The sequence below is a fragment of the Pongo abelii genome, chromosome 9, assembly GCF_028885655.2.
Source record: "Pongo abelii isolate AG06213 chromosome 9, NHGRI_mPonAbe1-v2.0_pri, whole genome shotgun sequence".
NCBI lineage: Eukaryota > Metazoa > Chordata > Mammalia > Primates > Hominidae > Pongo > Pongo abelii.
The window spans coordinates 127553987-127626075 of record NC_071994.2 but is presented as its reverse complement, the minus strand read 5'-3'; the positions used below and the strand labels follow the sequence as shown (position 1 = coordinate 127626075).

General features: G+C 37.2%; 4 protein-coding genes across 4 annotated transcripts; all 4 read left to right on the top strand.

The window, feature by feature from the left end:
- The first annotated feature begins 13288 nt into the window (after positions 1-13288).
- Positions 13289-26336, top strand: LOC100447616 (olfactory receptor 8B2). The gene is made up of 3 exons (XM_002822629.5): positions 13289-13340; positions 23055-23182; positions 24512-26336. The coding sequence occupies exon 3, from the start codon at positions 24529-24531 to the stop codon at positions 25468-25470; it is 942 nt and encodes a 313-aa protein (XP_002822675.1). The 5' UTR covers positions 13289-13340; positions 23055-23182; positions 24512-24528; the 3' UTR covers positions 25471-26336.
- A 3724-nt stretch (positions 26337-30060) lies between these two features.
- On the top strand, positions 30061-30963 carry LOC100452756 (olfactory receptor 143-like). Its single transcript, XM_024255786.1, has one exon. It carries the CDS (start codon positions 30061-30063, stop codon positions 30961-30963), a length of 903 nt encoding a protein of 300 aa, XP_024111554.1.
- A 13811-nt stretch (positions 30964-44774) lies between these two features.
- On the top strand, positions 44775-56297 carry LOC100447242 (olfactory receptor 8B3-like). The gene is made up of 4 exons (XM_009247197.3): positions 44775-44838; positions 46643-46742; positions 47401-47517; positions 55349-56297. Exon 4 carries the CDS (start codon positions 55365-55367, stop codon positions 56295-56297), a length of 933 nt encoding a protein of 310 aa, XP_009245472.1. The 5' UTR covers positions 44775-44838; positions 46643-46742; positions 47401-47517; positions 55349-55364.
- Positions 47419-48358, top strand: LOC100452378 (olfactory receptor 8B3-like). Its single transcript, XM_009247198.3, is given in 2 exon segments — positions 47419-47736; positions 47738-48358. Coding segments are annotated over 2 exon segments (939 nt in total).
- Positions 56298-72089: the final 15792 nt, after the last annotated feature.

The window sequence follows — 72089 nt, the reverse complement described above, 5'->3', positions numbered from 1 at the left end:
TGTGTCTGTATGTGTATTACAGTTAATCAATACAGAATCGGAAAGAAAGAGGAGTCATATTATACGTCCCACTCTCAGGGAGTCTGGAAGGGATCTGGATTTTGAGTGCCAAAGACCACTCTGTATTATTCTGCTAAAGATTCTGCTGTTCTACATTGAAGAGCTCAGTGCTCCAGCTTGTGACCAGGAGACATTCTGAGGGAGAGCTGAGAGCAGGGCAGAGAAACAACCGCAGCACAGGGCTGACCAACAGGAGATGTGAGACAAACTCTATCTTCTCCAAATCTGCTAGAGGAAGAAGATCTTTGGAGGAGAAAAATTCTGATACTTGGATTATGCTTTGTTAATGATAATAATGACACTTAACAGTTACTGAGCTTGCACTATGTGTTCGTGCACTGTTTGAGGTACCTTAAATATATTAATTCATTTATTGGAATTGATGTAATACCTTACTCAACCACTGCTGGTCAGTCCTCTGGGCTTTGCTGAATCCCACCCTCCAGTGGACTGTCTGTGTCTAGGTCCATGGGTGTCTTGGGATATTAGAAAAGAACCAAGAATAAGGAAGGACAAAAGTAAATCTACTTTTATATAGATAAAGAAAAAAAAAACAATTACCATTGGTATAAATGAGTGGGAACAAGAACTAAGTCAGGGCATAGGATATGAATGGAAAGGAACAATTATGTAATCAATGCATTAAAGTCCAAGAATAACTTTCCCTGTATTCACTCCATATTGGCACTGGGGTGAGTAGCCGTGAAAGTATATTTGACTTAATGAAGACACTGGCTTGGATCTTTTGGAAAGAAGTTCCTTTGTGACTGAGGATCTGACAAGACAAAAACTCAGAGAGACTTTTCTTGGCTCTTGTAACAGCCAAATAACAGCATCTATTGCTTCCACAGAAAATACAACATTAAATAAATTCAGAAGGCCTGCACTTCTGTCTCCAACCAAGGATGGGTCATCTTGCATATTGTTTTGGGCTGATGTTAAGGAATTGTTTGTTCTCACAGTGTTAAACAAATAGAAGGAGGGTTGAGGGCTGTTGCATTACAGTAACAGAGAAGTAATTTGAAACTGAGTGTCAGATCTGTCCTAAAATGAGTCCTTCTGTCACAAGACCACAACTCCGTCATCTCCTCACATCATGACATTTTAATTTCTAGCAAGGCTACTTTTTTCTCTTTAGGAAGCATCTTTAAGGTTGAGATTCCTCTAGGTTCAGTTCTTGGTCTCCTTCTCTTCTGGGCTCTTCCTGAGGCATTTCTCTGACTCGGGTGACTTCAACAACCATGCATTTCATGGTGACTTTTAAATCTATAACTCTGACGCTGAGCTACAATCAGAATCTGTAATCAGTTGTAAACTGGAAACATGCAAGTATTATTAACATTGATGTCCAAATAGAATTATTAAACAATTAAGTGATGACATAGTTTTGGAGTATCAGGAGGAGTAAACTGTTGTCTCTCACATTTCTAACCAGGTGGGAGAAGAGAGGTAAGTGACCCTCCAAGTAGGAAGAGCGAGAGTACAAGGAGAACTTCCAGTGGATCTTTGGAAGGAAAAGGAGGTGGTTTCCCTGTGCTCATGAGGCAGATGAGAGGATGTCCGTGGCAGACTCAGCATTAACTCTTAGCTTAGATGCGTAGCACCCTTTCTTCCCTCAAACTTCCATAGCAGAAATGTATCATTTACAAACCACTTCAGCTGCTGGTAACAAAAGTCTGACTGCAGTGGCTGAAGCATATAAGTGTTTATTGTCCTCCAACATAAACGGCATCCAGAGGTGGGCAGTCTAGGACAGATTTGACAGTGCTGAGTCATCAAGCACTCAGTGTCTCTCTCCATCTTTTTTCTCTTCTGTCTAGCTAGAGATTTCATTCTCAATAATGCATCATGATTTCCAGATGGCCATTAGACCTCTTAAGATTTTGTCCATATTTCAAGCAGCAGGAAGACACAGGAGTGAGCATAAGCAAATGGGTACTTTACCTATTTAACATATGACTGTTACTGACAAGTTATTCGCCATCCCTACCTGCAAAGGAGGCTGAGAAACAGCATTTCACTTGATAACATTATCATCCTTAAAAAGTAGAATTTTGTTGCTAAGGAAGAAGGTGCTAACATGGCTATTGTGTAGACAACTAGCAGTATCCACCAAAGGACAGAATACCACTTGCCAGGAGGGAACAATTCAGAAGTGAATACACTCTATCCATATTTTTGCTTTCTTACTTGGTCCACTCTATGAGAGAAGGTTAGATTAATTGGACAGGTAAGATTGAAAGAGACTGACAAGTTGGTCATTGATGGAAATGTGCCCAGTGTCTTCATCACCAAACTATTGGTACTAATGTAAGGCAAGCTCATGGTGAGGACAAGCCAGAATCTGTGCTATTTCAATCCTAACCTCTACTCTTGCCTCCCACTGGGTTAAGTTAGAGTCCGGGTTCTGAGAGGGAGGTGCGAGTCCTGACATCTTTGCCTCTTCAGCATGGCTATGAATAAAGATGCAATGGTATTTTCATCCTCTTTTGGCTCCAGTCATTCTCACTAATTAGACCCACAGGAAAGGGGGAGTGAGTGATTAATATTGCCAAATCTCCCACAGTAGAGCTGTCTCTGCACTTTTAGCACAAGGACTTCTGGTAATTGAAGCTCTCATTTTCTTATGATTTGAAATGACCCCTCTTGCTCTGGTAGTGGGTTATTGGAAACCATATGAAGAATAAAGTGTCTGAGAGGACACAAAGTGCAACTCAAATAGGGCTCTACTCGTTAATTTTAGGTGTCAACTTGACTGAATTAAGGAACACCTAAGGAACTGCTGGGTGTGTGAGTGTGAGGATGTTTCCAGAGGAGGTTGACATGTGAGTTAGTGGACTGAGGGGGGAAAACCTGCCCTCAATTTGAGTGGGCATCATCCAATCGGCTGGGGGCCAAGATAGAACAGAAAATGCAGAAAAAAGGATTTCCTCTGTCTCTTGGAGGTGGGAAACTGTTCTCCAGTCCTTGGATATTCAGAACTCCAGGCTCTTTGGCTCTGGGACTCCAGAACAAACTCCAGTGGTCCCTGGATTCTCAGGTCTTTGGGCTTGGACTGAGAGTTATCCCATTGGCTTTCCTGGTTCTGAGGTTTTCACACTTGGACTGATCCACACTGCTGGCATCTCAGAATCTCCAGCTTGCAGACAGCTTGTCATAGAAATTCTCCGCCTCCATAATCATTTGAGCCATTTTCCCTAATAAATCCCCTCTCATCTATCTATCTATCTATCTGTCTATCTATCTATACCTAATCTGTATTTGTATCTCTGAGCTACCTAATCCAGTTGATTCTTTCTCTCTGGAGAACCGTGACTAAAATACAAGGGCCATGGAAGGAGGGTTCATTGTGAGCTAATAGGGAAATTTGACAGGAAAATTTAGGCTAGGGGACTCACAATTTCACAGAATAGCATGTGGAAGACATGAACAGAAAATGGTGTTCCAGTTGATGGCAAATAGGGTTTGGTACTATCTGTGATTTCAGGTATCTATTGGAGACTTAGAATATATCCCCTAAGAATAAGGGGGTACTGTGTATTAAAAGACACCTATGTGAGGCAATGTATTTGTTAACTAGCTAGATTTAGCCATTCTACATTGTAAATGTACTTCAAAACATCATGCTGTACATGATAAATACACACAATTTTATCTGTCAAATTAAAAAAGGTAAATGTTCTAACTTCTTCGTTAAAATAACACGAGTCAGACTGGATCAAAGAGCAGAATACAACTCTATGCGGCATACAAGAAACCCATCTATAACCAGGTGATTCAGAAAGATTGAAAATAAAATGGTGACTAAAGATATAACAGGTAAGTATAAACAAACAAGCAAACAAACAGGCTGACTTTCAGTCAGAATGGAAATTCAATAAAAAAATGTTAAATGCAAAAGCATTATAATGGTATACGATACAATTTACAATAAATATGTAATGGTTATGACTCTCTATGCATCACATAGTAGAACATCAGGAGTTATAAGAGAAATTAACATTATTGGAAGGGAACTTTAAATTACAGCTTTTAGTCTCTGATAAAGCAGGTTTATAGAAAAAGATAAAAGATGTAGAAAATGTCAAGAAGATAATAGAGAGATAAATCTAATTACTTACATAAACTAGTTTTTTCTATATAAACATCCAATTTTTTATGTGTATGTGTGTGTGTGTATGTGTAGTTCTGTGTCCTAGATATTAAAAACATACCTTTTAATCAAAGGGTCAAAAAACAGTCACATGAAGAGTGAATATTAGGTCACAAAAGCAAACTTCAATAAATTTGATATATTAAAAATAGTCCCATCAATGTTCTTTGATCATCATGCAATAAAACTAAAGCATAATTATATAATTAGAAAGCAAAAATACTTTATTACTTTGATATTTAACATTTTCTTTTAAGCTACTTGTAGGTCAAAGAAAAAATATAAAATTGCAGAATGCCTAGAAAAAAGCTATGAAAATGTAACCTTTTATAACTTATGAGATAGTATACAGCTAAAACAGAAAAATAATTTTAAATATTATATTAAACAAGCAATAAAGATAAATAAACAATTAACTTATGGGTCAGAAAAAGACATAGTAAAATTAAAAGAAAACAGAGTAGGAATTAATAAAGTTAAAATCAGAAAATATTGAATTAGAAAAAAAGTAGAGACAATAAATACATTCAAGAGCTTGTTCTTTCAACATTAGTAATATATATCAGCTGCTGTCTATCCTAATTCAGAGAAAAAGAAGAACAAATAAGAAATTACAAAGAGAGAAAACCATAGAAATAGAGGACATTAAAATAATGACATTTTGAGCATTAGTCAAGTAAAATAAAAGGCCTGAATGAAATGGACTGTTTTCTAGAAAAATATAATTAAAGAAAATGAATTCTCGATCAGGTAGAAAATCCAAAGAGTCAGTTCCACAGAAGCAATGGAAAAAGTTGTCAGAGTTACATCACAAAAATTACTTTCCCAGATGGTTTCACAGGAGAAGTCTACCACAGAAGAGATAATTCCAATAGTATTTAAACTGGTTCAGAGCTTAAAACAGAAGAAAAACTCCCTCCAAAGTCATTTTTACAAAGTGAGCACAACATTGATGCAAAATTTGAAAAGATTGCATACACAAAAAGAAAACCACAGACAAATATTACTTTGGAATATCAACACAAAATACTGAATAAAATATTAGCAAACATTTAGCAGCAGAAAAAAGAGTAATCATATCCAAGTGGGATTTATTCCATAGATGCATGGACGCTTCAACATTAGGAAATCTACTAATATAACATATTTTAAAATACAGCTGAGGATAAAAATCAAGTGATCATTTCCATACATGCTAAAAAGATATCTATTCAAATTTATCACCCATTATTGATTAAATTTGCTTTATAAAATAGGACTTGGCCTGGAGCGGTGGCTCACGCCTGTAATCCCAGCACTTTGGGAGGCCGAGGCGGGCGGATCACGAGGTAAGGAGATCGAGACCATCCTGGCTAACACGGTGAAACCCCCGTCTCTACTAAAAATACAAAAAAAATTAGCCGGGAGTGGTGGCGGGCGCCTGTATTCCCAGATGGGGAGGCTGAGGCAGGAGAATGGCGTGAACTCGGGAGGTGGAGCTTGCAGTGAGCGGAGATCGCGCCACGGCACTCCAGCCTGGGTGACAGAGCCAGACTCCATCTAAAAAAAAACAAAAAAACAAAACAAACAAACAAACAAAAGGACTTGATAGAACTAATTTGAAGTTTGTACATCTTTTTTTTTTCTTTTCTAACCTAGAGCTAAAAACGTTGTTGGCTTTTTTTCCTTTTATTTCTAAGGATCTATGACATTCATCAAAGTACTCTTCGTCTTTAAGAAAAATTCACAGAATTTTATTTTTTATATTATATTACTAATATAAAAAATATGCTGTACTAGGTGTAGCATAACATTGTTACTGCCTTATTCATGTGTATTTATAGCTTCTTTTATCTTCTAGCTATTTCCAAATTTTGGATAAATATTCTGGGCTCCATAATTGATAGAGTGAAAAACACAGCATACTATCTTTAGCTAAGGACCAAAGGGCTATCTACAGAATGAAGTTTCTTTGTTTTCTTAACTGCAAACACAGTTTCCTAGCACAAACGGTCTTTTAATCCTGAAACTGTGTGGAGTGGATTGAATACCTTTCCATGTAGCTCCCACTTGTCATGCTTCTTAAAAGGCAGAAATAACATGCATTCTGCTGGCTGTCATCTTTTACAGAGGAGTAAATTGATATTCAGAATTAAGGAATCAGCTGAAGGTCCCCAGAAGGTGGCAGATTCCATTTTTAAATCCTTCTTTATCTGGCTCCAACTGCTGTGCTTTTTTTTTTTTTTTTTTTTTTTTTTTTGCACCAAGACACATTGCATTCCAGAAAGGAGTGGTAAGAAATAGTATGAAACAGAGAAATAGAGAAGTAGAGAATGGCAATCTGGAGAAATGACTGGCAATCAACATGAAAGAAAGAGTGATCACAGAAATGGTGTTCCAAATCCCTATATGTGAGAAATAATCTGTGTCGATTTAGACGCCAAAGTCGACACAGGCAGGTATCCTTAAAGAGTTTGTCCCCAGGGCTGGATGAATAAGGTTTGCTCCAAAGAAACATTTAAGCATGGTTTGTTTTCAACAATAGTTCTCACAATGAAGCCAACCTCATTCTGGGAAGGTGTCACTCTTTAGAAACATTATGTAAAATAAAAGAGGTTACCATGTTACTGTATATATTGAAATAAGTGCAAACAATTTTGTAATACAACTTAGTAATACAAATTGTTCTGGTGAAAACACAAAAGATAGATGCTATCTTCTTAACATCATTTATTCCAATGAGTTGAGAGTAAGGCTATTATTTCTTTGGGATATACAGTCTTCGAGATTTGTAAAGTTTATATTTTTATCAAATGATTTTAAGATGATTATAAACACTGTTTTATAGGAATACATTTAGACCACAGACTACACAGCTATTGTATAATCAAGAATTCACCTAACAGTTCACTCATTCAGCAAACATTTATTGCGCTCCTAATATGTTCTACGTCTTGGAATAGAGCAGTAAGCAAAACAACAACAGAAATACTTAGAGCTAGCATTATAGTAATCTATTATATTGGAATTACTTGCTTATATTTGTGTATATGATTTATACTGTAATTGTCATATCTTAGCCATTCTTCTCCTTTGTACAATATAGAAAGTGCTTAACAAGTTTTGCAAATTAAATATATTCAACCTGTTTAAATTTTGCTCTAATGGACAGCTTTTTTAAAAAGTTTATGTTTTAACAAGGAGTTTAAATTTTCATGTAAGGAGTTATGTAAAATCCATGGCTATACATGTTAGGGGCCCGAGAAATCTCAAAAATTTTTTTTTTTTTTTTTTTTTTTTGGTTTAAGCAATGTTACTGAATCACCAGCACAACCTAGTGGCTACTTCAGTGAATTGCCTGGTTCGGTGTCAATTTTTTTTCCTCTGGTTGTGTTTTCTTTCTTGTACTGGACAGGCATTTAAAAAAAGTATATTTTAAAAAGCACATTACAATTTTATAAGCATTATAAAACACATAACTTTTTGTAAGACAAGTATAGGTGTTTTCAACATACTGTATGCACTGCTCTTCTAATAACAATGTGATTAGAAAACTTGTCTCTCCATAATAATTAATTTCTTGGTGGCAAGAAGACTGTCATGCACTTTTAAATTATGATCCTTATCTCCCACAGGAATATAAGGATTTTGTGAATTAAAAGCAATTGCTGTTTTACTGATTTTCAACATTTTGAAGGGTTTAGTGGGTTTTATAAGTCATTGATGAGTTGATAGAGTCTAGGAAAGGTATCTTTGTCCGATCTATGATATTTATAATCTAAGGATTGGCAATGACACTTCCTTCGAGTTATCATGACTAGAAATATCCAGGCAAAAGCTAAATGATCATCTGACAGAGATGTTTTAAGATATATTTCACCAGGCACAGGAGTGTTTGCACTAGTGTTTGCAGGAGTGTTTAACCTCTAATCCCAAGATATTAAAACCACAGACGATTCATTAAAATAGATAATTTTCATCTACCTGTGCTCCCACTAAGTAATGCAGGAATCCAACTCCTCTGGCGTCCCTTTAAGAATTTCCGAGTCTCCAAAAACATCTGATTGTGCTCAGGAACCAGTTGCCTCACCGGCAGTGCCCTAGTCTTCCAGGCATCCACTGACTTTTCTCCTGCAGCCTCCTCCTTCCCCCAGTCAGAGGATGTAGACTGCTCTGAAGGGGGAGAGGGGAGAAAGGGGCTCAATGCTCATTCCCTGGTGTTTCTGACAGCTCAGCCTGCTGCCCTCTCTCTCCTGGGCTCAAGAACAGTACATGGGAATACGGACACATTCCCCAAAGCTCTGTTACCAGCTCCTGACACAGAATTCCACCTTTTTGGCCCCTCATTTCCCACTTCCCATGCTAATCTGCCGCTTCTTGGATGGTGAGCGATTTTATTCCTTTTCTTTCTTTTCATTTATCTGTGTAAAAAAACATTGCTGAAGTGAGCACCAACAATGTACTAGGCCCTGCATTTGGCACTGGGGATATCGCATTGAACAGTGCGGCCATCTTCCCAGTTCTCACAGAGCATCCAAGTTTATTCTGACAAGTAACAGAAAGCAACTCTAGGAGTTGACAGAAAGAATATTGGGGATGCAAAGTAATTTGGAGTGGGTTGTAAAACCATACTTGCAGAATTGTAAGAAACAAGACAACCCAAGAGGCCAAGACCAGGACATATTTCAGCAAGAACAGTCTGGCCAAAATGCCACACCCCTGCTCCATACAGCTCACACTATCTCTGGATCCTGCTGAAGCCATGCAAATGGTTCCCAATGGTTCCATTTGTTTGCATCATTGTAGATTAATTTCTCAGGTGGGAGCATGCATCTAGATACTGCTGACCTAGGTCAAGGTGCCTGTTTTCTGGCTGCCAGGTGGTATGGGGAGGGACTTTCTCTCCTACATGGTTTCTGCAGTGGGAAGATGGGCATTGAGTCCCTCCAACATGACACTGAATGGAGGATTTCACCCAAAAGACACAAGCTCATACAGTTGACTGACATTTTTAACTCTGGTTATAACTTATGGCTTATTTACATAATATCAACTATAACATTTGGAGGTGTTGTTCTTGCTGTCTTTCATTGCATGTGATTAAATCATATCAAGGATTCAGGTCATTTCTCCCTAACTGATATTTCATTTGTTTTCATATTTCTAGGTGCTTTTTATTTCTGGTGGAAGCACTGAGTATTGGTTGGAACTGAATACTAAGCTGTCTGGCAAAGTAGAAATCTAATCTCCAGAGGCTCAGCTCCAGCATCATAAAGAAAAGTATATTCCCAGAGTCAAACCATAAAGGAAAAGAAAAAGAATAGGCGTATGGATTTGGACAGAGAGGAAACCGTATACATATGCCTAATGATTTATATATTGGTTTACTTATTACATTAAAAAATAATAACAAAGGACTGAGATTAACCTACTTATTGATCAAAGAGGGACAGATCAAATAGATTTGCAGATATCTGTACAAAAACTGCTATCTAGGTGTATAAAAAATGAAGACTACCTTTATGTATGAAATAATCTCCAAAAGGTATTGTTAAGTAGAAAAATCTCTCTTACACCACTGTTCCAGTCTAGCCTGATTGGTCCATATGATGACTGCACAGATATCTGGGACTCCTCTTTACTACTCTTCTGAATCTACTCTTCCTGGGTCCTAAGTCTTACTCATTCTTCAGTTGTTTCTCAAGAAGTGATAGATAGGAAATAAAAAGCAAGTTGAAAAACAGTGCATACAGTATACTACTATTTGTGTAAAATTTGTGGGATAATGCATGTGAATTTCATTATGCAGTTATGCACTGCATAATGATGTTTTGGTTGATGACAGATTGCACATATGATGGTAGTCCCATAAGATTATAATGGAGCTGAAAAACTCCTATCCCATAGCAATGTCATAGTCATCAAAAGGTAAAGACAGCACAATGCATTACCCACATATTTGTAGTGATCCTGGTGTAAACAAACCTACTGTGCTGCCAGTCATATCAAAGGATAGCACATATTATTATGTACAGTACATAATACTTACTAATGAATGACTGTTACTGGTTTATGTATTAAGCTTACTATACTCTTTTATCATTATTTTGGAGTGTACTTTTTCTACTTATTAAAAAATAATTAACTGCAAAACAACCTTGGGCAGGTTCTTCAGGAGGGATTCCAAAAGAGGGCATTGTTACCATAGGAGATGACAGCTCCATATGTTATTGTCCCTGAAAACCATTCAATGAAACAAGATGTGGAGGTGGAGAACAGTGATATTGATGATCCTGACCCTGTGTAAGCCTAGGTTAACATGTGCATTTGTGTCTTAGTTTCTAACAAAAGCATTTATAAAGTAAAAATGTTACAGTAACCTAAAGTTAATTTATTATTGAAGAAAGAAAAATATTTTAAGATAAATTTAGTGTAGCCTAAGTGTGAAGTGTTTATAAAGTCTACAGTAGTGTACAGTAATGTACTAGACCTCCACGTTCACCCGCCACTCACTCACTGACTCACCCAGAGCAACTTCCAGTCCCACAAGCTCCATTCATGGTGAGTACCCTATACAAGTGTACCATTTTAAATCTTTTACACCATATTTTTACTGTACATTTTCTATGATTGGATACGTTTAGATACAGCAATACTTACCATTGTGTTACAATTGCCTACAGTACAAAGTACAGTCACATGCTGTAGGAGTTTATAGCCTAGGAGTAAGAGGCTGTACCATGTAGCCTAGGTGTGTGGAAGGCTGTATTATTTAGGTTTGTGTAAATTCACTCTGTGATGTTTGCATAACCACAAAATCACCTAACAACACATTTCTCAGAACGCAGTCCTAGTCTCTAAGCAACATAGGACTGTATATGAATAAAATATCACTGATAGCATTGATAGTAACTGGTAGCACTGGTTGCCTCCAGGGAGGACAACTAGATGGCTGAGAGACAGGCGTATAAAGGAGACTTTCCTCTGCATATCCTTTTTGAATCTTTTGAATTTTGAACCATATCGTTGCATTATGGACTTAAATCATTTAAAAAAACCCCGCAATACTAAGAAGCTGTATTTTCCTTATAGAATATGATATTAATTCCAAATATATATATATGGAGCTAAATTTAGGCAGAGGTGGTGGTGGTGATAAGAGAATGTGGTAAAAGAAAGCTCTCCAGGGGAAACAGCATCCAAGGAAGAAACAGCAGTGAAAAGCCTAAGACAGAAAAGAGAACATGTGGCATCCTAAACAGTGCTTTCCTCAAGAAAAATATCTACTGATATGAGAACATGTTCATGATAGCAAGAGATTTAAAAAACCAGAGTAAAAAATTTCCTCTGGTTCAAAGAATCAGCAGGAAAGGTTTTGAGATGTGTGAATAATGTAGAATCATAGACAACACCAAAAATTACTATGTGGGAACTACAGGTGCTGAAGACTTTCAGCTGATGAGATGTGGAGGATATTGAAAAGGATCAGGGCATAAGAAATGAAACTAATGAAATGAAGCTAGGGGCAAGAATTCAATCTTATTTATCATTTTCTATGGTCCTATTAAAAACAGATCTTGGCTTTGTTTTTTTTTCTGGTCTTGATCACCCTATCACTAAATATATGCAGTTGCTTCTTGATTTTTCAGTGTTAGGCCTAAATAAAAAGTCAACTGGCTTTCAGTTTAGGATATCAGAATTAACTTCATTTTTTACCTCCCGTCAACACAAATGTACTTTCTATTCTCTTTATCTTCCCAGTACAGTTTATTTTTTGTAGTTGGATTCATATTCAGTATTTACATAAGAATGTAAATACTTTGCTTATATAAGTACTGTAATGTGCTATGATCATTTTTCTTTCACTACCTTTGTTCTTTCTAGAATAAATAATGGTTTTGGTTTTTCATTCAATTTTCCATGTACTTATAATAAATTCATCTTAATACTCTCCCTCTGTTGTTTAAATCATCTTTCCATACTTACAAAACTTGGTGTTCGAAAGCAAATATACACAACTTAAATATAATAAAAGTTTCCATGTTACTCATATAAGTTTAAAATAAGTTTTCCTAAATGGAGGGCAGCTCCATAAAGTAATAAACTTAGACCCAAGACCCTTTTCTCATGTTGCTATGTCATCTCTAACACATGCTCTTCTCCATCAGTGTGGCCAAAGAGGGAGCATCATGAGAGATGATGGAAGTGAAGTTTTTGTGGGTTTGGAACTGACACACTTAACTTTTGCTTATCCTCCATGGCTAGAACTCAGTTACGGCTGTGCTTAAACAAAAGGGACTCTGCAAAAAGTATTCCAGTTTTATGATCAGGAAGAAGATAAAATGAGTTTGTGGGACATCTAGCCTGTCCATACTTTGTATGTCTTGACCACACCTGGCATGTCGGAAAGTGTCTTTATTTTATACTCATATTTCAATGATACAGTAACATTCAGTATGTGAACTGCCAATTATTTCCCTCAGTTTTAGTATAGTACTTCTCCACACTCAAGTGCCTTCTATTCTAGAGATGTTTCATTTTTCATCTCTACAGAATAAACCTCCAGTCTTCTGCTGGGGTGTAGGAGGATCACTCTTCTGGATGCACCAAGTAGAAGAGAGAATCTGGGGATCTGCCTACTTCTGTAACAGACTTTCAAGCCGCCCTCCTGTTTTTATGCTCACCATCACCCCTACTTTCAGAGGTGAGCTGTGCCACCACATTACTGAGCATGTGAGACGTGCTATGGCGTAATCTGGATATTTGCTTCCACTACGGAGCTCTGAATTCAGCTTTCTGGGGACCACTGAGTCAGTTACTGATTATCACTGTGCCTTCCAGCTTTCTGATTTTTTTTTCCTGCTGTCTTTCAACTGTGTTCTTGTCCCAGTGAGTTAATGAAACATGCTTATTCTTCTGCCTTTTAATGCCTTCATTAACATTTTAGTGGGCTTTCAGAAAGTAGCAGTGGTTAAAATGGATGAGTTCAACTGTATTTCTCTAACCCAAAGTCCTCTGGCTAAGTTTCTAAGGTGATGTCTGTGAGCACACAAAGCCTGCACAATTCTGTCTATTGGCAAAAACACTCCTCTCCTGAGCTGATATACCTTTGCTTAGATAAAGGATCCTTGAGATCTAAACTCCACAAGTAAGTTATCTGATTATTTTGGAACTTTTACTTATTCATTTCATCAAATAAACATCTGTAGAGGATTTAAGTATCAAGATTCTCTGAACACAAAAAGAGATAAGATACAGATCTGCCCTTTGGTCTAATTGAAGAATCAACAGAAGAAACTGAGAATTGCACAACTAATGGGTAACTGGTGTTAACAATGCTAAGCTCTTTTATTAACTTACCTTTTAAAATCTCTACACAAGTATCTCTGTTTTACACAGGAATAAACCAAGGCTTAGTTTAAATGCTTTTGCCCAAGTCACAAAAACTAATGGCAGAGCTAGGATTCAAACACAGATCTTCCTTAATGTAAAATTTATTTCTGTAACAGAAATTTTTATGCTATACATAAAAATGGAAGTAAGCGCTGCCACAGAAATTTGTACAAGGTACAATAGTGCAATATATTAAGAGCCTTTTCATTCTAAGTGATTGCTTTTCAGTAATTACTTTCGGTAATTCAGATTTAACAAACCTGAGCCAAACCAGTTTAAACAAAAAAGTTCATTTAATGGGAAAGTCCAAGTAATGCAGGGCAGGCGAGCCCCCACATTGGGGCTTAACCTGGGAGAATTCTTGGCTTCGCTCAGAAAAGAATTCCAAGATGAGCCAGTGGTAATAGACAGCAGCTTCTATTGAAGTGGCAATGTATGGCAGCAGCAGAGGTACTGCTCCTCTCAGAGGCAGTGTGCACTGTGCAGCAGCTCAGAGGTTGTTCTGCAGTCCTATTTATACCTACTTTTAATTGCATGCAAATTAAGACACAAGTTATTCAGAAATTTCTAGAAAAGGGGTGGTGACATTGAGTGTTGCCATGGTAATGGTAAATTTTCATGACACTGGTGGACATGTCTTATGGGGAGGTGCCTTCGGTGCCTCTTTCCTGCTTCAGCCAGTCTTCAATCTCTATGAAGGGCAGCTCCCTAAAATAGTAGGTGGAGTCGAGTCCTGCCTCCTAGGGACACATTTTGCTTCAGAGTTGCCTGGATCCAAGGGGTCACAGGGATTGTGCCTCATTTTCAATTTTTCTGATGTGCTTGGTTCTATGTGGCTTTTTCTGAGACAGATTTCTCCACCTATAGACAATAAGACCCCATTGTGCTCCTTATGAACATGTGTCTCCACCTTTATTACTCTCAGCCATGGGAAGAGCCACTTACAAGAAAACTTTCAGAAAAATAGGACAGCAGAGAATGTTCTCAATTTAGCAAAAGCAACTTATTAAAAAACTACATCTTACATCATAGTTAATGGTTGAAGACTAAGTACTTTCCCCAAAAGACTGGAAACAAACTAAGATTATTCTCTCTCCTCTATGTTTGGTGAAGAGCCTAGCTTGTTGAAGTATGACAGAAAAATGAAATAAAATGCCGACGTATTGAAAAGGAAGAAGACAAATAAGCACTGTTCACCAAAAATAATTGCTTATGTAGAAAATTCTTTTAAAAATTACAGAACAAAAATACTAGAGCTAAAAAACGAATCTAGGTCTCAAGATACAAGGTCATTAAACATAAATCAATTGTGTTTCTATGTAATAGCCACAAAAATTTGGAAAGTTACATTAATGCATCATTTATAATAGCACCCCAAACTAACTTAGGAATAAATTTAATGAAAGACGTGCAAATGTCTAAATTGAAAACTTTAAAACCTTGCTCTGAGAAAGAAAAAATAATATAAATAAATGCAAGATACATGATATTCATGGAATGGAAGATACAATGTTATTAACATGTCCATTTATTAGATCTATAGATTTAATGCAATTCCAGTACACATATTGTATCAATATGTTCAAAATTCTCAGAAAAATTAAGTTTTAAACTGGAAGTTTAAATTAAGTTTTAAACTGGAAGTTTAAATTAAGTTTTAAACTGGAAGTTTAAATTAAGTTTTAAACTGGAAGTTTAAATTAAGTTTTAAACTGGAAGTTTAAATTAAGTTTTAAACTGGAAGTTTAAATTAAGTTTTAAACTGGAAGTTTAAATTAAGTTTTAAACTGGAAGTTTAAATTAACTTTTAAACTGGAAGTTTAAATTAACTTTTAAACTGGAAGTTTAAATTAACTTTTAAACTGGAAGTTAAACCCTACCACTGCCAATCAAAGAAGAAGGCAAAAAAAGAGGCAATTTCAGACAGGCAATTTCTATAAAATTTGTATTCCATGTACATTTTCTCTGGAAATTAATAGAAAAATTTTCAATCAAAATGAGGAAGAAAACTATTACAGTTGAGAGGAATGTAAGGAGAATTGAAAATTAAATGTAATGGGGTAACCTGGATGACCTGGCACAGAAAAATGACATTAGGTGAACACTGAGGCTATATAAATACAGACTTTAGTTAATGATAATGTAACAACACTGGTTTATTAATTGTAACAAGTGTACCATACTAAGGTAAGATTTAATATTAGGGGACCTGAGAGTGGGGTATATGAGAATTCTCTGTACTACGTTCTCAATTTTTCTATAAATCTAAAACTATTCTAAAAAATGAAGTTCACTTTAAAAATGGAGAGAGAAATGAAGAAACAGGAAAACATAGAATCTAGAAAACAGGTTACCTAACACAGGTATGAGGTGAAGAGAATTCCCAGAAAGATGGCGACAAGAGATCTCAAAATGTTAGATTTTCAACAAAGCTAGAGGACATCCCATTAACGTTGTAGTAGATCACAAGTTTCTTAGGATGACATTTTTGAGAAGATGAAATTTTTGAAATACCCGCTAACATCATATGGCTACAACTGTATATGGTGAGAAAAGATATATACAAATGGAGTAGAAGTCATGAGGATAATTCAAGGAAATCATAGACTATCAAAGCAAATGAGAGCCCCCAAAAACAGTTGCTTCATGGAAAATGAAAAAGGAATAAAATAAAAATGATTCTGGTATCTGATCTATTATCTGTAAATAGTGTTTAAAATTGTGTTAATAATGCAACTACTGAATATTTATCTAACCAAATTTATAATTATAAGCCATATTGCAAGGATAAGATTGTGTGTGTGTGTGGTGAGAAGGAGGTTACAGAGAACAAATTATTTTATTCCATAAGAACCCACATTAGAAAATCAAGTGTAATCCAATCAGGAGGTGAAGAGAGACTTATGAAAGCAATGTATCAGAGAGGAAAGACCAGAGCAAAATTTCAAAGAAATAGCTTCTCTGGGACATGGAGACTGGATGAAAAAGATGAGTGAGGAGCAGATGCTTAAATTTAGTAACCTGGGTGGTCATGAAAATAATTTAGACAATAATGAACAGAGAAGGAGTGGTTCTGGAAATCATAAGAAAATGCTGACTGTAGTTTGGGACACTTTGAACTTGGGGAACATAAATACACATAAAATGAAAGTGTTCAGGGAGCAGGCAGGGAAAAGGTTCACGTTTTATATATATAGGTGAATATGAATGAGGAGAAGGAGAACAAACACTTACCAGACTCTTTCCATATTCCAGGCAGTGTTCTAATACTTTCCATGTACTAAATCATTTAACCCCCACGGCAATCAATTACTATTCTCATTTTACAGAGAAGGAAACAAGGGTCAAAGAAGTTACATAACATCTAAAAATCTCACAGTTAGGAAGTGCAGAAATAGTCTAGATTTAAATTGAGGCAGTCTGACTTAGCTACAAAGTAGCTACAAATACTTAGCTACTTTGCTACAAATACCTTTATAGAGGAGAAATCCACAATCACATATGGTGTCAAAGCTATAATCTACGATTTTACTAACACAATCCAAAGGTATGTAGGAAAGTAGAAATGGCAAGTGACTGTATCCCTGGACTTTCCTTTCGTAGCACTGTGCATAGACTCCAGGGGAAAATGAAGGAAGTGACAAAGGGAGCATTCACTCTTCTGCATTGGAGATTGGATTTCCTGACATGAAATTATAAACTAAGTAAGAACGCTGAGTACGGAAGGATCCAAGGGTAGGTCTGTGACACAGAATGTGCACACAGGCTCAGTAATATAAACCTTTAAGAGGCTCATCCAACTTTAGAGGAAATTGCAATGGAAAGAATCATTCTCTGGGCTTTGAATCACTTTCTCCAGAGCTGTAGGGCATGAAACAAATTTCCATTCAAGCCAGTTAGGCTTCAAAAGTTGTTTTACTGCTTGCTTGTGAAGACGGCCTTCTGGGCAAGTTTTCAAATAGAAGTCATGGAAAATTCTCCAAAGAACTCTTATAGCTTGTCAGAGACTGAAGACTGTGCTGATGGCTCTTGCCTGCTGCATCATCAGATTTGCCCCCTTCAAGACAATGGGAAAGGAGGGCCCTCGAGGTCGAGCATTGGTAGGGTCTCTAGGAAAAACAACGACGAATGTCTAAATCATCTTTGTCTTGCCGATTTCCTTCCAAACCCATAAATCAAAGATTCTGGGGGAATACTCTGGAGACAGCCCTGGTTGGAGGGAGGAAGTGCTGAAACTGCAGAAGGTCTACATGCAGTTTTCTCTGGTTAGAGACCTACAAAAACTGACTTGGGGGAGGGACAGAAGAGGGAAGGACAATCTGGAATTTCAGGCCTTGGGAACCTCCTTAGGGAGTTTTCCTCCTTGGATGCCTTGCTGTATGTCTTTAGACAACCCTGAGCTGACAAACCAGCAGATCCAGCTCTCCCTCTAGGGACAAAGAGGGAGGATCTGTCATTAATGTTACTGTCTGCCCCTGTTCTTGTAGATCATACCATGAAATGAATGGCAGTGGAAAATAATTCTTCAGTGACTGAGTTTATCTTTGTGAGATTAACAAACTCCAGCTGCCCCAGTGTGTTATTCTTAATGTGGCCCCTGTAGGGAGAATTTGAACATAATTTTATGTCCCTAAATTCTCACCTTCATACCCCCACACACTTTTTCTTCTTCACTCTATCCTTCATTGATGTCTGCTATTCATTTGTCTGTACCACAAAAATTCCAATGGGCTTTATCTCAGAGAGGAACATCATCTCCTTTGTGGGATGGCCAACTCAGCTACATTTCTTTTGCATCTTTTTCAAAGAACCTAAAAGTGGGGTCATTGTGGGAATAATGTTCTCAGCCAAGATGCTTGTAGCCGAGAGATAATGGACTAGTCGTTGATGTGAAACTAGAAAAATGCACATGGCCTTAGAAAGGTCTGATTTTAGAATGGGATAAACAGGATCTGCTACAAAGAAACATTTAATCATATTCTTGTATTACAGTGATTATTTCCAGAGATAGTGAGGCTGTGGAGATTTGGGACAAGGCTCCTTAGTGAAGCAAGACACAATCTCTAGAATTGCACGTGTACTTTAAAAAGTCTGTTACATACTATGTTTTTATATTTGGAAACAGAAAAAAATAAGAGTTATTTATAACACAAATAATAGAAAATGGATCTTTACAAAATCTTCATGTTTTGTGGGTTACTCACAAGAAAAATTTTCTCTGTCCATTTGTACTTCTCAAATGGTTCAAGGAAAAATGCTCCTTAAAGGATATATCTGATTCTGGAGAATGAGCTTACCTATGTGTGCAATTTTTATCTTTGTCAGAAGATACTATTACCTTTTGAAAAAGTTGAAAACACTGCTTTGTAAGAACAGCTATAGAACACATTTATACCAGTTAAGATCTTTACTTACATCTGACTAAAAAAATTGCTATAAGAATGAAGCGTCATTTATATACATTTATTAGGTAAATTTACCTTATTGTAATGGATTTGTTTAAAACTCTTACTCTACCATGCAGAAATCTGAAGGCCTCATGTCTGCCTCTATCATTTTCTCTCCTACATCCATTAAGATGCCTGATTAAATAGCTTAAAATGGTTTGATCTAAGTTTTGCTCAAGAGCACATCTTTAAAAAACTTCACATTTTACGAAAGACAAAACAAAGATGTGCAGCATCCATGACTACATCCTTGGTACTTAACAAAAGTAAAATATGAGTCGCAGGTTTGGCATGCACCTTGCAGTCTGAATATGATATCCGCGTCACCAGCACCCCCTGGAGGATAAGTCAGCAAAATGCCTGGCTCTGCTGTCAATCAACAGACTTATTTTACAGGTCCACTCTTTTCTTTTCATCATCCTGGCAAAAAATTTCAATTTTTAAAATTAAAGTTATAATTTACATAAAACTGAATTGATTAAACATTCAAATGTAGGTTTAAAAAAGTAATATAATTCGAGATTTGAAGAACTATTTCAGAATATGAAGCATTTTTAAAACCAACTTCTGGATATTTGGAAGTATTGTATCTGCAAATTGGTGACTTTCTTGAAGATATGGGTACTGTCGTACATCTTTGTTATCCTTCTTTTGTACCGGCTGTATAAATACAATTTTAATTGGAAGAAAGTTTTATTCATGTAGAAGCCCTATAAGAATATATGTGAAAGGCACAGAGGCTACAGAACCTAAAAAGATGCTCTCAGGAGGGCAAGGGTGGAGAGTATCTGATGGTATGCTTTGCCTAGCTGCAAGAACAGTTGGCCACGTCAGGTACTCACTGTTCTATTTCACAGCCTGACCAAAGAGGCACTTCACCACCTGGACACCAGCTACAGCTGTCACATGGAGAGAAGGACAGAGACCATTGTGGATAAGAGGCCTATGGAGCTGCTGGTGAAGCTTATGTTTCGGGTGCCCAAGAAGCACAGTGCTCAGCCTTAGGTGCTGCCTTCTGTGGTGGTGGGAGACCAGGCCAGAAATCCTATAGCCACTGCTCCAGGCAGAAGCCCTAGATCAGGTACTTCGTCCAAGTATCCCAGATCAGATACTTCCCTCCATATATTCTCTTACAGCAGCTGATGGAGCCTTTTGGTGGCATCTAAGCTGGTTGCAATGTGGTTACTCTAACAATGCATACACTTTCTGCAAATTAGAGCTTCTTTGTTATTTTGTAATATTTGAAATAAAAAAGTGAAATTGATTCCAAACTGATTCAACATTAAATATGCCAATGAAAGGAAAAAAACTCTTATATTTTTAAAATCTGATTTCAATAGCAAAGTTTTAAATGGTGGTACAAATTATTGAAAACTCTTACCACTTTTCATATATAATTTCTCATTGATGATGATTGCTGTGTTTTGATTGTTTGTCCCCTCCCAAATGCATCTTGAAATTTAATTGCCATTGTAGCAGTATTAAGCGATGAGACCTGTAAGAGGCGATTAGGCCATGAGGATTCTCCCCTCATGAATTAATGCCTTTATAGCAAGAGTAGGTTCCCTACAAAAGGATGAGTTCAGCTCCAGTCTTTCTCTCTCTCTCTCTGTCTCTTTGCATTTCCCCTATGTGATAACACAGCAAGAAGGCTCTTGCAAGATGCCGACACCTCAGTCTTGGATTTCCCAACCTCCAGAATCCTTGGCCAAGAAAATTCTATATAAATTACCCAGTCTTACCTAGTCTTAGGTATTCTCTTATAGCAGGTCAATGTGAACTAAAACAGTGACTATAAAAGAAATTAGAGATACACTCATTAAAAATTCTGGAAAAAGCATTGCAAATAGCTATTTCTAGCACAAAGCCTGATGTAAAGAATTTATGTTCCAAAAGAAAGTACAAATTTTCATTAATAACTATGAATATATATATTTTCGGAATATTATCTTATAAAATTATAGAAATTTTAAAATTACGCTGGGTGTGATGGCTCACACCTGTAATCCCAGCATTTTGGGAGGCCAAGGTGGGAGGATTGTTTGAGCCCAGGAGTTCGAGACCAGCCTGTAAAACAGTGAGACCCTGTCTCTACAAAAATAAAAAAAGATTAGTTGGGTGTGGTAGCAGGCGCCTGTACTCTCAGCTACTCAGGAGGCTGAGGTGAGAGGATTGCTCGAGTCCAGGAGGCCAAGCCTTCTGTGAGCCAATATCGTGCCACTGTACTCCAGCCAGGGTGACAGAGTGAGATCTGGTCTCAAATATTTTTAAATCAATAAGTATAATAAAAAGAAAAAGAACAAAATGGTTGTTACCAGAGACTGGGGGTGAGGGGAATGAGATGTTGGCCAAAGGGTGCAAAGTTTTAGTTAGAAAGGAGGTATATGTTTTTGGAATCTATTGCACTGACTGGAGAGTATAGTTAATAATAATGCAATATATATTTCAAAATTGCTAAGGGAGTAGATTTTAAGTGTTTGCACTACAGAAAATCAGTATGTGAGTTGATTTAATTGATTTACAATTAAATTAGGTATGTTAATGATCTTAATTTAATAATTTCATGATGTATACATTTATCAAAACACCACACTGTATCCCATAAATACATACAATAATTACCAATAAAAAATAAAAAAATAAAAATTTATACATCTCTTTTAAGATGGATATTTTTGGCTGGGTATGCTGGCTCACTCCTGTAGCCCCACCACTTTCAGAGGCCAAGGCAGGTGGATTACTTGATCCCAGGAGTTCAAGACCAGCCTAGGCAATATGATGAAATCCTGTCTCTATAAAAAATACAAAAATTATCCAATGGTGGTGGCACGTGCCTGTAGTCCCAGCTACTTGGGAGGCTGAGGTGGGAAGATCTATTGAACCTGGGAGGTTGAGGCTGCAGTAAGCTGTGATTGCAGCAAAGTAGGACACAGTCTCAAAAAAAAAAAAGAGAGAATTCTGTATCCTGACTTAGGTGGTGGTTACATAAATATGTACATGGGATAGAATTGCATAGATTTACACACACATACATACGAGCATGTTAAACTACTGAATAAGGTCTGTAGTTTCATTAACATTATTGAACCTATGTCAATTTCCTGGTTTTGCTATTGTCCTATAGTCGTGGAAGATGTCACTATGTGAGGAAACTGGGTGAAGAGTTCAAGGGAACCTGTGTATGACTTTTGCCACTTCTTGTGATTCTAGTAATTTTAAAATAAAAAGGTAAAAAAATAGATGCCTTCTCACAAGCACAAATTCCTACCTACAGGGAAATTCTTAAAGTCACACTGTCTTGAAATGAGGGCCCATGAATAGTGATTTTTCTTATGGATTTGATTTTAACCTGAAAGGCAAAGACATGTTGAGTTAGAGCAACCCAAGGTAAATACATTTTTATGAAATAAAGGATAATTCTATGTTACACAAAATTTTTATTAAAAAATCTGAAATCAATTAAAAGTATCCTTTTTCTTTATGCCTATGAAGTATGCAAAAGTAAAAATGGATTATTTAAAAGATTATTTAAAAGGACTCACAATATTAAAAATGAGCATAACAATAAACTTCACTAAATTATACTTACATTCCTGTTAAAGCTAATATACTACCTAGGATTATAATTAGCAAAAATTCTGACAATCATTACATTTACATCTTTATACATGAGACCAGAGGCTCTTTCTCCTATGCCCTGTGGATTGTATAATCCCTGATGAGAAGTTTATATCTACTACAACAAATTAGCCTGTAAACACAGGCATACAATTTCTTCCCTGCAGAGTTTGTCATGGTAGGGGAGGTCCTGAGAGAGACTTACTGCGGGATATGTAACCAGGTCCAAAAGAATTATAAGCCTTGAGCAAATGCCATGTGCTCTATGACATGGTAGCTCTGATTTGAAGTGCGGTTTTCCAACAAACACTCTTGGCAAATTTATAAATAATAGTTTGATCTACACCACAAAATGATTCCCAGAACATTGAGAGTCTGAGATCTATGCTCAATGCTTTTGCCAGTCAAGGGAGAAGAAGATTCTTTGACTACATCTGATCAACATAGATACCTTCACAGCCATTTCTTCCTCCAGGGCAGTGGAGGTGAAACACATCAATGGTCAGCACTGAGTTCTCTGAGTGGAAGGAAGGTGAGTTAATCAAGTTTCTATTTCTCTCTCCTGGATGTTGTTGAAAAATGGGGAAAAGTATTCTATTCAATAGCAAGAAACTTAGTGGTATGGAGCTCTGACTCTCGGGCTTGCATTTTTCTCACAATGTTCTCTCTGTTGGCTTCATTCTCAGCCTGGTATCAAGATAGCAATAGCAGTTCCAAGTGACACATCCAGAACAGAGGAATGCCAGGAAAGGAGATCTGTCTCTTTATTAAAAATATATTGACATGTGCTATACATATAGAAGAGTTTAAGGGTCACAAAAATACCAGTTTGGTAAAATTTTACAAACTTAACAACTAATATAAATGTACCCAAATTAATTATGTTTCTCTCATGCGCTCTTACAAAGACCTGTGAAAGCACATTCAGCTTCCTTTCTTCATCCTCTGTCCAGCTAGGATGGAATAGAGGAGAATGTGTAGAAACACTTATGTAATTTGTATGTGGTGAATCATAAGGCTTTGACTACTAACGTCTTCTGTTATCACCTGGTGACTTCATGGATCCTTATAGTAAGGTATCTAGAAACCCTATAGGAGACCCCTGTCTAGGAAACAGAATATCAGTATGGTCTCTGCCCTGAAGGAATCCTCCCTTACCTGGTGGTCATCACAAGGAAACTGAAGTGTCTAGTAGAATAATGGAAACAAGTAGAAACTAGGAAGTGGCCAGGCTCGGTGGCTCACGCCTGTAATCCCAGCACTTTGGGAGGCTGAGGCAGGTGGATCATCTGAGGTCAGGAGTTCGAGACCAGCCTGACCAATATGATGAAACCCTGTCTCTACTAAAAATACAAAAATTAGCTGGGGTGGTGGCATGCGCCTGTAATCCTAGCTACTTGGGAGGCTGGACAGGAGAATCTCTTGAACCCAGGAGGCAGAGATTGCAGTGAGCCGAGATCCCACCATTGCACTTCAGCCAAGGCAACAAGAGTGAAACTCCGTCTTAAAAAAAAAAAAAAAAAGGAAACTAGGAAGTGAAGGGCCAGATGGAAGCAAGGGAGATGAGACACATCCACATAACCCAAGCTCAACAGCAGGTAGGCCTGTGCCTCAGCTACTCCACCTCTCTGTCTTCTAGTAAGAAAAGGAGCAATTGTTTGTCACATTCAGTCTGTGCAGACAAAAGACAGTGACTGAAATGTTGAGGAGTGGATGTGACAGTACATTCAGTACAGTCAGACCCCATGAAACAAAGAGGAACTCACCCAAATTCCTACAGCCTGAGTTGCCTCCTCGTGAATGAGAGTTTGTAAGAAGAAAGCTGTGTTTGCTATTAATGGAATTTTCTTTGGTCCTCCAGATTTTTGAAGAGAAAAAATGGTGTCTCCAAACAACTCCTTAGTGACTGAGTTTATTCTTGCTGGATTAACAGATCATCCAGAGTTCCGGCAACCCCTCTTTCTCCTGTTTCTAGTGATCTACATTGTCACCATGGTAGGCAATCTTGGCTTGATCACTCTTATCAGTCAAAATTCTCACCTCCACACACCAATGTACTATTTCCTCTTCAATCTCTCCTTCATTGATCTCTGTTACTCGTCTGTTTTCACTCCCAAAATGCTAATGAACTTTGTATCAAAAAAGAATATTATCTCCTATGTTGGGTGCATGACTCAGCTGTTTTTCTTTCTCTTTTTTGTCATCTCTGAATGCTACATGTTGACCTCAATGGCCTATGATCGCTATGTGGCCATCTGTAATCCATTGCTGTATAAGGTCACCATGTCCCATCAGGTCTGTTCCATGCTCACTTTTGCTGCTTATATAATGGGATTGGCTGGAGCCACGGCCCACACCGGGTGCATGCTTAGACTCACCTTCTGCAGTGCTAATATCATCAACCATTACTTGTGTGACATACTCCCCCTCCTCCAGCTTTCCTGCACCAGCACCTATGTCAACGAGGTGGTTGTTCTCATTGTTGTTGGTTTTAACATCACGGTACCCAGTTTTATCATCCTCATTTCTTATGTTTTCATTGTCACTAGCATTCTTCATATCAAATCCACTCAAGGAAGATCAAAAGCCTTCAGTACTTGTAGCTCTCATGTCATTGCTCTGTCTCTGTTTTTTGGGTCAGCGGCATTCATGTATCTTAAATATTCTTCTGGATCTGTGGAGCAGGGAAAAGTTTCTTCTGTTTTCTACACTAATGTAGTGCCCATGCTCAATCCCCTCATCTACAGTTTGAGGAACAAGGATCTCAAAGTTGCACTGAGGAAAGCTCTGATTAAAATTCAGAGAAGAAATATATTCTAATTAGAAGCAGTAATGATGTAAAACAATTGAAGGACTTCAAATTTTTATTAATGTTTTTCATGAAGAGATCTTGTTGCTTCTACAGATGGTGTTAAATGTGATTTAATAAACTTGTCTTATCATTTCTCTTATGAGATCACTTGTCTTTTTTTTGTTTTTGCATCTCTGGCACTTCTCGCAATATTACTAAAGAGGTCATGGCATATTTGTAAAGGGAACATATGCACTGATATTTTTCTTTATTATTTTCTACCTTTCCTCTCTCCTGGGCTATTCTTAATTGGACAAATGTGGTAAATTTCATGAATTATAAAAATGTCAAAGTCACGGCTTTCTCACCTAAACACAGAAGTGCCAAATATGATAGAAGCATTCTTATTTTTATCAACATTGTTACAGACATAGGCAGCTGGATTTGATGAAATATATCCATTACAAATGGCAGGTAATTTAAAGCAGATTCAGTTCCCCTTGATCTTGTCCTTTTGTTCTATGTTTTCACCATTTTTCCTTTTATTATTCTGACTTTTCTTGTTCCCTTTGAGAATGGCAAAATTTGTACCACATGCCGTTTGCTTTTGAGAACCTCTATTTTTCCAGTCCATTTGATATAGCAGAGAATATGTGTATCTCCACCTTTTATCGCCAAAGGCAGCATTAACAGAGGATGATTAGAGAAATAATACATGTGCACCTCAGGATTCCAATAAGGGGGAATATAGTTTACATTATAAAACTTCATTTATTACTGTCTAAAACAGCACTGAAAATTTTGAAAAAAAGCATGTAGTTCCTACTGTAAATGTTATTTTTTACTCCTTATAGGTAAATACTGCACATTAAGTTAGTAGAAATATTTTATACAACATTTTCCTTATCCAATGTGGTTTATCATAAGGAGTGTATATTAATGTTAATAAACTATATTTATACAAATATCCTGTGAGCCTACTTAAACTTTATCTCACCAATAAGACATGAAACACATTTTATATAAAGGTTGTCACCCAGATAGGAGTGCAGTGGTTCGATCATAGCTTACTGCAGCCTCCAACTCCCGGGCTCAAGTAATTCTTCCACTTCAGCCTATAGTTTAAGCTTTTTTGTGTGTGTATGGTTTTGGTCCATTTTTAGATTAAGTTTTGTGTATAGCATGAGGTAGAGGACTTCTTCAGCCTCCTGTGTAGCTGGGAGTACATGCACACACCATCATGCCTCCCTAAGTTTTAAATATTTGAAGAAAAAAATTTAACTCCTGGCCTCAAACAATCTTCCTGCTTCATCCTCCCAAAGCACTAGGATTACAGGTGTGAGCCACTGTGCCTGGTTGAATTGGAGTACCTTGCTTCTTACACCAATAATAAATGTATTATTTTAATTAATAATTAACAACATATAAAAATAATGACAATTATAAATCTGAACAGCTTTGGGGTTTAATTTATATTTTTGGAGGTGGAGTGTGGTAGCCTCAGAGAACTGCTCAGCTCCCCATGAAGAGACCCATCAGCGGGGTGCATAGCTGACTGAAAGTCTATAGCTGCACTTCTTTGGATCCACCATGGTGTTTAGGCAGAGTCCATTCTTACTCTGAGATGCCCTCTGCCAATGACTCAGCAGGGTGGGTGGGACTTAAAGAGAGCTGGCAATTTCCATCTAACATATGTCTTTTCTGATAGGAAATTTTGCTTAGAGACTTCCTATCCTCCTGACCAAGACTTTTTAGAACTGCTCTATGGTCTGAGATTTTCCTACCCGATCTTTCAATTTTTTTCTCCTTTCACTTTGACTTTCATCCTGGTCTGAGGCCTTCATCGCTGACTCTTGCTCCCTCCAGTTTTATCCTTAATAGGCTTTTATAACAAAATATGTGTTGCAAGTCTTATCATTTCTTGACATCTCCTACTTAAGGGACCCTAAATGACAAAGAAAACTTACATTAGCTGATTTTAAAAATTAGTATAAGGCTGTGACAATCAAGGCAAATTGGTTTTGTTATAAAGTCAGGTGTCCATGGGATAGAATAGAGACTCACACCTGTAATCCCAGCACTTTGGGAGGCCAAGGTGGGTGGATAATCTCAGGTCAGGAGTTCAAGACCAGCCTGGCCAACATGGTAAAACCCTGTCTCCACTAAAAATACAAAAATTAGGTGGGTGTGGTGGCACACACCTGTAATACCAGCTACGTGGGAGGCTGAGGCAGGAGGATCACTTGAATCTGGGAGGTGGACGTGGCAGGGAGGTGAGATCACAACACTGCACTCCAGCCTGGGTGACAAAGTGAGACTCTGTCTAAAAAATAAAAAAAATAAAAAAAAACGAAATTGAATCTCCATGATGGCATGTACTGAGAAGAGATTTACAAAAAAAAAAAAAAAAAAAAAGGGTAAGAATATATAAAGAAATAAGAAAAAATATATGGAATTATAGGAAAAAAAGAAAAACAATTATAGTACTTGACGAATTTTTTGTGAATAGTGTTTAAAAATAGGCTTAATAATGTAACACAGGAATATTGTTACAACCGAATTTATAATTATAATCCTATTGGTAGGAATTGGTACTGGGGTCCAGGAAGAGGAGGTGTATGTGTGTTTTCAGTGGTGGTGACAGACCTGAAAGGTCCAAATTCTCACCTTTAAGGAGTCTAAGTTAGAAAACCATTAGAGTAATCCAAATTTGAGATGAAGAGGGACTGTGAAAGCTGTAGAATTGAAAGAAAGTCCAGATCATTCAAAGAGGTGTATTCTCTGGGACTTGGAGACTGGAAGAGATACTAATGGAGAAGGAGGTGCTTAAGTTTAGTTTGTGGATTATATGCCCAGAAGGTGGTAAAAATAATTTATAAAATGATGACCTGAGAAGGAGCAGCCCTGGGAAGCCTAAGAAAACACTGAACTCAATTTGGAGCACTTTGAACTTCAGACACATAAATAGACATAAAGTAGAACTTTCCGAAAAACAGTTATGGCAGAAGTCCAGGCTATACAGACAGAGCAGCGATTCTCAAATATGGGCAATGTTGCTCCCCAGGTGATGTCTGACAATGGAGAATATTTTGATTTAATGATTGGTGTGTCTGTGTGGTAGGGGGAATATCACTGGCATCTAATGGGTAAGGTCAGGGATGCTGTGCTGTGAGTCCTGTGCTGCACAGGACAGCCCCACAACCAAAACTTATCCAAAATGTAAAAAGTACCAAGATCAATGAATCCTGATTTTTATATATATGGATGAGTAACAGGGGCAGGGGTGCCAACACCTATCAGGTTCTTATTATGTGTCAGGCACATTTCTAACACTTTATGTGAATTAACTCATGTAATTCCCACAAAACGCTATGAGATAGCTTTTTAAAATTAGCCTTAGTTTGTAGATATGCATGGGTTATATAGATACAAATATACATATACAAGGGGCAGAGAAGTTCTATCACTTGTCTGAGGTCTCAGAGAAAGTTAAGAATCCTGGATGTAAACTCAGCCTGACTTGAGGGCTTGCTCCCATTCCCTCAACCATTTTGCTACATCTCTATTGAGGTGGAATCCACAAGCATGTATAGTGTTAAGGGTATGATCTAATATTTTACTAACACAACCCCGGGGTCTTGTAGGAAGGTAGCAGAAATGGCAAGTGACTGTGCCCTGGACATTTCCCCTGTAGAATTGTGCATAGACTCCAGGGAATGATTACAAAGGGAGGAGCTCGCCCTTCTGCAGTGGGGATTAGGACTTCTTGATGTCAAATTATGAACTGAGTGGAACACTGAGTCCCAAAGGAGCCGAATGCTGGATCTGTGACACAGGTTGTAAACACAGGCTTGGTAATATCTACCCTTGAGGGGCTCATTAAACTTGGGAGGAAATCATAAAACAGATAATAAATTTTTGTGCTTCTAATCAACTTTCCCAGAACTATGCAACATGAAATAGATTTTTATTTGACTCATCTGACTTTAGGAGGCTCCTGTAAGGTGGTTGTTTTCCTGCATGCAGAGGAGAGAAACTTCTGGGAAAATTCTCAAATAGATATTATGGCATATTCCCTAGAATACCTCTTTTAGCATGTCGAAGATGGAGGTCTGTGCTGTTGGCAATTACTTCCTTCATCATCAGCAACTTTGACCCTCTCAGGACAGTGGGGAGGAAGGACCCTAAAGGTCCTGCAGCAGTTAGTCCTCCAAGGATAGAAAGGTAAGCATTGAATCACTTTTGTCTTGACAATGTCCGTTCAAACTCAAAACTATATAAATCAAAGATTCTGGGGGAATACCATCAATTCATTGCTTTTTCCAGCTTTAATCCTTAGAGAAGTTTGAGGAGAAGGAAGGGAATATGTGCAGACACATTGGGAGGTCTACCAGCATTCTCACGGACAGACATGCAACATGATGAGGGAGAAGGGCAGGAAAAGGGAATTCTCAGGTATCATTATAGAAAGTATTAAGCCTTGGATGCCTTGCTATGTGTCTTCAGATATCCTGGGGTTTGTAAACCAGTAGATTCAGCTCTCCCTCTGGAGATAAAGAGTGAGGGTCCATTATTAATGTTTTCTACACCTGTTCCTACAGATCACACCCAGCAAGTGAATGGCTGTGGAAAATGACTCTTCAGTGACAGAGTTTATTCTTTTGGGATTAACAGATCAGCCTGAGCTCCAATTGCCCCTGTTTTTCCTGTTCTTGGTGAACTATATGACCACCATGGTGGGCAACTTGAGTTTAATTAATCTAATTTGCCTGAATTCACACCTTCACACTCCCATGTATTTTTTCCTTTTCAATCTGTCCTTCATTGACCTCTGTTATTCATTTGTCTTTACCCCCAAAATGCTGATGAGCTTTATTTCAGAGAGGAACATCATCTCCTTTCCAGGATGCATAACTCAGCTCTTTTTCTTCTGCTTTTTTGTCCACTCTGAGTGCTATGTGCTGACAGCCACGGCCTATGATCGCTATGTGGCCATCTGCAAACCCCTTCTGTACATCGTCACCATGTCCCCTCAGATCTGTTCTCTGCTGATGCTTGGTTCATATGTGATGGGGTTTGCTGGGGCCATGGTCCACACAGAGTGCATGATGAAGCTCATCTTTTGTGGCTCCAACATCATCAACCATTACATGTGTGACATCTTCCCACTGCTCCAGCTCTCCTGCAGCAGCACCTATGCCAATGAGCTGGTGATGTCGGTTATTGTAGGCACAGCTGTTATAGTATCAAGCCTCATTATCTTAATCTCTTATGCTTTGATTCTTTTCAACATCCTTCACATGTCCTCAGCCGAGGGTTGGTTCAAAGCCATCGGTACCTGTGGCTCCCACATAATAACTGTTGGCCTATTCTATGGATTTGGGCTGATCACTCATGTTAAGTTATCATCTGATTGGTCTATGGGTCAGGGGAAGTTTCTCTCAGTGTTTTACACGAATGTGGTACCCATGCTGAACCCCTCATTTATAGCCTCAGGAACAAGGATGTCAAACTTGCTCTAAAGAAAACCCTAAAGAAAATTACAAACTGAGTAGAGCCAATGATGCTGCCTTAGCCCCTTCTCCAATTGCTGAGTCTTCCTCTCCTCTTCCTGCTCCTCCTCATCTGCTTCCTCCTAATCTTTTTTTCCTTCTCTCCATCTTTCTTTCTAAAGTCATGTTGGCAAGGTTTCTGCCTTTCTTCCCTCACTATGCAATGTAACTGTGTGGGTCTATCCTTGGACAGAAGAGTCGTCCTCAGTCCCAAGGTGGCCCAAGCCTGAGCTTTGTTCCCCATACTGAGGCAGGAGAACAGCAGAGGAAGTCGAGGGTGAAGGGGACCTGTTGGTTGTAGGTTAGCTTGAGCAATAGCAAAAGCAAAACCTGCAAGACAGCAGCAATAGAACATATGAAATAAGGGCGTAAGCAGCAAGTAGATAAGGGAGTAAGCAGTGAGTTGGAACATGCAATGAAAGGGAAGTAAGTAGGAGGGACTTGTAGTAGCAATTTGGTCATGAGAAGTAAAAATAAAGATGAGCAATTTGGTCAGAATAGATAAAGTAAGGTTAAGGAAGGATGAGCAATTAGCTTATGAGAAATAAAGTGAGGTTAAGGCACAATGAGGGAAAGGCAAGGATGTGCAATTCATTTACGGGAGAGAAGGTGAGGTTAAGCAAGTAAGGAAAAAAACATGTAAAAGGCCATGAAATGTAACAAACCAGGGCTGATACCACTCGCGGGTCAGCCTGATCCATTGCGGATCATACCGTGCTTAATGAACCTTTTGCTGCTTTGCTATTTGCGTGTGTGTCATGTCCAATTCTTTGTTCATGGCACCAAGAACCTGGGACTTCACAACATTAGCCAGTAACAATACCAGGTGGAGATGCTGAGTTGATATACTTTCCTATCTAAGGATAACACTACCTACTATTTTTTCTTATGTGTCTCCCTCATCGAAGGTACGCCAGAGAGTTGGATGCTGTCTGACAAATTCATTTCTTTCTTGCCTTCTCTGAAACAATTACATAGAGCCCTTTCTTGTTTCATTAGTTTTATTATTTATAACCACATTAAAAGAGAGAAGGGATGACAACAATTGTGGACAAGGTAAAGTTGTAAAAATCTCCAGAATTTTTCAGGGTTCTTTTAAGAGTGGTTCTTTTTTAAAAAATTAATTAATTAATTAATTAATTTATTATTATTATACATTAGGTTTTAGGGTACATGTGCACAATGTGCAGGTTAGTTACATATGTATACATGTGCCATGCTGGTGCGCTGCACCCACTAACTCATCATCTAGCATTAGGTCTTATTCTGGATTTCTGGCCTCACATCTGTAATGGAACTGCACACCTTATTGGACCAAGGTTCTGTTCTTACAGATGTTTACAGACGGACTAGGTTCACAACTCTATCCACCTTTCTCAAATCCTACCAATAATGACAATACATTGGTCAACTTATATTTTGTTGTAATAGAATTGACATTGTTACCACCTTGTTCATGTCCACAATGTCTGTGGATTGTGATTGTGATTAAAAGTTTTACAATGATATTCTTGGCAAAAGAATAAAGTGCTATGTATAATGAGTGTCAAGATTTTCTGTCTACCTAGCTGTGTAACAGGGGTTCTTATTTGGAAAAAGAGATCCAATACTTCTTTTAAAAAGCAAACAAAATTATATGGCACAAATTTGCCTGATTGAGATTTATTCTTTTAATATGTAAATTTGACTTTTTTTTCTCTGAGAATCAAAAATGGAATCTGAAGCCCATGCTGTGTGCTGCATTTTTAACAAATCACTTTACATTTAGATCTTCTTATCCTGTTCTCCAGATGAAGAAATGATATGTGACTTGCTCAAGGTCACACAGCTAATGACACAGAGCCTGATTTTCGAAACCATTGTTCATCCCACGAATAAATTGAAAAAAAAAAGAAGTCTGGGAAGAAAGAGGGCTTCTGGGGAGTTATTTCAGAATGAGCTGGAAGAGGGGGTTGTATGGGAATGATGGTGCCCTCAGTCAAAATGCCTGTAGCACAGATATGCTCTTCAAGGCTTCGATCCACAACTAGAAAAATGAACTTGCCCCTGCAAAGGTTTGATTTTAAGGTAGGGTAAACAGGGTGAGCTCCAAAGACATGTTTCATCCAGATCTTTTAATAATAGTGATAATTTCCTAAATGGTGAGGCTGAGGAGTTTGGGTCAAGCCTTCCTGATAAGGCATGTCACTATTTCCATAGTAGTGTATGTACTGTACAGGCCTATTAGATATTATGCCTTCATTTAGAAACAAAAATAGCTACTCATGACAAAAAGAATAGAAAATCAGGCTCTACACAGAAGTTAAACTGTCTATTTCCTATTATTGATAGTGGCAGGAGACAGAAATGCCTAGGCAGATAGGGGCAGGTCCCCAGTGAAACCCTACCTTCAAGCCAAAGACAGTTTAAAGCTTGAAAGCCAAGCTACAAGTGAAATCCATGGACTGGATTGAGAACCTGTCTTTCTGTCTGGTGCACTTTCCTCTGATTGATCCCCACACTTCACCTATTTTACATTTACCTACCCTTTCCCAATTGATTTTCTACACCGTCTTCTGCCCACCTTTGAATGGTGTCTTTGCTTTAATCTTTTTTGCGTACTTACAAACCAATCAGCATGCACTCCCCATTCTGAGTCCATAAGAATCCCTGGATCCAGCCACACTGGGAGAGAAACCACCAGAATGCAGTGGTGGGGGGCCACCTCCCCACATCCCCTCTCGGCTGACAGCTGTTCTCTCACTCAATAAAATTCTTCTCTGCCCATCCTCACCCTTTGAATTGTCAGTGTAACCTCGTTCTTCTTGGACACGGGACAAGAGCTCAGGAATTGCTGAATGTGGGTACAATCTATAAGACAGGCAGGCTGAGTGGGTGAGGTGCCTCTAGCAGCAGGACATGGGCTGAGCAAGGCCCTGGCAGGGGGTAGGGGGTGTCACAGGCCATGGAAGTCCCCAGTTGGCAAAGTGGCTGAGAAAAATCCTGCATCATTACTACTGTGAATGAACTTAGGGCAAGACGCCCCTCAAAGGATATATCATAGGTAGGGGACATGATTAATTATCATTGTAATTTTTATGTTTATACAAAGATACCATAATTTTTGAAAAGTTCTAAAACATTTTGTGAGAATAGCCTTAGAAGATGATATTGCTGGCTAAGTACTTTACCTCTATGTGATTAAAATTATTGGTGTTAGAGTGAAGAGTGAAGTTTTTATATTCATTATGATATTTATCTTACTTATTTAATTTTGTTTAAAACTTTTATTCCTGAAGCAGAGTCTGAATGTCTGTATTTGCTTTTACCTTTCTTGTGCCTACATTCATTATAGTGCCTGGTTAAAGAGAAACCTTAAAACTGTTTGGTTTGGATTTTGCTCTAAAGCACATATTTTAGAAGTTCATGTTTTAATGACATAGAAAAAGGTGTATAAAATTCATGTCTATAACCACCCAGTACTTAACAAAAAAGTAAAATGTGAATTGCAGTCATAGAATATACACTGTGATCTGAGTACTGTATTGTAGTCAGCAGCACTCCTTCATGGAAAATGAATCAGCAACTAGCTTGACTTAGTTCTGTGAAGTCAACAGGCTTATTTTATACGTTGAATTTCTTGTGTTGAGCTGGCAAATGTAATTGATTTCACTTTTTAATTAAAACCACTTCTAATAATATTTATAACTAAAGTTTAAATTAAAGCCTATTATCTTTTAAAATTAATGTAATGAGGCCAGGCGCGGTGGCTCACGCCTGTAATCCCAGCACTTTGGGAGGCCGAAGTGGGAGGATCACCTGAGGTCAGGAGTTCAAGACCAGCCTGATTGACATGGAGAAACCCCGTCTCTACTAAAAATACAAAATTAGCCGAGGGTGGTGGTGCATGCCTGTAATCCCAGCTACTCAGGAGGCTGAGGCAGGAGAATCACTTGAACCTGGGAGGCAGAGGTTGTGGTGAGTTCAGACGGCTCCATTGCACTCCAGCCTGGGCAACAAGAGCGAAACTCCATCTCAAAAAAAAAAAAAAAATTAATGTAATGAGAAAATTAGATATAAAATAACTTTCAAATGTGTAAGCTTATTTTAAAATTATTGAATGTTTATAAGTTTTGTATGTGTAATTTGGTAAAGATATAGCTATTGTCAAATACTTCTTTCTTATTTGTTGTATCATAGTTTCTCCATGCACACAATTCAAACTGGAAAAACATACTAACATATGTTAAAGACACACAAAATCTTTCTTTTTCACATAAAAGCTTAATTATATTAATTATATATATTTTAAACACATATTACGTTGCATTAACTTAAAATGGCAATATCCCAAGGTTTAACTTTCAAGAAAAACGTTGAGTTAGAAATTATATTTTGAGGTTCATGAAATGGTGCCTATTTACCAACCAAGTTCATTTCATCACCCGAAGGAATTGAAATGTTATCAGATCCTGGATTTGACATAGCACCAAGGTTGACTTATTAATGAAAAGGTTTTGAGGTACTTCTTTCCAAACATCTCATTCTTTCTCCTTTATGAAAATAGACTGGGACAGAACTTTCTAACTACTGCATAGCAGATAGATAGAATGGCAAAAGGGGTTCGAGGTTAAGGTACTGAGCCTAGGATAGTCAGGTTGGGAATTTCAGATTGGTTGCTTTGGCAGATTTAGCTTGGGAAGGGCTCCTGGGTGGTCAAGAGTAAAGAAGTCTGATGTGACGGCACACCATGGCTTTGGCAGGAGCAAGAGCAGTGAGACAAGATAGCACTCATTGCTCCACTTTAAAATCCCAACCAAAGAGATGCTTTGCCCCTGGATACCAGCTACAGCTGTCACCTGCAGAGGGGGACACAGCTTATTGTAAACAAGAGGCCCAGGGGTTTGCTGAAGGGGTTTTCAGGTGCCCAAGAAGTATAGAGCCCAGCCTTAAGTGCTGCTGTCTGTGGTCTGGTCTCTCTGTTCCCAGATCAGATACTTCTGCCCATTTCCAGCTGATGTATTCTGTTAGTATCGTCTGTTAGCATGACTGGTCTAAAAATGCACAAGTTTTCTGCAAATTAGGGTATCTTTGTTATTTGGAAATATTAAGTAAAAAAGTGAAGTTGGTTCCAAACTGATTCAAAATAAAATTTGTCAATGAAAGAAAAGACCATTTGCATTATTTGAATGGGATTTCAATTTTAAATATTTGGCTGATTTTTTCAAAACAATTTTAAATTCTGTTACTTTTACATTCAAATTTGTTGTTGGTGGTGATTGCAAATATTTATTAGTTATAATTACTAAGAATTCTCATACAGTAATTACAAGTAGTTTATTCACAAAACCTGATAGAAAAAAATTACTTTCCAGGAGCAAGCACAAATTTTTATTGATTATTATGAAGATATTTTATTTGAAAATGTTATCTAATAAAAATAAAATAATCACAATTCTGATTTTAAGTGTATTTTGGGTTTTAAATAATTTACATTAATATGGTACATACTGAAAAGACTCTGTTTCCTTATTTTGTCGACAAATTTATCATATGCATTGAAAATTTCACAAAATATTCATTTATAATTTAATGAATAATGAAAACAGTCAATGTAATCACTACCGAGTTCATAAAGTATTGCCAGACATTTTTATTAAGTATTTTTCACTGCATTTTTCCCCAAGTGGTTGTTTAGATCTCAAACACCTAATCCAACAATATGAGATAGTTAAGTTGTTAAATAGTTTAGTCCAATTTAGGGCTAGTGGACTGGGTGCACTCACTACATAGTTCAACTTTTTTTTTTTTTTTTGAGACGGAGTCTCGCTCTGTCCCCTAAGCTGAGGCGCGATCTCGGCTCACTGCAAGCTCCGCCTCCTGGGTTCACGCCATTCTCCTTCCTCAGCCTCCCGAGTAGCTGGGACTACAGGCGCCCGCCACTACGCCCAGCTAATTTTTTTGTGTTTTTTTAGTTGAGACAGGGTTTCACTGTGTTAGCCAGGATGGTCTCGATCTCCTGACCTCGTGATCCGCCCGCCTTGGCCTCCCAAAGTGCTGGAATTACAAGCTTGAGCCACCGCACCCGGCCATAGTTCAACTTTTGATGATAGCCGAAGAAATATTTGTATATTTAGCATTAAGAAAGTGAGGTGCTATATATTTCAGTTTGTGAGTTTTTGTAAGTCTCTTTCCATTACATATTTGGTAGACTTCAACATTATACAGAATCATGTAAATAATGTACACAGGAGAGAAAATACCTAGAGGAGATTAGATAGCTACATATATTGTCACAGGTATTTCCCTCAGAATTTTCCTGTGCCTCTTTGATTCACCTCCTTTTAATTCCTATACTTGAACCATTACACTTGTCCATTCAAAATATGTTAATAACCTTTTTTTTTTTTTTTTGGTCTGTCCGGGACCTTGCTTTTGTCATTAATTTTCACTGTATAACAGATCCATGCTGGACTTTTCAAAAATAAGCTGTTGGAGAAATAATAAAAAATAAAGATAAATATATACAATCTAAAATAAGTTTCCAGAGCTGAGGAGTTTTCTCCAGCTTCTGTTGGGCTTATAGTTTTGCAAGCACTTAGAAAGATTCTTTTCTTTCCAGATTTTCTCAATGCACATTATTGTTTCTCTATGTAAGCTGGATCCATCTTATTTGCTTAAAATTAATGCATTAGTCTTCTTAGCTTGTCTATTTATTGAAAAACTCACAATTATCTCTCTTTTTTAAATGTTTCCTCTTCCTAAGTTGCCTCCATCACCGACTTCTTATTTCTAATGTTCTGACTCAGGGAAATCTCTAGTTAACCCCTGATTTTGAAGGATAGTCATACTGGCTATCCTTGAATTTTAGTGAGGTGGGCCTTTACAACTTTGGTAATTACGCTCAGCAAATCTGAGGCATTTTGTGATAATGCTTTTCAGCTGTTCACCCTTGCCAGACAGAGGATAGAAACCTTGGGCTTGAACTTTCAATGGCTCACTCATAAGCAGGAAACATGGTTAGAATGGAACATATATAGAGGGAACACAGCCAAGAAAAGGATTTAGAAAAACCAGGCTTTGGTTACATCATCTGAACTGTTGGGTCAGGCTTCATGGGAATCCAAAGAAATATTTAAACTTTTAATTTAAATCATGCAAAAACTTTATTTCATTGTTAAAGATACTTTTTCCCCCAAATGCCAATTGACTGGTCTTATAACCATGGGATGTACACCAATGTGAACGTATTCCTTATAGTATGCAGCATTATTCAACTTAAACTTACAAAATCTCTTTTTGCTGAAAATGAAGGAAAAAGCATTCTTATTCACAAATTAAGAAATTCAAATAAGCAAATTCAAATTATTAGCCATAAAATGTGAATTGCAATTTTATAGCTATACCAACATTTGATACTTTAATACAAGGCTTATCAATGAGTAGTCGGTCTTTATACTTCATATTTCTTTTAAATTTATAGTCGAAACATAAATAAGCAACAGAAAACTTCACTGATAGAGACTTTTTCACCTTAGAAGTTTTGAAAATGTTAACACTGGATGCAAAGAAAAGCAATTCCAGCATTCTGCTAACCATTATACTTTGCATATGCTGTAACGACTAGTTATTATAAAATATTTATATTTTATAATATATTTTATATATAAATATAAAATATTATATTATATATAAATATATTATATTATATATAAATATAAAATATTATATTATATATAAATATAAAATTATATTATATATATAAATATAAAATATTGTATTATATATAAATATATTATATTTTATATATAAATATAAAATATTATATTATATATAAATATATTATTTATATATAAATATAAAACATATTTATATATAAATATAAAATATTATTTTATATATAAATATAAAATATTATTTTATATATAAATATAAAATATTATTTTATATATAAATATAAAATATTATTTTATATATAAATATAAAATATTATTTTATATATAAATATAAAATATTATTTTATATATAAATATAAAATATATTATAAATTATATTAATAAATATAATAATAATAATAATAATAATAATTATAATATATAATTATATATTATAATATATATTAATAAATATAAATATAATATTATATTTTATAATATTTATTATTATTTTTAATTGAGATGGCATCTTGCTCTGTCACCCAGGCCGGAGTGTAGTGGCACAATCTCAGCTCACTGCAACCTCTACTTCCCAGGTTCAAGCGATTCTCCTGCCTCAGCCTTCAGAGTAGCTGGAATTAACAGGTGTGTGCCACCACACCCGGCTAATTTTTGTATTTTTAATAGAGACGAGGTTTTGCCATGTTGACTAGGCTGGTCTTGAACTCCTGGCCTCAAGCAATCTGCCCGCCTCAGCCTCCCAAAGTGCTGGAATTACAGGTATGAGCCAATGTGCCTGGCCTGTTTATTTCTTTTTAATTGCTGAAAGATATGTTTTCTAGGTATAGAAATCTAGGTTGACAGTGTTTTTTCTTTTAATAATTTAAAGATATTGCTTCACTGTTGACTGGTTTACTCTGTATTGACAAAAGCCCTGTTTTTACTCTTCCCTTCATTATTTTGTATATAATATATTCTTACCAAACTCTTACCCACCATCAGTTGCTTTTAAGATTTTTTTCTTTATTATTGGCTTTAATCAATTTGATTGTTATGTACTTTGGAGAAGTATTCCTCATGTTTCTTCTGCTCAGAGTTATTTTGAGATTCTTGGAGCTGTATAGGTTTGTAATTTTCATCAGATTTTGAAAAATATTGGCCATTAGTTATTTAAATATTTTTTATGACTCCACTTTTTTGGGATTCCAATTACACATATATTGGGTCATCCGAAATTGTCTCAGAGTTCACTAGTGCTCTGTTGATTTATTTTAGTCTTTCTTTCCTCTTTATGTTACTCTTGTTATACTCCCAAGTTCACTAATCATTTCTTCTGTAGTAATTTTCTGTTAATCCCATACTGTGTATTATTTATTTTAATCATGATATTTTTTATCTCTTGACATTCTTATTGGTTTTGGTAATCTCTTTCATGTGTTTAATTAACATGCTAATTCTTTCCTCCAATTTCATAGCCATATGGGATATATTGATAATAGCTGCTTATTGTCTGTGTCTACTAATTCTAGCAAATCTGTCATTTCTGGGTATGTCCTACACATTGATGTTTTCCTCATTACGGGTTAAATTTTTGGTGTTGTAAATGGTATTGCTTTTCAAAAATTTCAATTTCCAATTGTTTAATACTAATAACTAAAAAAATTATGGTATGTTTTGTGACTTTGCTAAAATACCTTATGAGTTGTCATGGTATTCATTTTTAGGCTTTTGGGGATTTTAAAATAAAGGCAATCATGTCATTTACTAATAGAGATAATCTTATTTCTTCTTTGTCAATCTAACTGTCATTTATTTCTTTTTTATTGCCTTATTTTACTACCTATAACCTCTAGGACAATATTAAATAGCAGTAGTGAGAGTGGAAATACTTTTCTTGTTTCCATTCTTAGGGGTAAGGGATTCATTTTCATCTTAAACTGTGAAGTTAACTGTAGATTTTCTTGTAAATGCCCTTCATCAGGTTGAGGAAGTCCCCCTCTATTTAGAGTTTTTCATGCTTTTTCCCCCCAGCTATTTAGATGATCATATAGTTGTATTTTTTAGTAGTCTTTTTTATGGTGAATTATATTGATTGATATACAGATATTAAACCAGCTGGGCATTGCCAAAAATAAAATGTACTTTCCATGATATATTTTTGTTTTATGCATTGATGAGTTCAATTTGCTAAAATTAAAAAAAGTTTGCATCTGCATTTATGAAGGTTATTGAGTTTTTTTTCTTATAACTACTTTGCCTGCTTTTGTTATCAAAATGCTTGTTTATAAAATGTATTGCAATTGTTTTCCATCCTTTTTAATTTTTCAAGGAGTTCATGTAGAATGAGTATTATTTCATCTGTAAATGTTTGGTAGAATTTAAGAACAAAGCTATGTGGGCCTGGAGTTTGATTTGTGGAGAAGTTTTTAACTGAAAATTCAATTTTTATTTATTTTATTTTGTTTTATTTTATTTTATTTTATTTTATTTGAGACAGAGTCCTGCTCTGTCTCCCAGGCTGGAGTGCAATGGCACAATCTTGGCTCACTGCAACCTCCACTTCGTGGGTTGAAGCAATTCTCCTGCCTCAGCCTCCTGAGTAGCTGGGACTACAGGTGTGTGCAACCACAACCAGTTAATTTTTGTATTTTTAGTAGAGATGGGGTTTCACCATGCTGGCCAGGCTGGTCTTGAACACCTGACCACAGGTGATCCGTCTGCCTTGGCCTCCCAAAATGCTGGGATTACAGGCATGAGCCACCATTCTTGGCCTGAAAATTCAATTTTTAAAATAGATATAAGGCCATTCCAGTTACCTACTTTTTTTTTAGTGAGTTTTGGCAGTTCATGTCTTTCAATAAATTTATCCTTCAATAGTGGTCAAGTTTATTAGCATAAATTTAAAAATTACACAATTTTCCCTTACTTTCCTTCTGATGTCTATAGGATTTGAGGCAATAGCTTTCATTTTCATATTTTAGTCATGTGTGTCTTTTTTCTTTTTTGTTTTACATGTCTGGTTAGTGGATTATCATTCTCATTAATATAAAAAACAAAACTTTTAGGTTAATCAATTTTATATATTGTTCTTTTTCCATTTGATTTTTTTTGGTCATTTTCTTTATCATTTATTGTTCTGCTTATTTTGAATTTAACTGGGTGTTCTTTTTGTAGTTTCATAAGGTGAACATTTAAGTCTCTAACGTAACACCTCTCTTCTTTTCCTATGTAGGCACTTAGGTGGCATAAATTGACCTGTAAGCACTATATTTAAATACATTACACATATTTTGTGTTTTCTTTTCCTTCCAAAAGTTTTCTTTCTTTCTTTCTATTTCTTCTTCTGTTATTTAAGAGTTTACTATTTTTTCCCTGGTGATAGCTTTATCAAAATATTCATATACCATATAACTCACACATTTAAAGGGTAAAATTCAATAGCTTTTTGTTTATTCACGGAATCGTGCAAGCAAAACCATAACCAAATGTAGAACATTTTTCTCACCCTCCACTCCCCATATCGTTAACATTCACCTCCCTATTTCCCCACCCGGGACCTAGGCAACCACCAATCTACTTTCATTTTATATAGATTTGCCTATTCTGGATTTTTCTTATAAAATAAATAATAAAATATGTGGTCTTTGTGGCCAGTTTTTCTCATTTAACATGTTTTCAAGGTGTATCATGCTTTAACTTGTAATGATACTTCATTCATTCACCCCTACCCACCCCTTTTCTTTGCAGAATAATATTCCATTGTAAGAATATACCATGTTTTGTTTACCAAATTACAAGTTGGTATAAATTTGGTGTTTTTTCCTACATTTTGACAATTATAAACAATGGTGCTATAAATATTCATATATGAGGTTTTATGCGAATATATGTTTTTTATTTCTCTGATGCATATAACTGAGAGAGAAATTTCTGAGTGAAATAGTAATTCTATGTTTAACCTTTTGAGAAACTGCATGACTGTTTTCCAAAGTGGTTGCAGTTGTTGGCATTGCCACCAGGAGTGTACGAAGGTTTCAATTCTTCACATCCTTACCAACACGTGGTTTTATTATTTTTCAAAAATTAATTCAAGATGGATTAAAGACTTAAACGTTAGACCTAAAACCATAAAAACTCTAGAAGAAAACCTAGGCATTACCATTCAGGACATAGGCATGAGCAAGGACTTCATGTCTAAAACACCAAAAGCAATGGCAACAAAAGCCAAAATTGACAAATGGGATCTAATTAAACTAAAGAGCTTCTGCACAGCAAAAGAAACTACCATCAGAGTGAACAGGCAACCTACAAAATGGGAGAAAATTTTCGCAACCTACTCATCTGACAAAGGGCTAATATCCAGAATCTACAATGAACTCAAACAAATTGACAAGAAAAAAACAAACAAACCCATCAAAAAGTGGGCAAAGGACATGAACAGACACTTCTCAAAAGAAGACATTTATGCAGCCAAAAGACACATGAAAAAATGCTCATCATCACTGGCCATCAGAGAAATGCAAATCAAAACAACAATGAGATACCATCTCACACCAGTTAGAATGGCAATCATTAAAAAGTCAGGAAACAACAGGTGCTGGAGAGGATGTGGAGAAATAGGAACACTTTTACACTGTTGGTGGGACTGTAAACTAGTTCAACCCTTGTGGAAGTCAGTGTGGCGATTCCTCGGGGATCTAGAACTAGAAATTCCATTTGACCCAGCCATCCCATTACTGAGTATATACCCAAAGGACCATAAATCATGCTGCTATAAAGACACATGCACACGTATGTTTACTGCGGCACTATTCACAATAGCAAAGACTTGGAACCAACCCAAATGTCCAACAATGATAGACTGGATTAAGAAAATGTGGCACATATACACCATGGAATACTATGCAGCCGTAAAAAATGATGAGTTCATATCCTTTGTAGGGACATGGATGAAATTGGAAATCATCATTCTCAGCAAACTATCGCAAGAACAAAAAACCAAACACCGCATATTCTCACTCATAGGTGGGAACTGAACAATGAGAACACATGGACACAGGAAGGGGAACATCACACTCTGGGGACTGTTGTGGGGTCAGGGGAGGGGGGAGGGATAGCTTTAGGAGATATACCTAATGCTAAATGACGAGTTAATGGGTGCAGCACACCAGCATGGCACATGTATACATATGTAACTAACCTGAACATTGTGCACATGTACCCTAAAACTTAAAGTATAATAGTAATAAAAGAAAAAAAATTATAGCCATCTTTGTGTGTGTGAGGTAATATTTCACTGTGGTTTTGATTTGAATTTCCCTAATTACCAATGATATTGAACATCTTTTGATGTATTTATTGGCCATTTGTGTATATTCTTTGGAGAAATGTCTATTCAAATCATTTGCCCATTTTAAAATTGAGTGTTTTGTCTTTTTATTATTGAGTTTTAAGTGTTATTTAGGCATTCTGCATACTAGGTCTTTTAAGATTATATAATCCACAAATATTTCTCCCATTCTGTGGGATTTTTCACTTTCTTGATAATGTCCTTTGGGAATGACCCATATTTTGAGGAGTTTGAAAACAGTCAGAGAGTCTGTGGCTTTTTGACTAATAAAAAAACCCTCTATACAAATACAATGATTTCCTTTTTCTTTTAATTACATAAGGACTGTGTGTGTAAATATGAACTCAATGTATACATATATTTCCCATATATGTTTTTATAATTGTTTGAATATGCTAGGGCAGCTGATTTGATTTAAAGCTTCAAAGAGTATCTCACTTAGCAAATAACAAGTATACTCTATAGTTAAATTGAATAAACACAATTTCCTATACGAACATCTTTCACAAGCTTTCTGACTGAGGTAGAAGATGTTGGTGTCTTGCCTTATAGTAGACATTGTTCCTTCTCTTCTCTCTAATGCCAGAATATTTCTCTCATGATAGTGGCTGAAAATAAGAGATAATCATTTGACAGTTCTCCCTGCAACGAGGTTGGCTGTGTGGCTTATTTCTGACTGATAAGACATAGAGGGAAGTCATTTTTAGGCTTCTGGAGAAGACTTACCTCCAAATAAAAAGAGAGGGATATGTGAGGAGAGTTATTCTGCATTGTTTTCTTGCTTTCTTCTTTGAATACAGGTGATTCTTGGAGCTATAACAGCTGTTTTGTGAACATAAAGTGAAAATCCCGAGGAATAAGGTCAGCAGACTGAGGACAGTGGGATGGATGAGGATGGGTCTTTGATGAGAGGGTTTAGTTGCTGAATCAACAGTGGGACACTCTGCCTCTAGATTTATTGTTATGTGAACAAAATGAGCTCCTATTTTAAAGAGATTCTATAATTTGAAGCAAATTTTTTTCTAACTGATAACGTGGGTTGAAAGTTATATTTCTTAGAAAGTGAATAAAACACATCATTTTTACAGATGAACATCTTGGAGTATATTCTTAATTGTTTTAGGTAAACATTGAAGAGAAAACACTATAATTTATTATGATGAGAAGGAGAGCTTGTGAAGATTTAAACTTAAATTTTAAATGTAATCTCCCCTGGCTAGTGTTTTTTGTTTTTTTGTACACTCTTACAGACTCTGAAACAAACATTGTCCAATATCCTTTCCCCATGTTTGTTGAGAAAAATAAGAAATTATACAATACCAAATGTGCTCAAAATACTTCAGTTTATCAGAATAGTTCTTTCATGGCTTCTCATCAGCTATAATCTGTCTGACTCAAATCCTTGCTAATTTTAACTGAGACTGAATAATAGTTTTGAAACTTACACTTTTATTATAGCTTCAATTGTTCAGTGGGTAATGGAGAGCCATTGGAAGTTCTAAAACTAGGGAAGGCAGAACTGCACTTCCAGAGCTTATTTTAGCAACAGAATAGGTGGCTAAACAAGAGGAACTATGTGGAAAAATGCTAGAATAACAGTTAGAAGTTACTACAATTCAATAGTACAGTTCCGTTAAAACCTACGGAGTGTCTGAACTTGTGAGGTGGCTGAGAGAAAGGCATGGAGGTCATTGTGTTTGTAGCCTCTAAGCATCTGAGAACCATGGAAGTTCGATTCTGAAGACTTTCAGCCAGATAACATAGTTTTCATAATTTTAAAGAAGGGCTGCTATGTACTCTTCTCTGCACTTAGCATTAGGAGCAAAGTAGCAAACAAGTCTGAAGTGATCTTTGTCTTTACAGAACTTATAGTTTTTAGAGGAAAACAAAAATTCAAGGGGAAAAATCCTGTGGAGAATCTGCCAGAAGTTATGAGAACAGAAATAATAATAGTTGACATTTACTGATTATTTACCATGTGCCAGGGGCTGTTTTTACCATTGTACTTATTTCATTTAATTGCCACCAGTGAATGAGATATTATTATTAGTATCCCTATTTCAGAAACTATAAACCTGAGAAAGTAAAAACCTTCTTTAGAAGCGATGTAAGCCATTCAAAGTTATTTTGGTGATGTCCTAGGAGAGACAATACGTGAAGTGAGTTACTGCGGTCCTTCAAAATTTTTACATAAAAACACGAAGTCTCGAAGTAGACCTTGTGGGAGAGTTCCCACAAGGAAGAAAGAGAGAAAAAAACCAAAACAATGATTTCCCTTCAGAGATCAAGGCGGTAGGGATGTGGGAGTTTATTTCTGGCTCTGCTTTGAGGTACGTAGGAGCCCTAGAGGGAGGGGAAAACTTGAGTAAAAATATTGAATCCCTAAGGAAGTAAAGACAGATCATGATGCAGGGTGTAAATACAGTTCCATTATTTTCTATTATACCCAGAATCTCTACCCTGGGGAGGGGGCTGAGTAAGCTTCTACCCTTTTTATAACCAAGCACATTATATCATTAAACTAATATTAAATCTTCTATGTCTTAGCAAGTGACTAAACGGGTAGTAATGAAGACTTCATTTTTCTCTACTGCTTGAGGGGAATCAAAGTCATAATCACAAATAAAGACATACAAGAAATTAAGTCTGGACTGTATGTTCTTAGAATCAAAGGAACAAAAACCTGGACACCTGAAATTACTTTTCCAGGATCACAGGGAAATAAGAAAGTGAAAGAAGCATCAAGGTATTCTGGACTAAGAATGGTGAGTTTCTGAATTCTATTTACATTAGTGTTTTCTTTTATTGAGATGGAAGTCCAGGGATCTAAGATACACCATTTCCCCTCATTTTGAGCAATCCTGAAACTCAAGTGAAATTGGAAAATGTGTTTGAAGGGGGAGCAGAGAATGTTCAGCAACACTAGTAGGCTCAGCGGTTGCAGTATTTACTGAGTAAATTCCCTTTCCATGGATAGAGCCCTCTCTGTCCTAGATTTATAACTTTTTCACTGTGACTTGAGACAATAATGTAACCTCTCCTAGACTCTGGTCCCCTACCAGTGGATTGGAAACAATGTTTTGGTTTTCACTGCTTCAGACTAATTTCATTAGAAGCCAATGTCAGTTGCTTAGGCCTCTGCCACCAATTTTACTCTTGAGGGGAGGGCTCAAGTGAATGAAGAAATGATGAGATGGGAAAAAACCAATTCTGTCCTGGTCCACCCATCTCCCTTATCCCTTGTTATTTCCAGCAGTCATGTTTGTATATGGCAGAACTGGCCTTCGTTCTCTAGGGTTAATTGGTGGTGCTCTGTAAAGGCAGATTCTGAGGGTACAGGTTAGGCTAGTGTCAGGCAGATCCACTGTGGAAAGAGCTGGGTTGTCCTCTAATGCAACCTTTTTGTTTTTTTCCCGTTTCCAGAGATTCCCTTAAAGAAGAATGGCACCTGGAAATGGCTCTTTCGTGACTGAATTCATTCTGGTGGGATTAACACATCATCAGCCAGATCTCCAATCCCCTCTGTTCTTCCTGTTTCTGGTAATCTATGTGGTCACTCTGTTGGGAAACTTGGGCTTGGTAACTCTAATTGGGCTGAACTCAAACCTTCATACCCCCATGTACTTTTTCCTCTTTAACTTGTCCTTCATAGATCTCTGTTATTCTTCTGTGTTTACACCCAAAATGCTGATAAACCTTATTTTGGAGAAGAATATTATCTCCTTCAAGGGGTGCATGACCCAACTTTTCTTTTTCTGGTTTTTTTTTTGTCATTTCTGAATGTTATGTGCTGACGTCAATGGTGTACGATCGCTATGTTGCCATCTGTAACCCACTTCTGTATCACATTGCCATGTCTCCTACAGTGTGCTCCAGTCTTATGTTTGGTTCCTATTTGATGGCCTTTTCTGGTGCCATGGCCCACACTGGATGCATGCTGAGACTGACTTTCTGTGATGCGAACACCATCGATCACTACTTCTGTGACATTCTCCCTCTGCTCCAGCTCTCCTGCACCAGCACCTACATCAATGAGCTGGTGGTTTTCATTGTGGTGGGCATCAACATCATTGTGCCCACTGTTACCATCTTTATCTCTTATGGTTTTATCCTCTCCAGCATCCTCCATATCAGTTCCAAGGAGGGCAGGTCCAAAGCTTTCAGCACTTGCAGTTCCCACATAATTGCTGTTTCTCTGTTCTTTGGATCAGGTGCATTTATGTATCTCAAACCATCTTCTGCTGGGTCCATGGATGAGAGAAAATTATCTTCTGTCTTTTATACAAATGTAGTTCCCATGTTGAATCCCTTAATCTACAGCCTGAGGAACAAAGATGTTAAATTTGCCCTAAGAAAAGCCCTGAGTAGTAGGAAACTTTGATAAGTAATAGTATGTGTCTGTGTGTACAGTCACAAGACAGGGATATTCTGTTTATTTAATTATAATATTACAGCAGCAGCCTTCTTATCCTATTTCTTTCTACCATGGTAAAAAAAATTTGAGTCTTCTTTAAATTTAAATTGCTTACAATTTTTTTGGAATAGATTTCTTCTTTTCTCTATAATTTTCACTATTTTAAAAAAATCTTTTCACCATGTTTTCAGTTTAGGGATAACATTAAGGAAGAAATTTATTTCTGTGTTTTTTCTTTTTCATTATGGACTTCCTTTCTCTTCTGGTGAAAGATGAATTGTTATGCAAAGAATCCGGTAAAGTAGAACTAGGGTGACACTGTGCCACTCACTGGGCATGGGTTTTCTTTTTAAAAATGTTATTATTGCATTGGTACATAATGGATGTATGTATTTTCAGGGTACATGTGAGAATTTAATTCATTGGTGTGTGGTTTCTTATTTTCTACTTATAATATCCCACTGGAAGATTGAATCAGATCATTTTATTTTACTTCTGCTTGTACATCATCCACTGGCAGGAATGTGTTCCCTTCAAAAGCCAGTGCCACAGATTTAAAAGACTCCATAGTGATCATCCAATATAACCTGTTTTGCAGCTGCACACTATGCATTTACCTTCTTTTGGTAGATATTTCTTATTTACCTTTGTATACCCAAACAGCACAAACTCAATTGTTAATATGTTTTTATTGTATGAAGAGGATACTGATGCTCAGAGAAGTTAATAACTTACTTAAATGTACAGATTTACAGAGTTTCATAATAAAAAAGCCTAGAATATACTATTTATTCCTAATTTCAAGTCTACTGCTCTCTCAAGTATGCTTTTGGTCTACTTCATTTTATTATTTTTATTTCAGTAAATATAAGTATGAAAAATATTTCTATTTTAAAAATTTGAATGTGCTTTCTCTCTGGATGATACATAAATCTTTCTCCAAGTGGTTGCTGCTTTATCTTTTGTTTAGAAAAACAACAACTGGATGATTCTTGTTATTGGGACAGATCTGGCCTTTGAGGCTAGGATAGTTGGAAGATGACTGCTTCAACTAGGGAGCTGAATTTTTCTACAACATTAAAAAAAATTGAGATGTTTTCAAGGTCTTGTAATTCAGAGAACAGGATCAGGGAGAGAAAGGAGCCCAGCAACATGACATTTAGGCCAAGACCCAAAGAGACAAATGGCAGTTGAACAACAGTTCCCTTCGTAAGGAACTATCAAAGATGCTTCACATACCACATTGCAATCTGAATTTGTATCTGTCCTGCAGAGCACTGTAATTGTTGTACACTGTTCATTAAATCTTTGATAAAATTTACCATCCACAATGACAATACATTAAAAGTATTTGGGCAAATGTTAGAAGAGTTATGGTACATTTGTGGTAAGCCATATAGAGAGAGGACCATAATTTTAGGAGCTAGTACAGTGAGGGGTAATTGAAACTCAAGTTAGAAGGAAGGAATCTGGAAAGAAAAATGATGAATGAATGAAATCCCCTTCCTATGACTCTCCTCCCTTTTCTGGAAGGCTCTAGAAAAATTATGGAGATAAAAAATTTCTCTGGATGGGATGAAAGCTTAAGTTATTTGATATTAAAGAAAGATTAAAACCACAGGTCTTGATGGCCCAGGGACAAAATGGTCATACCCATTTTTATTGGCTTTCATATACTACTACCTTATGAATTTTAAGATACAAAACCCTCAAATTACTGCTGGGAGATTAATAACAATTTGAAGGAAACATCAGCTGACAATGTTTTTGAAATAATAGGATGTTGGATTATTCTTCCTTTGAGAAAATAGGCCTAAAGATGACCAACCACTCTCAAAATTCTTAATCTGATTTATCAAGTAAAAATTTAAACATTTGAAGAATAATTATAATAGCATTTATTATTTTACTATTTTTAAAGTCTCCACTCAATATTTAGTAATTGTGAAACTTATCATGTGGTTTGTTGACTTTTCTTTTTTTAGATGGTAGGCATTGCTAAATCCTTGACTTTTGATTTTAAGACAACATTCATATCTCATCCCCTGACCCCAGTATCAATATACTTGATTTTTTAAATTATACTTTAAGTTCTGGGGTTCATGTGCAGAACGTGCAGGTTTGTTCCATAGGCATACAGGTGCCATGGTGGTTTGCTGCGCCTATCAACCCATCATCTACATTAGGTATTTCACCTAATGCTATCCCTTTCCTAGCCCCCAACCCCGTGACAGGCCCTAGTGTGTGATGTTCCCCTCCCTGTGTCCATGTGTTCACATTGTTCAGCTCCCACTTATGAGTGAGAACATGTGGGTTTTGGTTTTCTGTTCTTGTGTTAGTTTGCTGAGAATGATGGTTTCCACCTTCATCCATGTCCCCGCAAAGGACATGAGCTCATGCTTTTTCATGGCTGCATAGTATTCCATGGTGTATATGTACCACATTTTCTTTATCCAGTCTATTATTGATGGGCATTTGCATTGGTTCCAAGTCTTTGCTATTGTGCATAGTGCCACAATAAATATACGTGTGCATTTGTCTTTATAGTAGAATGATTTATAATCCTTTGAATATATACCCAGTAACGGGATTGCTGGGTCAAATGTTATTTCTGGTTCTAGATCCTTGAGGAATCATCACACTGTCTTCCACAATGGTTGAACTAATTTACACTCCCACCAGCAGTGTAAAAGCCTTCCTATTTCTCCACGTCCTCTCCAACATCTGTTGTTTCCTGATAGATGCAGCAAATCACCATGGCACACGTTTACCTACATAACAAACTTGACAATCTTGCACATGTATCCCTGAACTTAAGATAAAATAAAATTTAAAAAATCAAAGGCAAAGAATTTTGAAAAAAGCAAGAGAAAGTCATTTGCCACATTCAAGGAAGGCTCCACAAGACTACTGGCAATTTTCTTAATAGAAACTTTGCAGGTTAAGAGAGAGCTGGATGATATAGTCAAAGAAAATATTAACAAAGAATGACTTACTCAGGGAAGTTGTCCTTTAATGATGAATTGGAGATACCCTCTAGACAAACAAAAACTGAGGGAGTTTGTCACCACTACACCTGCTAAAGAGTGCTAAATATTCTTCAAGTTGAAAGAAAATGATGATAAACAAAGTAAAAATCTAACTGCTAAATACAAATATAAAGAAAAAAAAGTATTGTAAAACTTTAGTGGTGACATATAAATCACTTTCAGCACTACTATATAAAACAGAAGACACAAGTAGTAAGAACAGCTATAACAACATACAGTTCTTCATGCAAACACAATATAGAAAGAAATAAAATCGGATGGCAATAACATAGTGTTTGTGTGTGGGGGATGGCAAAGTGTAGAGTATGCATGAAATTCAAGTTGTTATTAGCTTAAAACAGACTGCAGTAACTATAAAATGTTTGATGAGAGCCCTGTAAAATATACAGTAGATTCATAAAAAATTAAAATAAAGCACATCACTACAAAAAAAATCAAATCTCAAAGAAACACAAGAGAAGAAGAGAGAAACAAGAGAAACACAGAATGGACAGAAAACAATAAACAAAGGCAAGAAAGAGTATGTCCTAATCTGTCAATAATTAATGTAAATGAACTAAATTCCCAAATCAAAAGATACAGAGTGGCTAGATGGATTTAAAAAAGCGAGACTTAATTACATGCTATCTATAAGAGACTCACTTTAGATTTAAGGACACAAAGGCTGAAAATTTAGGGGTGGAGAAAGATATTTTATTTAAATAGTAACCAGAGAGCAGGGGTGGCTGTACTTCTATCTGACAAATTACACTTTAGTCAAAAAGTGTCACAAAAGTCAAAGAAGTCATTATATATGATAAAAGGGCCTATTCAACAAGAAGATGTAACATCTATAAACATACATGGACCCAACATTAAAGCACCTAAATATGTAAAGCAAACACTGACACATCTGAAGGGAGGAATAGACAGCAATATGATAATAGTAGAGAATTTCAATTCCTCATTCTCTATAATGGATGGATAATCCAGACAGAAAGTTAATAAGAAAATAGCAGAACTGAATAGCACTGTAGACCAAATGGACCTAATAGATATAGAAAGAATTTCCACCCAGCAGCAGAGAATACACATTCTTCTCAAGGGCACAAAGAACACTCTGCAGGACAAATCATATGTTAGGTCATAGATCAAGTCTGGAGAAATGTAAGAAGATCAAAATCATTCCAAGTATCTTTTACGACCACAAAGGAATCAAACTAAGAATAAATTACAGTAAGAAAATGGGAAAATTCAGGAATATGTATAATAAAACAATATACTCTTAAACATTGAGTCAAAGAGGAAATCAAAAGGGAATTTAAAAATACCTAGAGACACAAACATGAAAACACCAAAACTTATGGGATGCAGCAAAAGCAGTACTTACAGAGAAGTTTATAGGAAAAAACACCTACACTAAAAAATTAAAAAGATATCAAATTAGCAATCTAATCTTGTACTTCAAGGAACTAAGAAAAAAAAAGGAGAAAATAAGATTGTTTAACCCCAAATTAGAAGAAGGAAGAAAATAATAAATATTTGACAAAAAACAAGTCAAATAGATAACAGAAAAACAATAACTAATTGACAAAAACAAGTTTTGTTTTTTGAAAAGGAAAAGTAAACAATATTGAGAAACCCTAAGTTAGACTAACCAAGAAAAAAAAAAGAGAGATGACTTCTTGTGATGTTTTTGTCTGCCTTTGGTATGAGGGTAATGCTGGACTCATAAATTAAATTTGGGAGTGTTTCTTCCACTTCAAATTTTTTTGGAAGAATTTGAGAAGGATTGGCATGAATTCTTTGAATGTTTGGTAGAATTAGCCAGTTATCTTTGTTCATAGTAGCTGCCAGGTGTCCAGAGTGTCACAGGTCCGGCCAGTGCTGTGAAAGAAGTGAGGCAGAAGCCAATTGATCAGGTAGCCCCAAGATAAGTTGGATCATTGGACTTCAGATTCACCTCTTTCTTAGGGAAATGCTGAGAGCTGGAGTTTTTAAACTGCTAATATTGTCTGTGTTGATCCTTGGGGAGGGGCCATGGAGATTATTAGACAAAACCGCCAAATCTGTTCTCATTGGACCCAGGATGCTATAGTGTGTTGTGTTCCATGTCCTGTAAACAATTTGAGATTTCCTGGACAGTAGCCTGTCGTCTGGATAGCCCCAGAAAAGGAGGGGCTTTTGCAAGTGAAGTCCATCTCTTTACTTCACTAGGAAGAAGCTGGGAGAGTTTTCTTTTTTAAGTCTAATCTCTGTTCTGAGCTGAGGGGGTAGCTACAGTGTATGTTAGTCTAAATTGCCTTCTGTTCTCACTGATCTCTGCTGGTCAGAGCAGGCCATGTCCTGTGTCCTGTCAGTGCTGTGAGACAGGCTAAATAGAAGCCAGTCCTCTGGATAACTTGCAGAAAATGTTGGTACTGGATGTACAGTGTATCTCAATGCCCTTCCCAAGGAAAATGTTTTGCCTGGTTGCATGGTGTTCTGCCAGGAACAGGGTTTATAGCCAAAGAATAATGCAAATGTTCCATCAAAATCAGTTTGGCTGGTTTTATGCTATAGTGGGGTGTAGGGATATTATAACTAGGTTTAGAAGTTTCACAAATGGAATCTGTCCGTGAATTGTGCAGAATTACTTTGTCCATGGGGGAAGGAGAATTGAGACCTTCCTGTTATACCATCTTGCTGACTGAGAAATGAGAGTTTATTTCTGGCTCTGCCTTGGTGGATGTAAAATCCCTAGAGTGAAGGAAAAACTTGAGCAAAATACTGAGTCCCTAAAGAACTAAAGATAGATTATGCTCCAGAGTATAAATACAACCCCCTTATTTCCCTATTACTCTTAGAATCTGTTCCCAGGGGAAGAGACTAGGCAAGCTTCTATCCTGCTTATAACCCAGTACACTGTGTCATTAAACTCACAGTAAATCTTCTGGTGTGGCAACTGTGATAATATTATTTTTGCTTATCATTATTAAAGATTTTTTTTTTGCCTGCTGCTTGAGAGAAACCAAAATTAAAATAATAAATTATGATGTATATATCAGGAATATTTTCAGGAACTATTGGAAATGTCTGGGTTGCATCTTAGAGAAAACAAAGCCTTAGAGCTTGACACTGCCCTTCCAGAACCACAAGGGTAAGGAAACAATAAGACAACACAAAATTTTTCAGGCATAAGAAGGGTGAGTTTCCTAATTCCCTTTATATTAATGTCTTACTTGCTTTGAGGTGGAATTCCAGGGATCTAAGACATTCTACTTTATTTTCCACCATGAGACTCAAATGCAACTGGCAGAAGTATCTGTTCAAGATGGGAGCTGAGAATGTTCATGGACATAAGGAACTCAGAGAATGACAAGTTTCGGTCAATAGTTTCTATGAATTGGGTTCTCACTTTTTGAGATTCATGACTTTTTTCTGTGACTTGGGGCAGTAACTTAACCATTTCTGGGTTCTGTTGCTTTTCTTTTGGAGTAGAAACAATGTACCTTGTTCACCCCAACCTGAGTCATATTAGAGACTGGCACCAGGTTGCTGACACCCCTGCCTCTAATTTTACTGGTGAGGGAAGAACTCAAGTGAATGAAGAAATGAAGAAATGAGGGAAGGACAATTCTGTTGGGATCCACCCTTCTCTCTTCCCCATATTATTTCCAGCAGTCTTGCAGTCTTGTTTGCATATGGCAGCACTGGCCCTCTTTCTGTAGGGTTACTTCAGGTGACTCTTTGCTATATTTATCTTAGTAAGGCTCTGACAAGAGAAAGCCAGTGCCATTCAGTCTCATGACAGTGGTAAAGCCAGATTCTGTGGGTCCAGGTTGGGCTAGTTTCAAACAATCCCAGCAATATCCCATGTTGTGGGAGAAAATATTGTGAGAAAAACTGTGTTGTCCTCTAATGCAACCCTTTTCTCCTGTGTCCACAGATTCTCTTGGAGAAGAATGAATCCTGGAAATGGCTCTTTGGTGACTGAATTCATTTTGGTGGGGTTAACAGACCAGCCAGATCTCCAAATTTCCCTGTTTTTACTGTTTCTAATAATGTATGTGATCACTCTGACAGGAAATTTGGGCTTGGTAACTCTAATTGGGCTGAATTCACACCTTCACACCCCCATGTACTTTTTTCTCTTTAACTTGTCCTTCATAGATCTCTATTATTCTTCTGTGTTTACACCCAAAATGCTAATGAACTTCTTATCAGAGAAGAATGTTATCTCCTACAAGGGGTGCATGACCCAACTTTTCTTTTTCTGTTTCTTTGCCATTTCTGAATGTTATGTGCTGACATCAATGGCCTATGATCGCTATGTGGCCATCTGTAACCCACTTCTGTATAACATTGCCATGTCTCCTACAGTGTGCTCCAGCCTTATGTTTGGTTCCTACTTCCTGTCCTTTTCTGGGGCCATGACCCACACTGGATGCATGCTGAGACTGACCTTCTGTGAGGCAAACACCATCAATCACTACTTCTGTGACATCCTCCCTCTGCTCCAGCTCTCCTGCACCAGCACGTACATCAGTGAGCTGGTGGTTTTCATTGTGGTGGGCATCAACATCATTGTGCCCACTGTTACCATCTTTATCTCTTATGGCTTCATTTTTTCCAGCATCCTTCAAATCACTTCCACTGAGGGCAGGTCTAAAGCCTTCAGCACCTGCAGTTCCCACATAATTGCTGTTTCTCTGTTCTTTGGGTCAAGTGCATTTGTGTATTTCAAATCATCTTCTGCTGGGTCAATGGATGAGGGAAAAATCTTTTCTGTCTTTTATACCAATACAGTTCCTTTAATGAATCCCTTAATTTATAGCTTAAGGAACAAAGATGTTCAACTTGCTCTGAGAAAAACCCTTAGTAGGAGAAAGTTTTAATCAGTAACAGTACCTTTCCGTTTATATAGTTGTAGGACAGGGAGATTACAGTAGTTTTAGTAGCAGTCTTCTTATCCTATTTCTTTATTACTATGGTAAGGAGATTTGAATGTTCTCTCAATAATTAATTCCCACTTTTAGTATATGTGCTGCTGAAGTGAGTGCAATTCCCACTCTTAATAGAGTACACCTTCTTCCTTTTCTCATCATTTTTACTCACCTTTTTTTTACTGTATCGTAATAACATTAGGGAAGAATTTGTCTTTGGTTATTTTTGTAATCATTTCTTTTTACCATTTTTTTTTCCTCTGAAAAAAGATGAATGCTGTGCTAATGATTGAATCAGGTAACACTGTGGTTACACTGTGTCACTGTAGGAGAAACTTATCACCACTTGCCATTGGAAGCATGTATCAGGCAATGTGTTCCTATTCCCACAGTTTCATCTTCCACTGGGCAAGAATACATCTCCATTAAATGCCAGAGAGGGAAGATTCCATGAAGACTATACTACCCACTTTGTATTTGCAAACACTAGGCATTAAGCCTTCTTTGAGAAACACTTTTTCTTATTTAATTTGTAAAGTGAAGCAGCATATAATAGATCATCCATATATATTCATTGCATGCATAGGAAAGTGGGGCAAATGGTAGTTAACTATTTACTTCAAGTTACACAGTCTCTTAAAGTCCAGACTAAATACAGACTTCTGATTTCACGTCTCCCAGCATTTCTAGTATACTCTCTTCTACCTTATTCTCTTTTTTTTTGTTTCAATACACATGGCATATGAGAACAGATTTCTATTTTGTAAGTTGACTGTACTTAGTTTCAGGACAATACATGAATTTTTCTCAGTACAGGTATTCCCTTTGGCTGTTGTTTGTTTGGGAAAACAGTTTGATGATTCCTTTTTGTTAAGAAACAGGAGGCATTTGGGGCCAATATAGTTGGGGGACTATTGGCTCAAAGAGAAATTTTTATATTTGAATGAAACATTCTTTGAATAAACCAAATTGGGACAATGCCTTTTCTGGAATTTCTGGAATAATATGTTGGAGTATTTTTATTTTGAGAAACAGGCAAAAAATGACTACTCTAAAAATTCCTAATCACGTACCAAGTGACTAAACATTTTCAAAGATAATGTTATATATAGTTATTATTTTACAATTTTTCTAAACTCTGCTCAGTATTTAGGTATTTGAAGTTTAGCATAGCTGGTTTGTAGCCTGTTTGCTTTTTTTAAAATTTATTATTATTCTACTTTAGGTTTTATGGTACATGTGCGCAATGTGCAGGTTAGTTACATATGTATACATGTGCCATGCTGGTGCGCTGCACCCACTAACTCGTCATCTAGCATTAGGTATATCTCCCAATGCTATCCCTCCAGCCTCCCCCCACCCCACAACAGTCCCCAAAGTGTGATGTTCCCCTTCCTGTGTCCATGTGTTCTCATTGTTCAATTCCCACCTATGAGTGAGAATATGCGGTGTTTGGTTTTTTGTTCTTGCAATAGTTTACTGAGAATGATGATTTCCAATTTCATCCATGTCCCTACAAAGGACATGAACTCATCATTTTTTATGGCTGCATAGTATTCCATGGTGTATATGTGCCACATTTTCTTAATCCAGTCTATCATTGTTGGATATTTGGGTTGGTTCCAAGTCTTTGCTATTGTGAATAATGCCGCAATAAACATACGTGTGCATGTGTCTTTATAGCAGCATGATTTATGGTCCCTTGGGTATATACCCAGTAATGGGATGGCTGGGTCAAATGGAATTTCTAGTTCTAGATCCCCGAGGAATCGCCACACTGACTTCCACAAGGGCTGAACTAGTTTACAGTCCCACCAACAGTGTAAAAGTGTTCCTATTTCTCCACATCCTCTCCAGCACCTGTTGTTTCCTGACTTTTTAATGATTGCCATTCTAACTGGTGTGAGATGGTATCTCATTGTGGTTTTGATTTGCATTTCTCTGATGGCCAGTGATGGTGAGCATTTTTTCCTGTGTTTTTTGGCTGCATAAATGTCTTCTTTTGAGAAGTGTCTGTTCATGTCCTTCGCCCACTTTTTGATGGGGTTGTTTGTTTTTTTCTTGTAAATTTGTTTGAGTTCATTGTAGATTCTGGATATTAGCCCTTTGTCAGATGAGTACTTTGCAAAAATTTTCTCCCATTCTGTAGGTTGCCTATTCACCCTGAGGGTAGTTTCTTTTTTTTTTCTTTTTTTTTTTTTTTTGCTGTACAGAAGCTCTTTAGTTTAATTAGATCCCATTTGTCAATTTTGGCTTTTGTTGCCATTGCTTTTGGTGTTTTAGACATGAAGTCCTTGCCCATGCCTGTGTCCTGAATGGTATTGCCTAGGTTTTCTTCTAGGGTTTTTATGGTTTTAGGTCTAACATTTAAGTCTTTAATCCATCTTGAATTGATTTTTGTATAAGGTGTAAGGAAGGGATCCAGTTTCAGTTTTCTACATATGGCTAGCCAGTTTTCCCAGCAACATTTATTAAATAGGGAATCCTTTCCCCATTTCTTGTTTTTCTCAGGTTTGTCAAAGATCAGATAGTTGTAGATATGTGGCATTATTTCTGACAGCTCTGCTCTGTTCCATTGATCTATATCTCTGTTTTGGTACCAGTACCATGCTGTTTTGGTTACTGTAGCCTTGTAGTATAGTTTGAAGTCAGGTAGTGTGATGCCTCCAGCTTTGTTCTTTTGGCTTAGGATTGACTTGGCGATGTGGGCTCTTTTTTGGTTCCATATGAACTTTAAAGTAGGTTTTTCCAATTCTGTGAAGAAAGTCATTGGTAGCTTGATGGGGATGGCATTGAATCTGTAAATTACCTTGGGCAGTATGGCCATTTTCACGATATTGATTCTTCCTACCCATGAGCATGGAATGTTCTTCCATTTGTTTGTATCCTCTTTTATTTCCTTGAGCAGTGGTCTGTAGTTCTCCTTGAAGAGGTCCTTCACATCCCTTGTAAGTTGGATTCCTAGGTATTTTATTCTCTTTGAAGCAATTGTGAATGGGAGTTCACTCATGATTTGGCTGTTTGTCTGTTATTGGTGTATAAGAATGCTTGTGATTTTTGTACATTGATTTTGTATCCTGAGACTTTGCTGAAGTTGCTTATCAGCTTAAGGAGATTTGGGGCTGAGACAATGGGGTTTTCTAGATATACTATCATGTCATCTGCAAACAGGGACAATTTGACTTCCTCTTTTCCTAATTGAATACCCTTGATTTCCTTCTCCTGCCTAATTGCCCTGGCCAGAACTTCCAACACTATGTTGAATAGAAGTGGTGAGACAGGGCATCCCTGTCTTCTGCCAGTTTTCAAAGGGAATGCTTCCAGTTTTTGCCCATTCAGTATGATATTGGCTGTGGGTTTGTTATAGATAGCTCTTATTATTTTGAGATACGTCCTATCAATACCTAATTTATTGAGAGTTTTTAGCATGAAGGGTTGTTGAATTTTGTCAAAGGCCTTTTCTGCATCTATTGAGATAATCATGTGGTTGTTGTCTTTGGTTCTGTTTATATGCTGGATTACATTTATTGATTTGCGTATATTGAACCAGCCTTGCATCCCAGGGATGAAGCCCACTTGATCATGGTGGACAAGCTTTTTGATGTGCTACTGGATTCTGTTTGCCAGTATTTTATTGAGGATTTTTGCATCAATGTTCATCAAGGATATTGGTCTAAAATTCTCTTTTTTTGTTGTGTCTCTGCCAGGCTTTGGTATCAGGATGATGCTGGCCTCATAAAATGAGTTAGGGAGGATTCCCTCTTTTGCTATTGATTGGAATAGTTTCAGAAGGAATGGTACCAGTTCCCCCTTGTACCTCTGGTAGAATTCGGCTGTGAATCCATCTGGTCGTGGACATTTTTTGGTTGGTAAGCTATTGATTACTGCCACAATTTCAGCTCCTGTTATTGGTCTATTCAGAGATTCAACTTCTTCCTGGTTTAGTCTTGAGAGGGTGTATGTGTTGAGGAATTTATCCATTTCTTCTAGATTTTCTAGTTTATTTGCATAGAGGTGTTTGTAGTATTCTCTGATGGTAGTTTGTATTTCTGTGGGATCAGTGGTGATATCCCCTTTATCATTTTTTATTGCATCTATTTGACTCTTCTTTTTTTCTTTATTGCTAGCGGTGTATCAATTTTGTTGATCGTTTCAAAAAACCAGCTCCTGGATTCATTAATTTTATGAAGGGTTTTTTGTGTCACTATTTCCTTCAGTTCTGCTCTGATTTTAGTTATTTCTTGCCTTCTGCTAGCTTTTGAATGTGTTTGCTCTTGCTTTTCTAGTTCTTTTAATTGTGATGTTAGGGTGTCAATTTTGGATCTTTCCTGCTTTCTCTTGTGGGCATTTAGTTCTATAAATTTCCCTCTACACACTGCTTTGAATGCATCCCAGAGATTCTGGTATGTTGTGTCTTGGTTCTCGTTGGTTTCAAAGAAGATCTTTATTTCTGCCTTCATTTCGTTATGTACCCAGTAGTCATTCAGGAGCAGGTTGTTCAGTTTCCATGTAGTTGAGCGGTTTTGAGTGAGATTCTTAATCCTGTGTTCTAGCTTGATTGCACTGTGATCTGAGAGACAGTTTGTTATAATTTCTGTTCTTTTACATTTACTGAGGAGAGCTTTATCTCCAAGTATGTGCTCAATTTTGGAATAGGTGTGGTGTGGTGCTGAAAAAAATGTATATTCTGTTGATTTGTGGTGGAGAGTTCTGTAGATGTCTATTAGGTCCGCTTGGTGCAGAGCTGAGTTCAATTCCTGGGTATCCTTGTTGACTTTCTGTCTCATTGATCTGTCTAATATTGACAGTGGGGTGTTAAAGTCTCCCATTATTAATGTGTGGGAGTCTAAGTCTCTTTGTAGGTCACTCAGGACTTGCTTTATGAATCTGGGTGCTCCTGTATTGGCTGCATATATATTTAGGATAGTTAGCTCTTCTTGTTGAATTGATCCCTTTACCATTATGTAATGGCCTTCTTTGTCTCTTTTGATCTTTGTTGGTTTAAAGTCTGTTTTATCAGAGACTAGGATTGCAACCCCTGCCTTTTTTTGTTTTCCATTGGCTTGGTAGATCTTCCTCCATCCTTTTATTTTGAGCCTATGTGTGTCTCTGCACATGAGATGGGTTTCCTGAATACAGCACACTGGTGGGTCTTGAGTCTTTATCCAATTTGCCAGTCTGTGTCTTTTAATTGGAGCATTTAGTCCACTTACATTTAAAGTTAATATTGTTATGTGTGAATTTGATCCTGTCATTATGATGTTAGCTGGTTATTTTGCTCATTAGTTGATGCAGTCTCTTCCTAGTCTCGATGGTCTTTACATTTTGGCATGATTTTGCAGCAGCTGGTACTGGTTGTGCCTTTCCATGTTTAGCGCTTCCTTCAGGAGCTCTTTTAGGGCAGGCCTGGTGGTGACAAAATCTCTCAGCATTTGCTTGTCTGTAAAGGATTTTATTTCTCCTTCACTTATGAAGCTTAGTTTGGCTGGATATGAAATTCTGGGTTGAAAATTCTTTTCTTTAAGAATGTTGAATATTGGCCCCCACTCTCTTCTGGCTTGTAGGGTTTCTGCTGAGAGATCTGCTGTTAGTCTGATGGGCTTCCCTTTGTGGGTAATCCGACCTTTCTCTCTGGCTGCCCTCAACATTTTTTCCTTCATTTCAACTTTGGTGAATCTGACAATTATGTGTCTTGGAGTTGCTCTTCTCGAGGAGTATCTTTGTGGCGTTCTCTGTATTTCCTGAATCTGAATGTTGGCCTGCCTTGCTAGATTGGGGAAGTTCTCCTGGATAATATCCTGCAGAGTGTTTTCCAACTTGGTTCCATTCTCCCCGTCACTTTTAGGTACACCAATCAGATGTAGATTTGGTCTTCTCACATAGTCCCACATTTCTTGAAAGCTTTGCTCGTTTCTTTTTATTCTTTTTTCTCTAAACTTCCCTTCTCACTTCATTTCATTCATTTCATCTTCCATGGTTGATACCCTTTCTTCCATTTGATTGCATCGGCTCCTGAGGCTTCTGCATTCTTCACGTAGTTCTCGAGCCTTGGTTTTCAGCTCCATCAGCTCCTTTAAGCACTTCTCTGTATTGGTTATTCTAGTTATACATTCTTCTAAATTTTTTTCAAAGTTTTCAACTTCTTTGCCTTTGGTTTGAATATCCTCCCGTAGCTCGGAGTAATTTGATCGTCTGAAGTCTTCTTCTCTCAGCTCGTCAAAGTCATTCTCCGTCCAGCTTTGTTCTGTTGCTGGTGAGGAACTGCGTTCCTTTGGAGGAGGAGAGGCACTTTGCTTTTTAGAGTTTCCAGTTTTTCTGCTCTGTTTTTTCCCCATCTTTGTGGTTTTATCTACTTTTGGTCTTTGATGATGGTGATGTACAGATGGGTTTTTGGTGTGGATGTCCTTTCTGTTAGTTTTCCTTCTAACAGACAGGACCCTCAGCTGCAGGTCTGTTGGAGTACCTGGCCGGCCGTGTGAGGTGTCAGTCTGCCCCTGCTAGGGGGTGCCTCCCAGTTAGGCTGCTTGGGGGTCAGGGGTCAGGGACACACTTGAGGAGGCAGTCTGCCCGTTCTCAGATCTCCAGCTGCGTGCTGGGAGAACCACTGCTCTCCTCAAAGCTGTCAGACAGGGACATTTAAGTCAGCAGAGGTTACTGCTGTCTTTTTCTTTGTCTGTGCCCTGCCCGCAGAGGTGGAGCCTACAGAGGTAGGCAGGCCTCCTTGAGCTGTGGTGGGCTCCACCCAGTTCAAGCTTCCAGGCTGCTTTGTTTACCTGAGCGAGCCTGGGCAATGGCTGGCGCCCCTCCCCCAGCCTCGCTGCCGACTTGCTGTTTGATCTCAGACTGCTGTGCTAGCAATCAGCGAGACTCCGTGGGCGTAGGACCCTCTGAGCCAGGTGCGGGCTATAATCTCCTGGTGCACCGTTTCCTAAGCCCCTCGGAAGAGCACAGTATTCGGGTGGGAGTGGCCCGATTTTCCAGGTGCCGTCTGTCACCCCTGGAAAGGGAACTCCCTGACCCCTTGCGCTTCCCGAGTGAGGCAATGCCTCGCCCCTGCTTCGGCTGGCGCAGGGTGTGCTCACCCACTGACCTGTGCCCACTGTCTGGCACTCCCTAGTGAGATGAACACGGTACCTCAGATGGAAATGCAGAAATCACCTGTCTTCTGCGTCGCTCACGCTGGGAGCTGTAGACCGGAGCTGTTCCTATTTGGACATCTTGGCTCCTCCCCCCAATGTTTTTAATAATAGGTTTTCTTCCTCTCCATTATTTGTGCATTTTTTCCTCTTTCATCACTTTTCCTGCTTAATAGTAAAGTTAAGGAAATTTTCATTTTTATTTTTTTCATTAATAGTATGGACTTTCTTGTTTTCTCCTGGAAAAGATGAATAGTTTTACAAACAAACAAGTGAAGTAAAACTAGGATGACAGTGTGTCATTGGTGGGTACTGGTATCATGTCATTGCAAACATGAATCAGTCAACCTGTCCCCATTCTTGTTTCTTCATCCTCCACAGGGCAGCATCATGTCTCCTTTAAATGACAGTTTTTCCAAGATACACAAGGTTCTCCAAGGCCTGTCAAATACACCCGAGTTTGCAGTTGTAAATACTATGCATTAAACTTCTTTTGGCATACATTTTACATTCACTTTTGTACACCCAAAGTAGCTCATGGCACATGAACAACAGAAATTTTTTGTGTGGAAAGGATGTTGAAGCTCAGAGAGGTTAATGATTTGCTTGAAATTATACAGACTCTTCATGAAAAAGCCTAGAGTAAACTAATACCCTCCTGATTTTAAGTCTACTATTCCTTCTGGTATACTTTGTGCTTACTTCATTTTATTATATTTATTCACTAAGCACTGAATATTAAATGAGAAAAACATTTCTTTTGGATAGTTGAGTATGCTTTGTTTCTAGATGTTATATAAATTTCTTTCAGGATGGCTGTTGCTTTATTTGTTTGTTCTGGAAAACAGCTTTATTTTTCTTTTTACTTTAAAAGAGGAGGTCTGTTGAGGTATGTTAGGTGAGAGATAATTGGTTCACGTAGAGACCTGAAATTTCTTTTACAAGATTTAAAGAAAAAAAGAACTTGAAATGTTTTGAAATGCGTATAATTCAGAGAATAGGGGCATGGAAAGGACAGAAGCCCTGCAACATGTCATTAAGCCAGGACCCAAAGAGACACACAGCCAAGAAATAGGAGGTGCCTCTATAGGTGGCTGTAAACGAGGATTTAGAAACCACATTTCAATCTGAATTTGTATCTGTTGTGTAGATTACTGTAATCATCTTTCACTGTCATAAAGATTTGTTAAAGGTATAATCCACAATGAGCATATATTAATACTGTTTTTTGGAGTGAATGTGAAAACACATGGCTACATTTGTGGGGAGCCAGGAAAAGAAAGAACAGAAACTTCAGGAAAAAAACTGTGAGTGGTGATTGAAACACAAGAAGAAGGAATTTAGAAAGTGAAAAGAAAATTGAAGCTTCTACTTATGATGCTGTTCTCTAAATCTGAAGGCCCTAAAAATATTTTGGTGATCAGAGAATTTTTCTGAGTATGATGCAAGAAGGCTTAAGTTATCTGATATTAAAGAAAGGTTAAACCTAAGGGCTGGAGGACTGGGAACAACTAAATCACTCATGGTTTTTTTGGCTTTCATTTGCTATTTTTATATGGATTTTAAGGTACTAAAACCTTATATTACAGTTGCAAGAGCAATGATAATTTGGAGGAAATGTTTGATGAATAAACTAAATCATTACAATTTCTTTTCTAAAATAGGATATTGCATTAGTTTCCATCAGAAAAAAAACAGGCAAGAGATGACCACTCTTAAAACCCTGTCATTTGCAACAACATGGATGGAACTGGAGGTCATTATGTTAAATGAAATAACCGAGGCACAGAAAGACAAACTTCATATGCTCTCACTTATTTGTGGGATCTAAAAACCACAACAATTGAACTCATGGACATACAGAGTAGAAAGATGCTATTGATGCTCAGGATTAGGTTTAGAATGGGTGTGATTGGGGTGCACTATGGTGGTTAAGGGCTGACAAAAGTTAATGGGATTTTGAATTCTACATCCCTATACTTCCTCAAACCGCAGTATCAATTGAAGTCCATGCTGCACTCTCCTTTACACACACTTGTTACACTGCACACAGATACAGTAAGCATTTCATATTCACCAATGTCTAGAAACTTGTTGCAATGTGCTGTATGTCACCAACATAAGGCACTCTAAGGAGGAAGATATAAAGATGGATTTTCACAAAGCAACATAGAGTTATATCCTACATGCAGGCAGATTCTAAAGTAGTCTCATATAGTAGAAATTATTCCTGAAAATTGATTGTTTTGGGACTTGCATGGTATTTTTCCATAAGTCTAGCACAGTCTTCTCTCTAGCATTTAGGGCTTTTCACTGTTAATTCAGCTCTGTACCAGATGAAGTAGTTGATAGTTAAGGCCATGTTATATAAAACATGCACCTTGAAACATTAAAATCTTACTCAGTATAAGGAGGTTTTACATCTGAGACAGAGCCTATGTCTTCCTCCATGAGGGGGATGCTGTTGGAATCACTTATACTGTTTAAAGACTCTTTGACATAAAATTCAATTAACCCACTCCAAACATCAGTGTAGACACGTGAGGTGTTACAGTTGCTCCTTGGAGGAGAGTTGTGCACAGTTTCCTCTGTACTGCCCCATCTGTCAGTCTCTATGCTCCTCACTGAAGAACTGAAAGGTAAACAGGGGAGGAAATCTCAGATCTCATTTCATATGATGGGCTGGCGCTCAGAGACGTTCATGGCTTGTTCCAAACCACAACTTATAACATGTACAGCTGATACTAACACTTGAGTATTTGACTCTAAATTTATCAGGGTTTATTTTTCAATTATACATAATTTCTCTCCTTTTTTTTTTTTTTCTTGAGACAGAGTTTCACTCTCGTTATCCAGGCTGGAGTGCAATGGCACAATCTCAGCCCACTGCAACCTCCGCCTCCCAGGTTCAAGCAATTCTCCTGCCTCAGCCTCACAAGCAGCTGAGATTACAGGCGTGTGCCACCACGCCCAGCTAATTTTTTGTATTTTTAGTAGAGACAGGGTTTCATCATGTCGGCCAGGCTGGTCTCGAACTCCTGACCTCAGGTGATCCACCTGCCTCGGCCTCCCAAAGTGCTAGGATAAAATTTCTCTACTTTTAAAAATTGATGAAAAATGAACAATAATTGCATTAAATAAAAAGTATCTCAGAATACAAATAACAACAAAATACTCAAATAAGAAAAATGTCTTTACATTTTATATTATATAGCTCTATTGGCTAATTTAGAATGTATGATTCTATTCTTGTTTTATATCAGCCTACACAATAAATAGAAATACATAAGGGTGGCCTAAAGTAATGATTCTTGTTTTAGTTGCTTACAAACTCCCAGGGTCAGCTGTAAGTTCCTATATTCAAGATCTTATTTAATCTCATCTCAGTGATAATTAGTAGGCGCCATTATGATTAGCCCAGTCTGGCAGAAATTGCTGCTATTCACTCTACTTCCAGAACACACACTTCCCAGTTTTTCCTGTAGCACATTATGGTATGTGACTGTTCTAGACACGATGAACACCGTTGTAGGAAAGAATGTTCCCTTTTCACAATCTTTTTGTCTTTCTGTCAGTTGAACGCAGAGGATAAGGTCCTAATTAGGTGACAAAGCTATAAAGAAAGTCAGGAAATGATTGCAATCAAGTATAGAGAAAGAATGGGAGAGTGGTTGGTAGTGAAATCAAGTAGGAGTACATTGAGGGCTTTGAGATACTGGTAATGTTCTATACGTATACCTGCTTGGTGGTTATAAGCTGTTCATTTTACGTAATTGCTTGAAGTGTATATTTTATATGCCTTATACATGTATTTATGCTAAACTTAACAATAAGTTGAGGTTACAAAAACTTTGATAGAGCTCTACTTAAACTGAACATTAAGCTAATCCATAAACAAACACTGAAATTAATGGCCAAGCATACAGGACCAGCCTTAGTACAGAATGCATTACATAGAAGACCAGTAGGAGTAGCATAACACAGCAGAGTAATCCAGGCCCAAACAGAGCAGAGACTATTCCCTTTACTAACCCAATGAAGAATTTCCACTGTGGGAAGAAGAAAGTCAATGTACAATCTCTTGTATAGATTTGTAGTATGTTATATATCATTATGTTTCAGTTAATGGCATATTAACAATGATAGAGTTCTTTTTCCCTATTATATAATTTCATTTTCTTCACCTTTTCTAAATTCTTGATAAAGATTTTTCTTAATGAACTTATTCATGCACTATTTTTGACAGATTTATGATGAAAATAATAAAGGAATATAGAAATATAGAAATATTTAGGCCTATGGAAAAATACTGTGCTTCGAAAGCTAGACTTGTTACAAAACACAATGACTGAATCAGAACCGGGTACCAAAAATTATAATTTGAGTTCAGAGGTTATTCAGCAGTAACTTTGTGTTGAGTCCCAGAATATTGAGTTAGAGCATTTTCTATTTCAACTTCCTAGGGAAGCACTGTTCCTGGAGTAGGATATCCCTGAATCTGAAGGTGGAAAGCAGGTTGATTCAGTTAAGAAAAGTGGAGAGTGGTCTTTGCATATATATATACTCATAATACAATCATTGTAAATTTTTTAAATGTAGGTGATAGATAAAAGATTAATATCCAGTACGGTTTATAATTAAATAAGAAGTGAGATAATAGTACCACTGCAAACGGGGAATTTTGGAGTCTATTGAAGGACTGCACAGTAACGCAGCCAATTTCAGCTCTTAGTACAGCAGCAGCTACACATACTCCACCACCCAGCCCCCGGGGAACCAGTCATGCTAATGTTCCAGGAACAGCTTGCACACAGCTTGAGAAAGTCAGCATAGGGAAAAAGGACCCCATACTCTGCTCTGATTGCTGATTGCTGCTCTAACTATAGATGTACAAACAAGAGACTTTAGCCATATTGTTGCACCTCCTACCCTGTTCCAAGCCCCTACCTCACTGGCTTAAGTGACTTCCAGGGGATTTAAAAGATTGGTGGCCTTTTTCTTTTTCATTTTTGTCTTTTTCACCTTTTGTGAGCCAGATATTAAAAAACTAGGACCATGCAAAAGCAACTGTATATAAAGGGGAAATTTGAAAGTCATTGTGCATGCCAGAAAAAGTTGCAGGCTTAGAAAAGACCTGAGAGGAAATTGAGTTTACTCCTCAGACTGATGTTTGACATAGGCAGCCTACAACAAATGCAAAAAACTGAAAACAAAAAATAAACAAAAGTAAAAAAATAGCAAACCCTGGTGAGAGGAAGAATCTGGCTTCTAGATTTACCACACTATAAGATTTTTCAACAAAAAATACAAGGTATACAAAGAAACAGGAAAATAAGGTCCATTAAAGGGAAAAAGTAAATAAATAAACAGAAACTGTCCTTGAGAAAGATCTCATGAGAGATCTACTAGACAGTCGTTAAAACAACGATCTTAAACATGCTCAAAGAATGTAAGAAAAATTAAAGAAAGTCAAGAAAATGATGTATGAACAAAATAGAAATAAAAGATAGAAAAACCAAAAAGAAACAAAAAAATCTGGAGTTGAAAAGTACAATAGAGGAAAAATTTACTAATGGTATGAAAAGACAGAAGTATTAGTGAACTTGAAGATAGGTCAATAAAAATTACTGAGTCTGAGAAACAGAAAGCAGCATTATTTACAATATATAAAATGTGGAAGCAACCCAAATGTCTTTTGAGTGATAAATAGACAATCAAAAAGTGGTATATACATACAATAAAATATTATTCAGCCCTACAAAGGAAGGAAATTCAGACATATGTTACAATCGGGATGAGCCTTGAGGATACTGTTACATGAAATGTCAGTTACAAAAAGACAAATGTTGTATGATTCTACTTGTTTGAGGTATTTAGAGTAGTCAAAATCATAAACACAGAAAATAGAATTGTGAATGTTAAGAGCTGGGGGAAGGAGAGAATGTGGAGTAATTGATTAATAGGTAAAGAGTTTCAATTTTGCAAGCGGAATAGAATCCTTGAGATGGATGATAATGATGGTGGCACATTATAAGTGTATTTAATATCACTGAATTGTATGCTTAAAATATTTAAAACGGTAAATTTTATGTTTCTATTTTATCACAGTAAAAATGGGAAAAAAGAAAGAAAAGTAATTTGTTCTAAAAGATTATAAAGTGTTACAAATAGTATGATTATAAATGCCATGATGTTTAAATTACATGTGTGTATGTGACATGTGTGTCAGCATGTAATATAATATATTTTTGGAGAAGTATTTCAAATAAGGCATTAGTCCTGTGTTAGCTACTTTACCTAAAAGACAAAGAAGCACTATGAGAAAGAAGAGTGAAGAGAAGTTTTCTACCTTATCTGCCCTAGGAGAATGTACAATCTCTGATACCAAATTTTGAGTGCAGTACTGTCTCCAAAGACATCAGGATCAAAGCATCTTCACCCATGTATAAAAGTTCCATTATTCTGTCTTTTTTAAATCAGATCTGAATTATGCAGGGACTTTGGGAAGCCTCTGTATCAAGCCTCTGATAGCTTGAAGCATAGAATAAAAAAGTGTACGTGATGCTATCTGTCATTACTTCAAAAACAGAGTGCTGTTTGATTTTTGTTTTGTAGTTTAATGATTACTTCTGGGCAAAATTATGGTTAAAATCATAATTTAAAAAGTCATAATTTTTGTGTGACATTGTTACACAGTGTAATGCCTACATGGCACAGCTGAATTTTACCCTATTTTTACTGTTTATCTTTGTGAAACAGGACACCTGCGATAAAAAGTCCCTTTGTAATCAGACCAGCTGAGCCTGGTTAGGACGAAGATAACCAACAGAATGGCTTCAGAAAGACCCCAGGCTTTATCAAAATCTCATTTCCATGTGAAATGACACTCCCACCAGTATCATGACAGTTAACAATTGCCATAACAATGACTGGACAAAACCATAAAATGACAAAAAGGAAGGCAGTACTCTGGTTCTGAGAAGTTTACTACCCATTTCCAGAAAAGACATGAATATTCCTTCCCTCACTTTTAACATCCAGCCCTTTCATTATGGTAATCCTATACCTTAACCCCTTCACCCCTCATTAGTTGAGAAGTTGATTTTTGAGCCATGCTTCCACTTCTCAGTTCCATGGCCATTGAATAAAGCTTGCAAAACTTAACACTCGCTTTCAGTTTCATGTATTGGTTTCATGAAACCAAACAGAAAAAGTCCCCATCTTTTAGGGTACTGGTTTTGTTGGTAACAAAACTAGCAACCCAGATAGTCCACCTCACAGTTTGGAAAACCCACATAACTTGCTGGAGACCTGGCAACTGGCATCCAATGGCATTGGCTGGCAAAGGACACACATTCATCCTGACTCTCAGTGCCAGGGATCAGCTTCAGGGAAGGTACTGTATTGTTGTTGGGAGCTTCACAAGTAGGCAGGCAATGGCTTATGCAGCTGTACTAGAAAGGATCCCCTGAGCTAAGTACAGTGCGGATGCTTGTCTAAAATCAGGGTTGTGCACACAGAGGGCCAGCATCAGGTCATGGTCTCATCCTCAGTAGAGGGACCCCGTGGGAGTCTTTGAGAGGCCCTTGGCAGCTCCATCCTGAGTAGAGATTCTCTTAAGAGTCTTTAAGAAGGTAAGAGAGGAATGCAAGGGTGATTCTGTCCTTAGTAGAGGCCCTGCAAAGGGCTTTTGAAAAGATTAGGGAAGAATAGAGGGGTTCACAGTCTAGATTACAAGATCAGGAAATGACCTACTGGTAAGTCTTTTGTGTGTGTGAGTCCTTCTCTCTTTCTCTTGGTTTACTTCTTATAGTGATTGTTCTCTTATGCCTGTAAATTCTCCTCTATGCCAATTTTCTTGCACGGGAGGAACTGGGTTTCTCCCTTCTCAGAAGTACCACCTCTTCCTCCTCCTCCTTCTCCTTGCAAAAACCCTGAGGACATAATGGCCTTGGCTGCTTTCCTGAGAGAAGGACAACCCAGAGGCTGTGAGGTTAAGGAACCCTTCAAAGTACTTTAGCCAAATTATGCCAGAAAAGCCATATCCCATGAATCTCATTGCTCCCCATGGCCCTGTTAAACATAAAAACAGCTGCAAAACAAAAAATTAAACTGAGCCTTTATGAGCTAATGTATGGCTAATGGGTCCAGGCCTGGTCAGGTAACCAGAAGGTAAAGGTACTCAGAAATATGGGGGAAAAAAAGATATACCACTCAAATTTAAAAAAATAATAAAAGCCCTTTGGGCCTATAGAAACTAAGAATTACCTTCACCCCCAATTACTTAACCCCCAGTTCAGAATTACTGACCCCCAATCCTTTCCAACCTGTGGATTAGGTCTACTTAAGAAACTGGAGAGAGGGGAACCACAAGGTAATTTAAAACTTCAATGAATGGGCCCATATCTGTTGATTCTCACAACTAACTCTGCCTTAAAGTTACAAGGATTGACACCATCACACCCAGATAAAAGCAGCCACAGAACATAAGGAAGAAAGTCCCACTTACCAAGCTGAACCACTCTCAGATCTAAGATTCCTGTTCAAAAGGACAGACAAGAAACCTCAACCAGATAGGTAACCTTGGGCCTACATGTTCTTTCTGCCA

Bases quoted from the DNA above. Each gene is read 5' to 3' on its own strand.
- LOC100447616 (XM_002822629.5), top strand. From the start codon at position 24,529: ATGGTGTCTCCAAACAACTCCTTAGTGACTGAGTTTATTCTTGCTGGA.
- LOC100452756 (XM_024255786.1), top strand. From the start codon at position 30,061: ATGGCTGTGGAAAATGACTCTTCAGTGACAGAGTTTATTCTTTTGGGA.
- LOC100447242 (XM_009247197.3), top strand. From the start codon at position 55,365: ATGAATCCTGGAAATGGCTCTTTGGTGACTGAATTCATTTTGGTGGGG.